The 72,089-nt window shown below is 37.7% G+C and overlaps 1 protein-coding gene across 1 annotated transcript; it reads right to left on the bottom strand.

The window, feature by feature from the left end:
• Window positions 1–13,679: 13,679 nt before the first annotated feature.
• LOC132606297 (apyrase-like) lies at window positions 13,680–37,997 on the bottom strand. The gene is made up of 9 exons (XM_060319741.1): window positions 37,364–37,997; window positions 16,818–16,946; window positions 16,601–16,657; window positions 16,383–16,475; window positions 15,906–16,108; window positions 15,704–15,798; window positions 14,936–15,150; window positions 14,049–14,238; window positions 13,680–13,918 (listed from the first exon to the last, which is right to left on the bottom strand). The coding sequence occupies exons 1-9, from the start codon at window positions 37,601–37,603 to the stop codon at window positions 13,803–13,805; spliced, it is 1,338 nt and encodes a 445-aa protein (XP_060175724.1). The 5' UTR covers window positions 37,604–37,997; the 3' UTR covers window positions 13,680–13,802.
• Window positions 37,998–72,089: the final 34,092 nt, after the last annotated feature.

A 72,089-nucleotide genomic window follows, 5' to 3' on the forward strand; every position in this document is an offset into this window, starting at 1 on the left:
TACTTATTCTTTATCGTCACATTGTTTAATTGCCTATAGTAAATGCACATTCGCAATGAACCATCTATTTTCCTTACGAACAAAACAGGTGCTCCCTATGGCGATGAACTAGGTCTAATAAATCCCTTCTCGAGCAAATCCTTCAGCTGTGTCTTTAGTTCTTTTAATTCTACAGGAGCCATTCTATGCGGAGCAATAGATATAGGTTCGGTGTCTGGCAGCACATCAATAGAAAAATTAATCTCCCTTTCTGATGGAAGACCTGGAAGTTCATCTGGAAATACATCCGGAAACTCATTTACTACAGGGACGGATTGAAGAGTCGGCGGCTTTGCTTCGGTGTTATGAACCCGGACCAAATGGTAAATATAGCCTTTTGCAATCATCTTCCTCGCTTTGAGATAGGAAATAAACCTACCCCTTGGAGACGTCGTATTACCTTTCCATTCAAGAACTGGTTCTCCTGAGAATCAGAATTGGAATCGAACTATTTTTGTTCTACAGTCCACGTTAGCATAACAAGAAGCCAGCCAATCCATGCCCATAATAACATCAAAATCCAACATTTCCAGCTCAATCAAATCAGCTATAGTCTGACGATTATATATCACCATCGCACAATTTCTATATACTTGTCTCGCTATTACCGGGTCACCAACAAGAGTAGACACCTCAAAAGGTTTGATTGGCTCGGGTTTTACCCCTATACGACCAGCAACATAAGGAGTGATGTACGACAAAGTAGAACTTGGGTCAATCAATGAATAAACGTCATGAGAGAATACGTATAATATACATGTGACAACATTAGGGGAGAACTCAAGATCTTGTCATATGGCTAAGGCATAAATACGAGGTTGAGGGCCACCTGAACTGGATGCTACCCCTCTGCCCCTGACACGGCCTGCTGAAGTCTGGGGATCCTGCCCTACAAGGCGCACGGACGAAGAAGAACCTACTAATGATCCTGTGGTCTGAGCCCTATCTCTATCGTTCCTTAACGAACAATCACGCATCACGTGACCAACCCGACCGCAGGTATAACAAACACCTGAACCTACGCGACACTGTTCGGAATGTGGCTTGCCACACTGAGTACAACGTGGTAAGGGTAGTCTTATCTGGCTGGAATCACCTCGGTACTGAGAACCTAGAACCCTCGAGCTTTGACTCGGTCCGAAATAAATGGGGCGGTCGAATCTCCTGCCCGCTATCACGACCCGACTCGTGGGTCATGACTGGTACCTAGAGGTGACTACCGGGTACCACTTATCATGCTGACTATCATACTCATCCTGGCATATATCATTCTCATCACAAACTTATTAGGGACCATTTTCTAAATGCCTCCCAAACATATATATATATATATATATATATATATATATATATATATATATAAGTATGGGCCCATAAGGCTACAAAAATGATGTACGAAATACAATGAAGAGGTCACATGGCATCTACAACCCACATACAGGTATTTACGAGCCTCTAACCGGAATACTGGAATCATAAGGTCGGATAGGACCCCGCCATGCCCCAGTATGTACACAAAAAAATATACCAAGAAATGGCGACTCCGGAGTAGTGGAGTGCTCCTGCAAACTTGCTGTACAAGCTCCTAAGTATCCGCACCGTCTCCCTGTCAACCTGTAGGCATGAAGACAGCGTCCATAATGAAAAGGACGTCAGTACGAACAATGTACTGAGTACTTAAGGCATGTATAATAGCATAATAAAGGCATAAAGAAACATAAAGTTAAGAGAAAACCTGTAACTGAATGCCTCTTAAGGCGGAGTCATGCATCCTAACTTTTATACTAAAAATAATATCATATCATATATATATATATAAGCTGCCAGACTATATAGGTACAGTGTGATCATCGTTAGCCCACGTCCAGGCCTCCCGCGTCCAGGGTATAAGCTGCCCACTGCAGTGGTGTGTCTGCCCGGCAATATAGGCACGGTGTAATCATACATAAAAATAACATAAGCATGCATGAGAGTCCAAGTGAAAGATATAACTCTATCGGAGTGACGTAAGGTCGGTAACCTTCGATGATGTTATGGAATAGTCATGATCGTCGTGTCTCACTTTGAAGGAACTAGTAACATGAGGTGAGACTATTAACAAGAAGCCACATCAATGAAATCATAAGAATAAGAATATCGAGCTTATCGTAGCATCAATACCATCATCATTTTCATAATCATTATCATGGAACATAGCTCGTCTCTATCTCATAAGAAGCTTTTAAGAATCTTTAACCTTCCTCTTTTAAAGTGTAAGAAGATTATGGGAATATAGAAAAGAAGTCACAAAATAAGAGTCATGCCTTTGAAGGAAGGGGACTAGCCTCACATACCTTTATGCCTCTCTAACTTTATCGACTAAATTCTTCCCTCCAAAGTTCACGATTCTACATTCGAGAGAATTCGTACTAAGGTTAGATAACCGGAAACGTACTTAAGCTTAAGCTAAAGCTAATGAAAATCGGGTAGCTTCTCCTTTGTTCCTACAACTTTCTCCATATAATATAACAACTCCCAAACATCAACAACAACACCCACAATATCATAATCAATAAACTTCGTTAAGCTAAACATTATTAAATTCTCAAAATTCCCTCTCAAGATCATCCATAACCATAGCTATAATATAACACCATATTCATCCTCATATAATACGTCTTTAACATCATCTATATTATTTATAACAAGATTATACTCATAACATGTCATGAACTATGGTTCAAGTCAAGTTACTATTCAAGAATACCATTATTCCCTTAGTTGAACTCCATATTCTACTTCCTTCCTCAATCCAAGTTTCTTAACCATTCAATATTCTTAACAACATGAAATGATCATAAAACTCACCTTTGATTATGTAGGAATGGGCTTTGGATGAAAATACTTCACTTGGAGAAACCCTAACTTCAATTCCAAGGAAATTTCTAGCTTCCATGAACCCTTGTTAGCCTCCTTGCACTTGATTCCACTAATTATTGGTGTTTGATCTTGGATTCACCTTGAGTTTATGTTAATGAAATGTATGGAAGCCTCTAGGGGTCTTGAGAGAAGTGGAGAAGATGTGAAATGAAAAATATTAACTTGGGTCACATATTTATACTCAGAGAAAAAGCTATCCAGATCATGTTATGCGGACACCTATACGGTCCATATAACTTTATACAGTCCGTATAAGTGACCGTATTCCACCTTCAGGGATTTTCCCTTTCTGTAAAGGTTATACGGACCGTATAAAGTTATACGGACCCTATAAGTGGTCGTATAACTTCATTTTTTCGAAGTTAATCTTATCGTTTCATTTGATCTCCAATCCTTATGGAACCTTCTTAACACTTGTTTAACACTTCATTGACAATCTAAATATCCTCATAACTCTTCTCCAAGGCATTACCAATCACTTCTTAACTCGATGGTTGCAAAATCTTCCCCAAACACAACTTATACCTCACCTTCCTTTGACAAACTTAGTCTCACTAATTCATATCATTTCAAAGTCTTATCGTATGCAATTTTAGGCCACCAAATACCCTTCTTATAATCATAAGGGCCTCATGTTCACCTTAAGCTTGCGTTAGTCTATTTACCGCGCAACGACATGAAATTTTTGAGGTGTAACACCCGCAAATCTAGGAGGTGCACTAGTCGCGGACTGGCCCGAATATCTGAAATGTGGTTGCCTCTGGCCCCCTGTATACTCACTACTAGCACCAGCAGATCTGGCCTTCTTACTATGCCTTCTATCCATATCACGCTCACCTCTTTGCAGCTGCTGTTGCTCTTCTAAATTCTAGGCATGAGCCTGAATACGGGAAATATCCATCCCGTCCTGAAGTGAAGCTATCAAGCAATCTTTGCTCAAATGTGGACCTAATCCGCTCACAAACCGATGCACTCGATCCCCCATATCAGCTACCACAGTCGGGGCATACCTAGCCAACGAATTGAAACGGAGACTATACTCTCGAGCACTCATATTTCCTTGCTTTAGATTCAGAAACCTATCAGCTCGGGCCCTTCGAACCTCGGGTGGAAAATAATGGCGGATGAAAGCATCTACAAACTCCTGCCAAACCGGGAGAGGTGCATTTTCCCTTCTTGAAGATATCTAATTATTATACCAAAGAACGGAGACATCCCTCAACCTATAAGATGCCAACTCCACTAACTCAGTATCGGAAGCATGTATTATTCTCAGCATACTTAGCGTCTCGTCTATAAAGCCCTGCGGGTCCTCATCCGGCTTTGACTCGGAAAATTCTAGAGGATTCAAACTCATAAAATCACGGGCTCTTGCACTAGCCGCTCTGTCACCTGGACCTGCACACTGCCGCTGAGCTTGAGCTAGCTGGGTGAATAACTGAATAGCCTCGGTCATCTGCTGGCCCGAAGCACCCGGTGGAGGCACCGGAGCAGGAGCTGAGGCCCCTTCATGCTCCTCTAAAATAGGTGGAGTATGGGAAGTATGAGATGGAGCCTCATTATGGGACTCACCCTCCTCTATATTTGCCGGTGGATCTTGTTCAACTCGCCTTCCTGTCGCAGTCTTGCCTTTCTGGGCGGCTGTTGCTTTTCTTTTCACAGGCATAATTTAAATCATAACGCACAATTAGAGATAAAAGAGGAATCTTACATTATAGCTCTAGCGCATGATCTATGAAGAAGAAGGACGGTCATTATTCCTAAATGTCCCGCAGCCTCTTGTTTATAAGTGTGGCGTGCTTCACACCCATAAACAAGACTCTACTGGACACAGCTCGTAGACACATCCTAGGACGGAACTGCTCTGATACCACTTTTGTCACGACCCAACTAGTGGGCCATGACGGGTACCCGGAGATGACTACCGAGCACCACTCATCATGCTATCTATCATACTTACCCTGGACATACACCATTCTCAACGCAAGACTTATCATGATCCAATCTCCAAATCTCCCAAAACAAGTATATATACATAAGCCCACGAGGCTACAAAATGATATACAAAATATACACTGAAGAAATCTCATAACATGTATTACCCACACATAAGTATCTACAAGCCTCTAACTGGAGTGCGGAAATCATAAAGACGGGACAGGACCCCGTCATGCCCTAAATATATGCACAAAAGAATATACCAAGAAGTGGCAACTCCGGAGTAGTGGACTGCTCCTGTAAATCTGCTGAGTAAGCTCCTAAGCGTCTGCACCGTCTCCCTGTCTACCTGTGGGCATGAACACAGCGTCCATAAAAGAAAGGACGTCAGTACGAACAATGTAGTGAGTATGTAAGGCATGTATAATAACATCATAAAGAAGTAAGGAAACATGAGGTAAGGAGGTAACCTGTACTGCTAGCCTCTGAAGGCGGATATCATGCATGTTAACATTCTTTAACATCTTTCATACTTCCATTCATATATATATATATATATATATATATATATATATATATATATATATATATATATATATATATCATAATGCTGGGGAACGTGAAGCCCGATGCATTTATCCATATATTCATTATACATCTATATATTGCCGCGGAACGAATGGCCCGATCCATTTATCCATATATCCCGCATCCGGGACGATATCATAATACGCCAACTAATCAGGTGGTATTGCGTATATAACGCCTGGCCCTTCTTCCCATATCCCATGTATACATACTCATATATCCATGTACATCTTATATTATAAATAGCATGCATGAGAGCCCAAGTGAAAGCTACAACTCTATCGGAGTGACGTAAGGTCGGAAACCTTCGATTACATTATGGAATAATCATCATCGCTATGTCTCATCTTGAAAGAACTAATATCATGAGGTGAGGCAACAACAAGAAATAACATCAATGGAATCATAAAGATAGGATTATCAAGCTCACAATAGCATCATTATCATGGAACATATCTCGTTTCTATCTCATAAGAAGCTCTTATGAATCATGAACTTTCAACTTTTGGGATGCAAGAAGGTCATGGAATATATGGAAGGTAGTAATACAAGAGTCATGCCTTAACGAAAGAAAGGGACTAGCCTTACATACCTTTACTTCTCATTAACTTTATCGACTAAGCGTTCTCCTTCCAAGCTCACAACTCTACATTCAAGGGAATTCGTATTACGTTAGATCATTAGAAACCTGCTTAACACTAAGCTAAGACGACTAAAAGCTAACAACAATTGGGCAGCATTTCCTTTGTTTCAAAAATTTCCCCCATTTAATAAACATCTCCCAAACGTCAATAATAACACCCACAACATCCTAATCAATAAACTTCTTCAAGTTAAACATTATTCAATCCTTACAACTCCCTTTCAAAATCATCCACAACCATAGCTACAACAAAACACCATACCCATCCTTCACATAATACTTCCTCAACGACATTAGCATCATTCATAACTAGATTATACTCATCTCATACTAAGAATCATCACTCAAATTAATTTACTACTCAAAATACCATTATTTCCATATTTGAGCTTATATTCTACTTTCTTCTCTAATCCAAGTCTTTCAACCATTCAATACTTTTAATAACGTGAAATAAATGTAAAACTCAACTTTAATCATGTAAGGATGAACTTTGGATGAATATAATTTACTTGAGAGAAGCCCTAACTTCAATACCAATAGAATTCTTGACTTCTATCAACCCTAGAGAGCCTTTTTTCCCCTTAATTCTCTTGATTCTTGGTAATTAGTCCTTGATCCCTCTTGTATTTGTGTTAATATGATGTGAAAAATATTCTAGAGTCTTCAAGACTTGTAGAGAAAGTGGAAACTGAAAAATAAGAGCAAGGGTCGTCTGTTTATAACTGGAACTGGAAAGTTCCAGCGAGGCGGGTCGACGATCCGTTGACGTGTCGACGGTCCGTTGACTTGCGCCTGCACATTGCAGAAACATGTTGACGGTGCACAGTGACGGTCTGTCGACATGTCGACGACCCATCAGCACTGACTGATGTCTGCAGAATTTCCTAAATCAGTTCAAATTGCGTCGATTCGATTCCTTCAACTTCCAACCCTGTAAATCACCAGGAATACCAGCCGGTACATTTGTGTACGGGGTAAGACACTCTCTACCTTAACTTTCTCCAACGAGCTTTCTTACTTGTAGGGGCATCATATACACCTTAACTTGCGTTAGTCTATTCACCGCACAACAGCCCGAAATTCCGAGGTGTAACACTTCTGCACTTATGCTATTAAATATCTTTTGTGACTTCGTATTTATTTCCGCGTACTTTAATTAAATGAGGTAACTTAAGGGAAGGGTTCGCCCACCGAGGGTTAGTGTGGCTGTGACAAAACGAGACACTCTGCGGACTGCAGACCCATTCATCTGTCCAATTTATAGACCACACTTCTGGATAGAGAGCCAGATATAAAAATCAAAGACCCACCCTACGAATCATAGATCCATCGTTCGAACCATATATCTTGCTTGTGTTCCCTTATGCAGTCGCAGAGTGGGACACAGTGGTATTTCTGTAATATTTTGCTCCCCGATTTTGGGACCTATAAATGCATAATTTAAGATTTTGTGTCAAACATCAGGTCATAAAATATTCTCTAGTCATTTGAGTTGTCTTGTCAAGGATCTCTTTAGTCGTCCTTTAATTATTTGGAAGACACTACAAAAAAGATGGGTAATTTGCGGAGGTTGAAAGTTGCAATTCGTGAGGGTTTTAGCCTCCGCTAGTTACTAGAGGAGGCTAAAACCCCCGCGAATTGCAACTTTCAACCTCCGCAAATTACTCATTTTTTAATAGTGAGCATTGAAGTAGAAGAATATTTTCCTTTTCAATATAATCAATGTGAGAATTCATGACTTTATTTATTTCCATATCTTGTCTTTCATTTATTATGAGTAGCTAAATTTAAAGTTGAGATTTTGGGTTTAAATGAGTTTTTGTGAATGGGTTAAGTTTTACATATGAAAATGGTTATTATCTCTAGTTAATAGTTGCATACACCTAGAGGTGTCAACCGGTTCCAACCGGAACCGGCCCGGGAACCGGTTAGGAAACCGGCCGGTTCCGGTTCCAAAACCGGAACCGCTTAACCGGTTGCGGTTTAACCGGTTTTAAAGTCCAAACCGGAACCGGTCCGGTTTGGACATGTTTAAATATATTTTTTTTTTGTTTTTTGTATTATATATATATATATATATATATATATATATATATATATATATATATATATATATATATATATTATAGTATTTATTTGTATATTGTAGGTATATTTACATATGTTATACAACTTTATAATTAAAGTTTAAATATTTACTGACTAACAGCCTAACAGCAAGTCAGCAATACAGAATATATATACTATATATACAATATATACTTAATATATATACTATATATACAATATATACTTAATATATATACTATATATATGTATAACTTAATATATATACTATATATATGTATAACTTAATATATATACCATATATATGTATAACTTAATATATATACTAAATATATGCATAACTTAATATATATACTATATATATGTATATATATGTACTATATACTATATATAGGTATAGCTTAATATATATATATATATATAGGTATAACTTAATATATATACTATATATACATATCTACTATATATACAATATATACTTAATATATATACAATATATACTTAATATATATACTAAATATATGTATAACTTAATATATATACCATATATATGTATAACTTAATATATATACTAAATATATGCATAACTTAATATATATACTATATATATGTATATATATGTACTATATACTATATATAGGTATAGCTTAATATATATATATATATATATATATATATATATAGGTATAACTTAATATATATACTATATATACAATATATACTTAATATATATACTATATATATAGTATGTATGTACTATATAGTATGTATGTACTATATAATATACTATATATACTTATATTCCTAACTTAATAAAAGTAATAATATGAACACAAGTAAATAGAAGAAAGCTCAATGAGCCATATATTTTATTCATTCTTGGATAACATTTATTTGCAAGTTGTATTTTTTTTAACTTGCAAATAATACATGAGTTATACAAAAATAGTAGAATAATAAAATCACCAATTTTGAACCATTTCGTTAATTCCCCCCACATCATATTCGGTCATGGAAATATCTTCAAAGTCTTCCATTTGGTCCGGTCCACTAGCTATCAAATCTTCAATTTCTTCCTCTTCGCCTTGCTCCGCTTATGAGTTTTGGTTGCGTCGCTCCGATCTAATCCAATCTCGAATGCACACTAGTACTTGCAAGCTAAAGCCGGATAATGAATGTCTATGGTCTCCAATTTGTTGTCTTCCTTGGCTAAATGCGCTCTCCGAAGCCACGGTTGATACTTGAACCGTAAGGATATCTCGAGCCATTCTTGAAAGTACCGGATAGCTTGCCTTGTACTTCTTCCACCATGCTAAGACGTCCAAGTCATCCTTGATATCCACATTTGGCTGCATCAAATAAAAGTTAAATTCATCAAAGTTTGCAGTAGAAGAAGAAGTTGGCTGTGAATGTAAAACTTTTAAACCCGACAAGCCCTTTTTGCTACTCTGAGAAGTAGTAGGGCGTGGAGCAACGGGTGTAGCACGTTCTTCCAAACTAGAATAATGAGTAAAAAAAATTCTAAACTCATCATCAATAGCGAGATCGGCTTCAGCTAAAGATGGTTGAACTCCCTCTTCAATTTCTAAAAATGTATAAATTTGACTAACCAAATTTTTAGTATAAGACACTTTTAAACAAGGATTTAAAAGGGAACCCAATATAAATAAAGTTGGGATGGGAAAAAAATACTTCTTAAATTTGATTATCATTTCAAAAATAGCCACTTGATAATCGGGTTTATATTTATACTCTTGTAAAACTCTAGCTATTTCCGCTAAGTAGGCTAAAATTCCGGTTACCGTGGGATAGAATTGTCTAGAAAAAGCAAGAGTTGCATTATAAAAATTTTCTAAGAGTTCAATACATTCTTTAACATCTTCCCAATGCCTAAAAGTTAACCAATCCTCACTATCAATATTATATTTGTTGTGAACTTGTTGTATGGGAATCCTATACTCATATGCTTGTTGTAGCATAATGTAAGTGTAGTTCCACCTAGTCTCAATTTCTACTTGAATTTCTCTAGGTCTAAGGTTATTTTCCACACAAGCATTCTTAAAATCTCTAATTCTTCCCCTATTAGCATTACAAAAAAGAAACGCAACAGCATTTCTAACTTTTTGAACAGAATCATCAAAATGCATATGACCATCTTTAACAATTAAATTTAAAATGTGACAACTACATCTTACATGAAAAATATTTCTTAGAGGAGGGTTTATTTCTCTTTTTAAAAGACCAATTGCCTTTGTATTATTAGAAGCATTATCTAAAGCAATACAAAGTGTTTTTCTATAAATGTTAAAAAATCTCATTATAGTAGACATTGAATCGGCTAAAAATTTTTCATCGTGACGACCTTTTCCTTCGTCGTATAAGAAAGCTATAATTCTTTTTTGCATAACCCAGTTGTCATCAACCCAATGACATGTAATAGCAAAAAAATCTAAATGGTTAATACTAAGACCCAAATCAGCGGTAAGACAAACATTACAATTTAAAGAATTAAATACATGGCGCAAATAAAATCTATATTTTTTAAACAAATCTATAACATCGGCTCTACAAGTACTTCTAGGAATACCCTCAAATAACGGGTTATAACAACGTTGAATGTAAGTAACAAACCCCAAACCCGAGGGAAAGGAAAATGGTAAACAATCATAAGCTACATTTTAGCTATTTCTACGCGTTCTTTTTTCTTGTCATACTTAAAATTTCTACCGGTTCGTGGGTCTATCGTCATTTGAATCCCCCCCACATTTGAACCCGTATGCTCTCCCCAAACATCCATATGTTTGGTTCTCATATGAGCATTTAGTGTACCCGTTTCACCATCCTTACCAGTTCCTTGCTTAAAACTAAATACTTGTCCACATAGGGTACATGTAACTGATTGGTTTTCCCTATCCTTAGTCATAAATTTCCAAACTTTAGCTGTTGGCTTACGAGTTCTAGGCGGTTTGTCTTGTGTATGTGATTGTGCAGGACCTGTATCTCCTATGGGATTTTCGGGGGGTTGTGTTTCATCATCATCATCATCATCTAAGTCTTCGTTAAAAGTGTCGGTAAAATGTTGTTGCATTGCCTCATGACCTAAAAGTGGATTATTTCCACCAACATCAATACCTAAATTAGGTGTTTCTTCCACAAATGTTTCCTCATTAAGCGCACCCCTAACAGTACGACTACTACTACTGGCACCACGTCTTAATTTCTTTGACATTATTAAATAGAAATAATTTAAATCACAATCAAATAAATCACAAGAAAATAAATTACAACAAATTAAATTGCTAGAATTAAATTGCGTAAATTAAATTTCGAAAAATAAATTGCTAGAATTAAATTGCGAAAATTAAAGATAGAGTTGGAACGAAGGTACCAAATTGCCGGATTAATTTCCAACAAAGCGAAGGCAGCTAGAATTGCAAATCCACCAAAGCTACTTCGGATTGTTGCAAAATCACCAACTCCACCAACAATATTATAATTGCAAAATTAATAATTGAAAGTTGAAACTATAATAAGACTTTGTGGCTAATTATTGCAAAGTAACTATAATTGAGAGATTGAGATTTGAGAGAAAGATGAAGAAGAGTGAATTGAAATGAAAATGAAGAAGGGTTTATATAGGGGTGGGGGAGGGGTTAAAGTGTTAAAAAAAAAAAAAATTGGGGGCCAAAAAATAAGAAAATGACCGTTTGGCAACGACCATTTTTGCAAATGGACCGTTGCCAACGGTCCATTACCGAGGCCCAACGGCTATTTCGTTTTTTTTTTTTTTTTAATTTTAACCGGTTTAACCGATCCGGTTCCGGTTTAACCGGTTCCGGTTAAAAAGAAATTGGAACCGGACCGGTTAACCGGCTTAACCGGTTCCGGTTTAACCGGTTGACACCTTTACATACACCCCTTCATTGCCCTATTATCTCTAGTTAAACTTGAAAAAGAAAACTAGTCTAATAAAATGGTAACATAATTAGGACATGAGGTTTAAACCTCATTTAAAAAATCTCAACTAGAAATAGAAGGGATTTTACTAAGGTTATTAGTAGTTGTTTAGGAATTCAATACTTTAGGTTTGAAAAAGTTTGTTTGAGAAATCAAGTGGGTGTATTGAGAAATCTCCATTTGTATATGAGTACCCACTATCCATGTCACGCCCCCTGCACCTACTTTAGTTAAATAAGCCATCACAAGGTCCATTGAATAACTCCACGAAGTCCTCAAATCACATAATTTTCAAGTCAATCATTTTACTTAATTGCGAAAAACCACAATTTCTAAAACAAATTTTAAATCAAAATCTTGGCTACCTTAGGAATAGAGATCATAGTAAAATAATTACATAAACAAATAGGATAAGTTTCTCATCGTATTTTCTGCGAGATTCGACTTCAACCTAGTTGATTATATATTTGACAACAACCATTTTACGCCCATTAAAAGGTGTAATTTGAGCGACATCATACCCCCCTCCTTTAGGGATAAATTTGGACCATTTCGCATAGTTTAAAAAAAAATTGACCTTTCTTCTTGCAAAAAGACCCATGTGTTGGAAAGACTCCATTGTTAGAGAATAAAGGCAAATTTGAATCAATCTAATAACAATGGGATATGTTTGACCCGACTATTAATGAAAAACAAATTAGGATCATTTCACGTTGTTTAGGGATAAAATGAAACTTTTTCATTTAAATAATGATTATATTAAAACTACATAATTGAATTAATTAAAAATTAAATATATTTAGTCGAGGTTACAAAGGCCAAATGAGAATAACAAAACAATGTACGGTATAAAAAAAATTAAAATTGCAATTTTCTATATGAAAAATGAATGTGTGACACCCCAACTCCAACACATACATAAGGGCAAAATTCATTTACACTCTCAAATTTGTTTTCAAAAAACAAAACTCCTCGTCCAATTATGAACAATTAACATTCTCCTTTCTTTATAAATCCTACACAATATGTAACTTTTCCCTTGCCATTGTCAATTCTAGCGTAATACGTTTTTATTATATAGGAGTATATTATAATTTTTATATTGTTATACTTTATTATAAATTATAATTTAAGTTAAATAATATTATAATAAATAAATTAATTCTATTATATGTTTGTTGCAGTATCCATCATTATCTTTTATGATTGTTTTTGGTAATATAAACACGCATTAAGTGTATATATTTGATTTACACTTCCCCACTGACATTCATACAAAGGGATTCCAAAATACTAAAATGAACCTAGGATTTGAATGTGGGAGTTAAAAATAACTTTTGAACCCACTTTACTACTATACTGTCATTGTCTCTTATGTTAAGGGGATTCAACAATTTATACCTCACTAAAAACTTATTTTTGCCTTGTTTGGTCAAATTTTATTTTCCGGCAAGAGACTTAATTGAACACACTTTCTTTTGTATTCTTTACTGTATATAGATTTTCTAGTTTTGATGGCCATTAATTAAGTATTTTCTCAAATTATAAATTGAAAGAAATAATCTGAGAATTTTGTTAAGCAGACGGTTAAGAAGACATTAATAATAACCACTTAAATACTGATAACATTAAAAATAACAATGTTCGATCAGGAGGAAGATGAAACAACATCGATGGCACAACCCAGTGGCCAAGCAGCTCCAACGATGTAATTCTTGTATTTAACATCATGGATCACTGTGATCTCTTGTTTGGGATGCAGGCCTGTCAATTTTTTAGGTAAAAGAATAAAAGGTTAAATTTTATGCAACTTAAGAATATCAATTTCAGGAATATCATCAACTGTTAATTCAAAATTAATTACTGATTCATAATTAATCAAGAATGAACTTACCAAATCCATCAACTAGCAAAGTGTACTCATATATCAAGTCCATGCAGATAAAAGGTATGCTTCTCTCATCAATGTTTGGAAATACTGATTTTATGTTTTTCACGTTGGTCTTGCAGGCAAGCTTTGCTGCATTTAGGTATTGTATTGGTTTAGCTCTTCCAGAGGGCTTTTTGGGGTCAATAATACCAACCTGTACAAATGCAGAATTAAGTTAAAAAAAGAAAAAGAAAAAAAGTACTGCAAGATATTCCATAAATGAAATTAAATCACTTTTTGTGGTAGTGTAGTAATAGCGAAAATCGTGGTAAGGATGGGATATTGGATAATTCCCTAATATAAATTACATTTTCTCTCTATCAAAAGGAAAAATGTTTTTTTTTTCTTTGGAAAATTCATGTACACCACGGCTCGCCCGGATTCCACGAGTGAAACGAAAGTTAGATCTACATTGGATCTCACCATGTAATTGGAGAAACGAAAATACCGGAAATGTAATTTGTCGAAAATGCTTTCTTTTTGTACAGAGAGGAGCAAAATCAGAGCAACTAATTTCTTAATTAATCAAATAAAAACTAAGAGGTGGAAAAAGTTTAATTAAAAACTAAAAGCTTAGGTTGTAAGGTCACTATTGCTATTTTCTTTCTTTGACTGTTTCGAGTGAAGGCACATATTTTTCACAAAATATTAATTCACGAAAAATATTTTCTTAAGAAACTTTATCTCTCTAAAATTTAAAATATAAGCGAAGAGAAAGCCGTTTTCCTCCTTTTAATAAACAATATTTTTCAAGGAAAATATTCTTAGTTTTTGGTCGTCAAGAATGACTTCTTTTTTAAAAAAATATTTTTTTTTGTACAAAACAAGTTTCATAAGTAAAATCTTCTTACCATAACAGCATAATCGTAGAAGAAAGAAGAGGCATAGAGATTCTTGAATCCATCTCCACCTCCACCATTCCAAACCCCACCAAATGTACACTTCTTGTGCTTGCATGGTGCCCTAATTTTCAATGCTTTTTTAGCTAATGTCCTACATTTCTTCAAGCTTGAACCATGTTTTGGTGATGATGCTTTGTAAGCCACTCCATTGTAAGTGAAGTAACCTTAAAAAAATCATAGTTTTATATCAATTACCCAATAATTCCGGCTGAGGAAATAAAAGATTTAATTAGCTGTCTTTTATATGAGGAAAATATTTTTAATATTTAATAGTCATAAAAGACTTTTCAAGGAAAACATCTTCACCGGGTGAAAATGACGTCCCTTACCTTTTGCTAGAAGTTATTTTTGGTTACATCTTAAGTAAATTTCACTTAATCCCCTTTAGCTTTTGGTTTTAAGAAACAATATCCCCTTCACCTTTTGAATGGGATAGTAAAACCCCTTGATCTTAAATTAACAGCTAAAAATGAGTTGGTCCATTGCATGTATTTTTAAAACATGTAAAAAATGACCTTTAATTAATAGTATGTATTGTAACATATATATGTTTTTTTAATAATTACGAAATTCTTTTAACTCAAGAAAGTTTGTCTAATTACAAAACCTGGAGGGACTTGATAGTTGTAAGAAATTAAAAAGGATATTTCGTGAAATCAGTAAAAAGAAGAGGAACAATAAGTAAATTCAAATTGGATTAGAGACCACTAATCTTACCATTATAGCCTCCCAAAATGCATGGACTATTTGATGAGTTTCCAGAAGCTTTGAAAATCTCAGTTCGAGCTGCTAATTGACCATAATTCAAATAGCTGTTGCACAACGATTAATTTTATCAACACAAACAAATCATATTAAGCAAAAACAATAAACTATCTTTAAGAAAAAAAGTAAGATTCAATTTAATTACTAGAGTTACCTGTGAACATAGATGTTATAATTAGTTCCCAAAAGAGATTTATTGAGGACATAAGGCTCTTCATTTGGTACTTTGGGAGCCTTTAAAGCACTTTCTTTTGAGATGGCATATGTCATTTGCACTGATCCACCTCCTAGATCAATTGTAGCTATTGTTCTTGCATATCTTTTACCCAAATTTCCTAATAAATAGTTCAAAGCTACCTGCATCCCACAAAAAAAAAAAAAAAAAAAAAAAAAAAAAAAAACCCTATAAGTTTAATAATATTGCACACCAATGAGCCACCTAATTGAATATTTATATTGGTTTACAAACCTAGCTAGGTGAGTGAGGTTTTTTTTCTTGTTTTATCGAAGATGGAAGGAGAACGGTGAAAATTAGATTAAGATCAATTAAGTGAAATAAATTCTCATTGTTACCTTAGACTATAAATTTTCATGATGTTAGTAGCAATTAATCACGTGATGTGTGACTTACCCAAAAATATGAACCTTCTTGGGTACCATTGAGAACTGAAACCCATTCTGCCTTGTAATTAAGAGTTGTTTTATTCTTGAATAAATCTCTCACCTTAACAATACAAAAAAAAAAAAAAAAAAACAGAGATTCTGAATTAGAATAATGGAGGACAATGTTTCTCAAGATTTATTTTCTAAAATATACAAATAAAAAAAGGAAAAGAAGCTGATATATACCGCTTGCGATATTTTTACAGCAGCATCACCTTTTAATAACCTCAAACCAGCAGTTGCCTGTATTTATATTCAGAGATTAGTTATTCATGTAATTAATTGTGAAAAATTAAAATGAAAAATAAAAACAGAGAAGTTATTTAAGAATTCTATCTGATAGTGGAACAAAAAGCTTCTAAATTTGAAAGAAATATTAATAAAATAGAGCTTAATTACTCACTCCAAGTTTAAGGGGTGTTTCAGGCTGCAAATCTTTGGGAACCACAGCTTCAGCTTTGTCCAAAAGAGGCTTTAGAGAAAGTGCTCCAGCTTTAGGATAATTTGCATATGAACTTAGACCTGGATTTATCTGCTCAAAACTATAAGAATCACAAATCTTGAAAAAGATATGCTAAAAGGACTGGTGGCAATACAAGGCCCCGCAAGACAGCTAGCTGTCGGTACTGGAAAAAGGTGTGCTACATAAAGGACAAGTTTGCTAATGGATGCAGTGGGAATGGGTGGATTAGTCCTGCAGGGAAATATACAATAAGCAATGGCTATAAATGGAGAAGGGGGCCTGGAAATGAATGGCCATGGTGGAGAGGAGAAGCTTGCCTGGAAGAGGTACTGCAGTGGCTAGGAATTCGAGTTAACAACAATGACCTGAAAGGGAGCTGGGGCAGACTGGCGAGACGAGCTAAAGGCAAAGTAAGCAGAGCATTCATTTGGACAGTACTGGTAGCGACAATATACAAGATTTGGATGGCAAGAAACAAGGCGCTATGGAATCATCAAGTCCCTAGGCCTCATACTATCAGCAAACAAGTAAAGGAAGAGTGTAAATACAAAATTTTTGATATCTTATGTAGAAAACAAACGTGTAAAGATAGAGGGTGGATAGAAAAACTATACAATAGAAGAGTGCAGGTTAGGTATATTTTGTTTTTGCTTTGGGATAAACATAAGGTGCTGTATGGCGGGGTTGGCTTGTTTGGAAGAATGAAATAAAATGTGTTCGGTTGATCAAAAAAAAAAAAAAAAAGGACTAAAATGCAATATGATCGTATTACTATAAATTATTATCCATATAATAGGTCGGTGACTAGGGTATCCAGATTCAAATTAGCAAACTCTTTTTTGTTGAGTTTTATAATGTCTTACCTCTAGCTGTTGCATAAGATATGCACATTATTTTATAAATTAAGGCCTCGTATTACTGTCACCTATTGTTTAAATGCAGACTCTTTCACATGGTACCAGACAAGTTTTCAAAAGTGTATTCTCACATTTATAAGATCATATTGTGTAAACTTTAGAATCTGTTTACAAATCAAGCACGTAAAAACATTGAAAACTGTTTAAAATAACTTTGAATTGCTTTACTTGTAGTCTTAAAGTTTTGAAGTAAATATTCAAATTTTTTCAAACTTTTAATTACTCTGTCTCTAAATTAAGCTTAGCTTTAAATAGATAATTGAAAAGTCTTTTGGGTGAATCCTGAATTCGAATCATAGACTGATGGCCCCTTCAGCTTCTAACGGCAATGATAGCATTAACAAGTGCAAGACTACAACAGAAGAAAAAAATTACTTTAGTACATTGTATACTAATATATATATATTGTTTTATACGGTAAAAACCGGGTCAATTTGTGACCGGTGAGTCCGGAGTCGAGGGTAAGTCCAAATGAGCACCAGCATGTCCAGTCTTTTCTTCACACCGGGGTATCGTACCGGATGCAATTGACCCGAGATAGGAAAAGCGTGTCCGTTGGTCCGGGTACGCCGATCCAAAATCAAACGTGTCCGTTGGTCCGGTTAACTGGTTGCGATGTTGCCACGGTCCTACCTTATCTTTTTTAGGATTCCTTTATTCATAAGCGCTTTGTATTGTATTCATGGCCCATAAGGCATACCTATAAATAAAGGACATTTTTTTCCTTTTTTGGGGTTAGATTCTTTTTCAGATCTCGATATTATAATCATCAAACTTATTAAAGCTCTCTCTAAAAGATATTGGTCCGGATTTTTGTGGTGTTCTTCCTTAGCTTTACTTATCCATTCAATATATTACTTAATATATATATTTGGCATAAATGACCAATCACTATGCACATTCTCACAGCACTAACGCATATATATACATAATACTACAAACAAATCTATAGACATTTCATACCAACCAAATAGATTAAAGTTTATCCACATATCCTATACCTCACTTACAAATCTAATTGTTACCGAAATTCGGGGTAAACAGTTTGGCGCCCACCGGGGGGATAGGATAATAGTGATTTTTTAATCTTTGATTCTTCCTTCTTTTACCCGTTGATTGAAGAATCTGCTAATTTTAGCAAAATACGGACGAAATGGCAAGCAGCGGACATTCCGGTCATGTGAACAACAACAAGATTGTGGCTGAAAACGAGAACAACAGTGGGTTACGAAACCTACCTGCAAATCCAATCGACCCAAACTCTGTTGACTCGAGAGAAGGCCTTAACCGGCAGAATACCGTGAATCAGGAGAATGCCGCCTTTTCGGCCACCGATCCTTTGAATACTCATAACTCAATTACTTTGTCCCGGGCTAAAGGCCGGAAAACACCGGATACACCGGATGAAATTAACTTACGTTTAATATTTGAAATGTTGCTGGAACAAGGGACCGCCATAGCTGAACAGGGAATTGTTATAGCTCAGCTTCAGAGCAAAAACGATAAGACAGCTCCGGTAATGTCAAAAGGGGTCACCAAACCAAGGAGGGACGAAGCACGGATAGTCGAAAGTAATGGATCTAGAGCCGGTTCGTCTACCGAAGTTCTGAAGATGCTCGAGACCTTGGCAAAACGGGTCAATTCAACGGAGAAGAGGGTGGAAAGGTATAACTCTCGGGTGGATCAGATCCCGGGAGCTCCACCGATTTTGAAAGGGCCGGATTCAAAGAGGTACATTCAAAGGCCTTTCCCTCCTAGTGCGGCTCCGAAGTTAATCCCAAAGAGGTTCAAGATGCTGGATGTCCCGAAATATGATGGTACAACGAACCTGCAGGAACATGTGACTTCGTATACCTGTGCCATAAAAGGCAATGATGTCGAAGGGGATGAAATTGAGTCTGTGTGGTTGAAAATATTTGAGGAAACACTATCGAAAGGAGCGTTGACCTGGTATGACCATCTGCCCAAGCATTCCATCACTTCATTCGAAATGCTGGCAGATGCGTTCATCAAAGCCCATGCTAGGGCCAAAAAGGTGCAAGCCCTGAAGGCGGACATCTTCCGAATAGCCCAAAGGGACGATGAGTTGTTACGAGAATTTGTGAACCGCTTCCAAAGGGAATAGATGGAGCTCCTTCCGGTTCCGAAAGAATGGGCTGCACAAGCTTTCACCAAATGGCTTAACCCTCGGAGCTCGACTGCTTCGTTCAAACTGAAGGAAAACTTGTTGTAGTATGAGGCTGTAACCTGGGAAGATGTTCATAACAGATACGAATCAAAGATTCGGGTAGAGGATGACCAGCTCGAACTTCCCCCAGGACCTATAAATATGAGCAAAAGCTCTGAGAGATCGAGAAAAAATTATGAGCCGGAGATGCGACCATCGAGGGAAAGGTACTGGCCATACTCTTATTGGAAAAAATCGAGCTTCAGGTCGGAAACATCGAGGGTCGGCCCCAGTCACTTCTCGGGTAGGGGCGATAAACAGGCCAAACGCCCGTCAAACAGCGAGGCCTATCATTTAGAAGTGATGCCGGGAGTTCGGCTAGCAACAAAGACGTACCGAGGATATCAGAATACAACTTCAACATCAACACCTCAGACCTCGTCTCAGCTATTGACCATATCACGGAGGCTAGATGTCCAAGGCCATCGAGGTCAGACTCGAGTCAACGGGACCCAAACGTGGTGTGTGAGTATCATGAGACCCATGGGCACAGGACTGAAGATTGTCGTCAATTAAGAGAGGAGGTGGCTCGTTTATTGAAGAATGGCCACCTTCGATAATTCCTGAGTGAATGAGCCAAAAACCACTACAAAGAAAGGGAGAGTCATAAGCAAGCCCAGCCGGTGGATCCTCAACATGTAATCAATATGATAATTGGGGGAACGGATGCTCCACGAGGGCCGGTGATCAAACGAACAAAGGTTTCAATTGTACGAAAGAAGCGCAACCGGGACTATGTACCCGAGGGTTCCATCTCCTTCAGTAACGAGGATGCAGAAGGAATCATTCAACCGCACAATGATGCATTGGTAATTTCTATCCTTATCTTCAAATCACAAGTTAAACGTATTTTGATTGACCCAGGTAGTTTGGCCAACATCATCCGGTGGAGAGTGGTAGAACAGCTGAGGCTACTTGACCAAATTGTACCGGTAGCCCGAGTACTCAGCGGGTTTAATATGGCAAGCGAACCCACGAAGAGTGAAATTTCTTTGCCGGTTAACATTGACGGAACCATACAACTGTTACGCCCCAAAACCCACCCTGGACGTAACCGGCATCCGACGTCATGAACAACATCGGAAGAACCTAAACGACACAATAACAACACTTGAACCCGCCAGGTTCAATACTCGCCTCCAACAGTTTATAAAATAAATGTAACATCAAGTTCCTTTTTAATAATCTTTCCTTATTAAATTAAACTAAGTTATAAGTAACTGCATATATGACGATCACAATTAAGGAATAAAATCAGCGGAAGTTTATTATAAGTAAATAGTCATAAACGTGGCAAACACCCATTGATCATACGAGACTTTGACAATCTACCCACAATTCTGACAACTATCTATGGAGCTTCTAAGAGACACAACAATCATCTAACTTCGGGACGCAGCCCGGAAATCTAGAATAATAAATGAAACAGGAAGTGTCCCATGAACAAGTATGTGGGCTCACCAAATCAACAACAGCAGCAAGTTCTCCTAAGCGTCGAGGGTATCACGAACTTGCTCTTCTCCGTTACCTAACATACCATAAAAAACAACAATGGTATGATTGAGTACTTTCGTACTCAGTGAGTGCCTCGGAGACAACAAGTAATATAAAAATAAAATATAATAATACATAAAGAAATCAGTTCTGACAAGTTAGTATAAAAACTGTCATTCCACTTTATGATTCTTAATATCATTTGTTAAACAGTTTATAAAGCCATTTCAAAATCCCAGTTTCAATTATGCTTTAAATCGATCAGGCATAAATACCAGTTCCATAATAAAGATGGATATCACAATCGCCCGTATAGGCCCAACTCAATATCAACAACACAAAGCAATACACCGGAATATGGATTCACGGTGGCTACTCTTCCTCCCGAATAGCAAGGCACACTGCCCAATACATCGGAATATGGATTCACGGTGGCTACTCTTCCTCCCAAATAGCAAGGCAATTAATATACCCCAGGTAGCGAACCCGGAAGTGGCCACTCTTCCCCCCGAATGGCAAGGCAATTAATACACTAGGATCCATAGTGGCTACTCTTCCTCCCGAATAGCAAGGCAAACACAACACCAAAGTCCATGGCATAGAAGCCGATTCACAATTTGTCTCAAAGTAGTCACACCATCAATAACATTAAAGTTCATTACGCCATATCGAAAGAATAAGTCATTCCAATCAATGTTTTGAAAACGTATAACTTCTTTACAAAAGATTTCCATGTCCCAATTCATCAATGAGAATGTAATTACCAACTCTTAACCATCATTATTAAGCATCTCTCATAGAGGAAAACATTCATAATATCTTATACATATATAGGGTTTGTTACAATCTAGGTTTAATGTGGGTTTGTCCCCTCACACACATTAACCACCATTTAGACATGAATTAGAGTTCAAGAAACATGAAAAGATTACTTTTCCTTTCATTCATTAAAGAATCTTGAATAAAATTTATACTTCCAACAATAGTTTCAAAAAGTGATTTTCATTCAGAATAAGTTTTCAAAAGAGAGACATACAAATCACCTTTATAGTCAAAAATGATTTTTAAAAGAGACATATCTTAAATCCCGTTAAAATATTCCAAACGTAAGCTCCATGCTTCAAAGAATCATTCTACATCTAATTGAGGTTTGTATGACCAATAAACTACAGATATTCACCGAATTAGCAACTACTGTTCATAGCTGGAAACGCATAGCTACAGACCTCGAAATCCGATCTTTACTGTTCATATTTAAGACCTATATGTTGGGACCACTCAGTTAAAATTTGGGTTCGATCCAATGGTTAGATAAGCCGGAAACGTCAATTTAATATGGCTGCTCGGAGGAAATTCTACAGCAAAAATACTAGGGTTTTATTTTTAATAAAGTGCATCTAAACCAATCCTATTTCATGATTCTACCAACTATTCCATGTCTAAAACATAATAATAATTCCATATATCCATAAAAGTATGAGGGTGTTACCTTTTTGAAGAAATTCCAAAGCTTCATCCCATATTTGACCTTGAATGAAGTTTCCACAATCTATTGATTTCATATAATGATTTGATGTTAACCTAGTGATTAGTTAAGGTAATTAACTTAGGGATTTGAGTAAAAACTCACCTTAGAGAGATGATATATGGCTCTGGTGGAAAAACCCTCTCCTTGGATATTTTTGTGCTGTATTTATAGGTTATTATAAAGGCTTGGGCTTTAAAACCTAATCCTACAAGAATCGGAATTTCCATTTTACACAGCTTCAGTAAATCGGTCATAAAGTTTTACTCACACGTCTGTTTGGGCTGCATAATATATTTTTGAAAATTTATTTTAATTCCCTACAACTTATATGTTTTGAGTTTTTCCAAATGTCAAACGCAAATACCCGAAAACTGGACATAACTGGAAACTGTCTCAAACATGACGAATGTAAAGATTTCTAAGGAACTTCCTTATCTCATTTGACCCCGAAAAGATTATTTAACACCATTATCCATCCCAAAGGGATCCAAAACGTTAAAATGACATCTAAACCCCAATTATTTCACAATGACACCTAACTTGGATTTACGGGATATTACAATAGCAGACGGTATTCTACGTCATCGAGGGAGATATGAAGTATAATGCTTTGCTCGGCATACCGTGGATTTATAGCATGAGAGCGATAACATCAATACTACACCAGTTGCTGAAGTTCTCGACTCCGGAAGGGATAAAAACTATCCGAGGCGAACAGCCCGCAGTAAGGGAAATGTTCACGGTCGAGGAAGTACCCCTTTTTCCAAAAAAGCTGAATAAAAAAGATGATGAGTCAATCGGAGACAAGGACACCAAATAGCAATTAAAGAATACAGATTCGAAAGCGGAGCAGAAGAGATCGGACCCGGCTGGTGAAGAGGATGATTTCGGCGTGCCTAGATCGTTTGTATTACCGGATGACTTGGATGCAACCAAATCTACCGTGGAGGAGCTAGAACAAGTCATCTTGTTCGAACATCTACCAGATAGAAAGGTATACCTGGGCATGAGGTTAACCTCGGAGCTTAGGAACAAGTTAATTAAATTTCTTCAAGCTAATGCCGATTGTTTTGCATGGTCCCATATAGACAAGACAGGTGTACCACCAGAAGTCACGACTCATAAGCTTAGCCTCGATAGGAAATTCCCCCCGGTGAAGCAGAAAAGGAGACCAATGGCTGAGCCAAAACATGCCTTCATAAAAGATGAGGTAACAAAGCTTTTAAAAATAGGCTCTATCCGGGAGGTAAGATATCCAGACTGGCTAGATAATGTAGTAGTGGTGCCAAAGAAAGGTAATAAATATGGAATGTGTGTTGACTGTAAGGATCTGAACAAAGCATGCCCGAAAGATTCGTTCCCGATGCCTCATATCGATCGAATGATCGATTCAACGGCTGGGCATGAGATGTTAAGTTTTCTTGATGCTTACTCTGGGTGTAATCAAATCCGGATGCACCCGGAGGACCAAGAGAAAACCTCTTTTATTGCCCGATACGGGACTCACTGTTATAATGTCATGCCATTCGGGTTAAAAAATGCCGGAGTAACTTACCAACACCTAGTTAATGGAATGTTCGAAGAACAGATAGGGAAAACAATGGAAGTTTATATTGATGACATGCTAGTCAAGTCCCTGGAAACAGAGGACCATTTAAAACATTTGCAGGATACCTTTGATGTACTTCGTAAACACAACATGAAGCTTAACCCGGAGAAATGTGCCTTCAGTGTCCGATCCAGCAAATCTTTGGGCTTCATGGTATCGAATCGGAGAACTGAAATTAACCCGGACAAGATCAAAGCCATTGAGGATATTGAGGTGGTGAACAACGTCAAGGCTGTACAGAGGCTCACCGGAAGGATAGCAGCACTGAGCCGTTTCATTTTGAGGTCTTCGGATAAAAGTCACCATTTCTTCTCACTACTGAGAAAGAAGAATGACTTCGTCTGGACACCGGAATGTCAAAAGGCTTTGCAGGAATTAAAAAGGTATTTATCGAGCCCGCCCTTGCTGCTCACACCGAAAGGAGACGAGTATTTGTTTCTATACCTTGCCGTGTCTGAGGTAGCAGTAAGCGGTGTTTTGGTCCGAGAAGAAGCAAGTACGTAATTCCCAAAATAATATGTGAGTAGGACTTTAGGGGATGCGGAGACTTTATCCACACCTCGAAAAGGTGGCCTTGGCACTGGTAAGTGCGTCAAGAAAGCTAAAACCTTACTTTCAATGTCATCCGATATGTGTAGTAACTACTTACCCACTAAAAAATGTCATGCATAAATTGGAGTTATCAGGTAGATTGACCAAATGGGTCGTAGAGATTGGCGGATATGATATCGAGTATAAGCTTAGAACAACTATTAAATCTCAAATCTTAGCCGATTTTGTGCCAGACTTTACCCCCGCTATGATTCCCGAGGTCGAGAAAGAACTTTTGCTAACCTCGGGAAAGGCTTCGGGTATCTGTTCTCTACACACAGATGGGTTTCGAACCTGAAAGGTTTCGGGTTGGGCATTGTTCTTAAGACTCCCGCCGGTGATGCCATTAGACAATCGATTAGAACTATAAAATTGACTAACAATGAAGCCGAGTATGGGGCTATGATTGCAGGTTTGGAATTGGCTCGGAGTTTGGGAGCCGAAATAATCGAAGCAAAATGCGACTCTCTCTTGATCGTGAACCAGGTGAATGGCGTCTTCGAGGTCAAGGATGAGCGAATGCAAAGATACTTGGAGAAAACTCAGGTGACACTACACCGGTTTAAAGAATAGACCATGCAACATGTACCCAGGGAGCAGAATAACGAAGCCGATGCATTGGCCAATTTGGGCTCTTCAATCGAAGCGAAGGAAATCAACTCTAGTACCGTAGTGCAATTGATGAATTCGGCGGTAGAAAACGGGCAAGCCGAGATAAACACAATGGGTCTAACTTGGGATTGGCACAACAGATACATCGACTACTTGCAAGATGGAAAGCTCCTAAGCGACCCAAAAGAATAACAATCACTTCGAACCAAAGCAGATCGGTTCTGCTTAATAGACGACCAATTGTATCGACGGTCTTTCTTTAGACCTCTGGCCAAGTGTTTAGGTCTTGAAGAAATAGATTATGTGATGAGAGAGGTCCACGAGGGTACCTGCGATAATCACTCCGGTGCGGAAGCCTTGGTTCGAAAAATTATCAGAGCCGGTTACTACTGGAACCGAATAGAGAAGGATGCGAAAAATTTTGCCCGGACATGCGACGGGTGTCAAAGGCATGCCCCGATGAGTCATCAATCCGGGGAGTTGCTGCACCCGGTGATATCACCTTAGCCGTTCATGAAGTGGGGAATGGACATCGTCGGTCCTCTGCCATGGGCACCAGGTAGGGCTCGTTTCATTCTATTTATGACTGACGACTTCTCAAAATGGGTTGAAGCGCAGGCCTTCGAAAATATTAGAGAAAAGGAGGTTATTTACTTCATATGGGACCATATTATCTGTCGTTTCGGCATCCCGACCGAAATAACTTGTGATAACGGCCCTCAGTTCATTAGCAGCAAGGTCAGTACTTTCCTCAACGGGTTGAAGATTAAGAAGATAGTATTGACTCCGTATCACCCGAGTGCAAACGGACAAGCGGAATCCACAAACAAAACAATAATTCAAAATCTAAGGAAAAGACTTAAAACATCTAAACATAGATGGAGGGAAGTGCTGCCGAAGGTGAGTTGGGGACTTGGTACTTCGGAAAGTTACTTTGAATACCAAGAATCCCAATGACGGGAAGTTGGGTCAGAACTGGGAAGGGTCGTACAAGATAACCGGAGTAATGGGCAAAGGATCGTACCAACTGGAATCCATGGACGGACAACGGTTGCGCAATAACTGGAATGTGGCTCATTTGAAGAAATACTATTGTTATGGCATGCATGCTAAGGTATGGATGCCTATCACTTGTGATCATCTTTTATTAACCTATCCTTTTTTGCAGAAGTGGTACCGAAATAAGCCCCGGGGGAATGGAGTTAGGTCTGAAAACACGTGTTGCACTCTTTTCCTTAGTATGGTTTTGTCCCGAAGTGGGTTTTCCGACAAGATTTTTAACGAGGCAACAAGTACAACGTGTTACTTTATGAAAACAAGGCAAAGTAGCCAGAAAAGAAGAGTTTGCCCCTTGAGTGGGGACTTAATAGTGCTTACCCGATCATGCTGCTCGGATAAACACTAGGGGACTATCATACCCACATCGAGACCTATCCCAGAAAGGTAGAATGAGTTCAACTCACCAAAGCAGATGAAGAAACACTATTAAGTGATATCCCAGAAAGGTCTTCGAAATTTTATGTCTCTTATTTTTGTGTAAACCCGGACCTTCAGTGTTAGGTTTCGATCTAAGGACCAAACGATAAAAAACGAATCGTGTCCAGTTAGTATTTGCTACGGCAAAAACAGAAGGAAACGGATGAAATCCTCATTTTATGTACGTACAAACACTGGCTATATAAAAAAGCGTTATGAAAGCATACCTCTCAGACACGTCTTTGTATTAAATACCCTATATCGGGAATTATTATCAAAATTTGGCGAAGGCAGCAAGGTCGAAATGAACCGAGCCCAAAATCTTGTAACACCCTCGAGTGGGAATTGTCGTTTAAAAACTTGACAAAGGTAGGGATTCAGGTATCCGAACCTAATTTATTATATGTAAAAGGCTGGAAAAGTTTCAAACAATTTAAAAACCTCGACCCAAAATGGCCAACGTGATTCAGGGACGTCTGAATTCACGAAGCATAAATAAAGCCCCTCGGGCAAACCATTCGATAAAATCCTCGGTCAACAACATACCCAACGAAATAAAAGCCAATACTCAATGAGTTAAGACAGCCGCAATTCAGACAAAAGAGGTAGCTCCGAACCTTTGATTATTCCTTACGGGACAAACGATTAAGGCAAATGTCATAACGTACATTCGAATAAGAGAATGAAGAAAACAACAGCCAAAAGGGAAATATGTATTTCATATACAAACTAAGTCTTTACACTTACACTTTTCACACAAGTCAAAAACAAAAGCAAAATAAAGGCTCGTACAGGCCCTGATCTACCCGGTATGGTTAGAATCGGAGTTCTCAGAAACAGTTTGCTCTGAATCTTCAGAATCAGCATCAAGGGATTTCTTGGCCCTCTCCTCGACTTCTTTGGCCTCGAGTATCTGGTCCTGGAGGTCCCCTAACCCTTTTTCAACCTGTTCAAGGGTAACCCTCCGAGATTTCCACCGCTCATACTCGATTAGAATCGTAGAACGAGCCTCGGCAGTCTTCATGTCTTTAAGAGACACTTCTAGGTCGGCCTCGGTTTTTTTCAATTTAGCCTCTAGTTCGGATCTTACTTCAAGAAGAGCTATTCGAATTTGATTAGCCGATTCAAGCTCAGCCTAAAGCACATCATTGGCCTCAGTAGCCTCCTCGAGTTTGCTCTTAAGCTCATCACTGATCCGAGCTCGATTCTCGGCTTTCTCCTCGGCCACCCTCAGTTTCTCCTTGTCATTGGCGCTCTCGGATTCAAGCTACTGATGCCTTTATGCCATCCTCACGGCATCAGCCTTGACCTAGTCAAGTTCACTTCGAAGTTGGAAAATAGTGGCCTCGAGTTCACCAAGCCTCGTAGCAAAATTGGCATTGTCTCGGTTAAGACCGACATTATCCGCCTCAAGGAGCCGGTTCTTTTCAATCATATCGGCCAACTTAGCCTTTAAGGAAGATTTTCGGCCTTTGCCGCTTTAAGCCCGGCTCAGCTGATCCTCTTTCTCCTGTAGGAAGAGTTGGAACTTCTCCGTTTCTCGACCCCGGGCATCCAGCTGACCCTTTAAATCGTCAACCTCGTGTTGGGCACAGACAAAGCCCTCATTAACGAGCACAACACTCTGCAGAAGAAGAAGCAAATCGAGTTAATAAATTGAATAAACAAGAGTTGAAAATCTCACATCAATATTATGGAAAGATGAGAGTAAAGTTTACCCTGTTGCCTGCATACATGCCTTCATTTATAAGGCACTGCCAAGGAACCCCGGCCATTTTCCTCTTATCCGAATCCAAAATAAGAGGCCTTGGATAACTTGCTACCCCGACAGGCCGGGATAAGAAGCTGCAATCCTCGGGGACGATGATCACAGTCTACCTCGTCCTTTTGGGTTCTACCCTGAGGGCCGAGAAAATACCTACAAGGGAGTCCCTTGCACCCGTTTCAGTGGATCGGCTAGCCGTCCTCGTGGCTCGCGGAATAGGAAGGCGTTCAAACCCAGCAGCTTCCCCGGTTGCAAGAGGGATATTCAAGAACATGTCGTCCAGGTTATCGGACCTCGATGCAGGAGTAGGAGAAATCAGAACGGTTCCAGCAGCCTCGGTAGATGCGAGTGCCTCAGATGTAGTAGCTCGGTCACCACCGGGCAGTGGGCTAGTAACCATTATAGCCTCGTTGTCTGGAGCTGATTCTGCCCTTTGATCAGCCTCGGTATCCTAAGACGGGCCAGATCTTCTAGGCCTCTTCACCAAGGGTGCCTCTTCGGGCGAAGCATCACCTGAAATGTCAATGAATTCAATGGACCTTAGAGGAATCGGAAAAAGAACATCTTTCTCCCTACCTATGTTCGGGGTCGGGATGGAAGTTCCTTCCTCAGCTGTAGACAAGGGCGGAATGGTAGTTTCTTCCTACGGAACAGAGGCGGCGAAGGGGCCCGCACCAACCCTGCGAATAATAATATCGGACTCGAATTCATCCCTCAGGGTCTGAACTTCACTTCTCGGCCTCTTCTTTTTCTGCCCTTTGGCCGAGGGCTTTCTCTGTCTCTTTCCGGCTGCAGCAATGAGCCGGGATGCCCCTGCCGTATCAAATTCAGAAGCCAGTGTGGCAGGCTCAGCCGTTGGTTCGGGTCTTGGCTCCATCGAGCCCTTGGGCAAGCCTGAATACCAAGAGAGTTATAGAAAGAAAAAGCAAAATGGGAGGACGCAATAAGTACTGAATCAAAGGGAAGATTACCATGATTTTGGGCAACCCACTGGCCACGGGACAGGTCCGCCCATGTCCGTTCACCATGAGGGTGTTGGATAATGATTGCCTCAACCCACTCGGGGAGGTTCTGGACAGCTGAAGGTATCCATGCCTCAGCTATAAAAAAAAATTCACATATGCGTGTAAAGGAGCAAATTTGGACAACGTATAGAATAAAGACAACTATAGAGGGAAGACAAATGAGAAACTTACGTCTATTATTCCACTTTTCCGGAAAGGGCATGTGATCAGCCGGAATAATGTCTACGGTCCTTACCCGGACATAACGTTCCAACCATCCTCGATCTCTATCCTTGTCGAGTTTTGAAAGAATCGGGTTCCGACCTCATTTGGCGACCTTTATCAACCCCCCCCCCCCCCCTCCCCGCGGAAGATTCTCGGAGAATACAACCGGATGAAGTGTTCTAACGTGAGTTCCTTTTTGGCATTATTGGCCAGTAGGCGGAGGCAGGCCACGATCCTCCAGATAATCGGCTCAATTTGGGCCAAGGTCACGTTGTACATCTGGCACATCTCGAGAATAACCGGATCAATTGGAGGATCGAGTTTGAGCGTAAACGGATACATGTAAATGTACAGGAACCCTTCTTTGTAGTAAGTAATGCACTCGTCTGGCCCGGGAGTGAACACTTGCACCGGATGCTTATCCCATCCACAATCGACCCGGACCCGAGGGAGGAGATCCTCTGTAATAGACGAAGGGTATCGCCTTACGTCGAAACCCCTATCCGCGATTAGAGATGGCTTCTCAACGTCAAATTCATGGTTGTAATTGGGTCTGGATGGTATTATGTCCAGGGCAGTCGGTTCCACGAATGTCTTACCTTTGGGTTTTGAAACAGGCTCGGCTCCCGGAGAAGAAACCGAGGGAACGTCCTAGGAAGCAGAATCAGTGTTGGCTGACATTTTAAAGGTGAAAAAGTGGGTATGAAAATTTGAGGATTTGAAGAGACAGATGAAAGTTTCAAGACAAGAACAAAACAATGAAAGAGGATATTAGAAGGATTGAAGACTCAATTTGATCTTTGATGCAAGAAACTTTGAAGATTCAGAGAAAAAGAAGTTAACAAATGAGTAGCTAACAAAGAAGTTAACGAAGAGGTAAGAAGTAAAAGGTAGAGAATGAGAAATGAAAGTGAAAAAATGAGCAGCTTTGGGCCTGATATAGACGTTCCACTGTAGCAGTTACAGAGAACGACCAATCGAGAGGTGACGCGTGTCTAGGGCTGCTTATCGGGCGGATTGAGCGGATAACTACGCTTAACGGTTTGGCTTATCGTTTATCGGTTTTTAAAAGTACTAATCCGCTAGCCAACCGATAAGATATCGGTTGGTTCGGTATCGAGTTAGCAATTATCGGACGGTTATCGGGGGGTGTACCGGTTAAATTACGTAACTACTATCTCTTTTTTTTTGCCTTGAAAGAAAAAAGTTTTATTCATAATTTAACAACTAGGAAGTCAATTAAGCTCCATAGCCACAGGGCAGGACTTAACAGTTAAGAATTCACAAGTTTAATCTCAACCCTTCCGATGGTGATCACTTCACCACCTTTCTCTGGAACTACAATTATTGCAATAGTAACTTCCAACACAAAATAATAATAATAATAATAATAATAATAATAATAATAATAATAATAATAATAATAATAATAATAATTTATGGTTAATGGAAGAGTTTACCGAAGATAATTACTGATGGTTCAGACTTTTCACTTTAGTGCTTTAGCTTTAGATTTTAGTGTTTTAGGTTTACAATACATATTTTATATGTTTAGGGGTAAAAATATAAATATGATAAATTCTTAACGGGTTAACGGTTTGCCCAATAAGAAAATTGTGTAATCTGCCCCCGCACCGATAAGCCGTTAACTACAAAATTTTAATCCATTCCCCAATCGCTAATCCGATAGCCCACTACCAATAAGCAAATAAGCCAATTTTACGGTTGGGTTATCGGTGGCGGTTCGATTTTGAACAGCCCTACGCGTGTCGCAGAATTAATGGGACGTGATTTGAAGCGACATGGGTTAAGGCGGTTCCCGAGGTCGACCACTCAGGACGAGACACGTGACATAACTGTTCCCGCCAAATTTGAAGATAAGAACGAGCTTATGGAAAAACAAGTTTTGGGACTTATCCACTTCCCGTTACTTCGGTAAAACTACAATCCGAAAATTGTGGGGACTATCTGTATACGGTAAAAATCGGGTCAATTTGTGATCGGTGAGTCCGGAGCCGAGGGTAAGTCCAAATGAGCACCAACATGTCCGGTCTTTTCTTCACACCGGGGTATCGTACCGGATGCAATTGACCCGAGATAGGAAAAGCGTGTCCGTTGGTCCGGGTATGCCGATCCAAAATCAACGCGTCCGTTGGGGTTAGTTTTTTTTTTTTTTTCAGATCTCAATATTGTAATCATCAAACTTGTTAAAGCTCTCTCTAAACACTACTAAAAAAAGGGGAAAAACCGACGGACTGCGTCGGTTTTTTCAATGAAACCGACGGGAAACCGACCCTTTACGGTCCGTCGGTTTACATACTCTCGCTTTTTGAAAACCGACGGACCACGTCGGTTTTTCCCGACGGACTGCGTCGGTTACGTGGTCCGTCGGGTTTTATACAATAATTTAAAAAAAAAAAAAAAAAACTGACGCACGACGTCGGTTTTTTATTTAAAATTTTTTATTTTAAATACAAAACCGACACAGTGCGTCGGTTTTTTCATAAAATTTTAGAATTATTTTCCAGAAAACCGACGGACTGAGTCGAGTTTCCGTCGGTTTTCTGGAAAATTTCCAAAATTAATTTCCAGAAAACCGACGGACTACGGCGGTTTTCTGGAAAATTTCCTGCATTCAATTCCTGCATTTTCTGCAGCCACACCTGCACAGAAACCAGTACCAAAAGCAGCTCAAAACTAGCATTAAAATGCTCCAAATCAATTTTAAAAGAGCTACAACACATAAAATCACCCTAAGTAATAATAAAACACATCAAACACTATCTAAACACATTAAATACGATCTAAATAGACCTTCAAAGTTTAGAAATATTTAAATGTCCAACCAAAAGTACCATTAACTAGTTTTAACACAATCTCTTTGCTTCATAGTAACTCTTAGGTATGTCGAATTCCGGACAAACTAGTTCCCCTACAAGCTTAATCATTGAGTCCATAGCAGCTTCAGCAACAGTCCAATCTGATTTGATGTTAATCATTCTAACTGCAACAGACAACTTAGAATGCTGACTCCATACCTAAAGTGGACGACTAGCCTCTTCTAAATCTTGATAGAAGCGCATTGCTTTTTCATTAGGAGGTTCCTCAAAATTTTGCCCAGGTTCAAAACTAGACTGTACGCCAAAAGCATCATTAACTCTATCATATTGGACATGACTATATTCCTGCGACACACTACTTTCACCGACAACCATATTGTAAAATATACCATTGACCCTATCAGTTTCCCCATGATCAGTCCAAACATAATATTTCTGCTTAAACCCACGACTATATAAATGAACCCTAACCGCTTCCGGTTTCAAATACTATTATTCATATTATACATCCACATACGATCCATCTACAAAAATATACCCACAAATTATTGAGGTTATAGAAATATATTATAACTTAAGAATTCTAACTTAAAATATAACTTAAGAAAACACAATCCAACCACTTCTAACTTTGAATTCTCAATAACAATTCTAACTTTAATAATTTATAAATTCTAACTTTAATATAATTTTGAAAAGCACAATCCCAACCAATTCTAACTTTGAATTCTCAAAAACAATTCTAACTTTAATAACTTATGGATTCTAACTTTAATTCTAAAAATTGAAAAGTAAATCTAGTCAAATAAAGTCTACATTTTAGTTTTGAGGTTATAGAAATATTATAACTTAATAATTCTAACTTTGAAAAGCACAATTCCAACCAATTCTAAAAATTGAAAAGTAAATCTAGAGAAATAAAATCTCCATTTTAGTATTGAGGTTATAGAAATACTATAACTTAACAATTCTAACTTTGAAAAGCACAATCTCAACCAATTCTAATTTGGAATGATCAATAACAATTCTAATAACTTATGGAATTCTAACAAAAAGCACAATCCAAAAAAAAAAAAAAAACTAGTCAAATAATTAAAGTATACATTTTTGCACACATTCAACAACAATAATATTACAAAGAATGCTAACTAAGCTAACACAAATACATTGACAAAGAACATGAAATATAGCACAATCCCAAGCCAAAAAAAAAAAATGACAACTAAACTAGTCAAATAAAGTTTACATTTTTTTCACAAATTCAACATTAATAACATTACAAATGATGTTTAACAAAGCTAAATAGATTAGTATTAGGCCTAAAATCTACAAATAAAACTAAAATTGAAAGAATTTTAAAAGCCCTAATTTAAGAGAAACTAACCTCAATTAATTAACTTAAAAACGGGTCTGGGGTTGGTGGGGACGGGCTGCGCAGGCGGCTGCGCTGGGCGGCGGGGCTGGGCGGAGGGGAGGGGGGCGGCGGGTAGCTAGGGTTTGAGGGGAATGGGAGTTTAACTGGGAAGAGGAGAAGAAATGGGTATGAAAACCCATCTGGAATGTTTTTAAAGAAAAATCGACCCTGTCCGTCGGTTTTTCCCGCACGTTTGACCAGATTTGACCCAAAAAAAAATTCAAAAAAAAGGAAACCGACCCTGTCGGTCGGTTTCCTAAAAAAAAAATTGTTTATTATTTTTTTTAAAAACAAATTGAATTGCATATTATTTAAAATATTTTTAAAAATAAAACCTACGTCATCCGTCGCTTTTATATTAATTTTTTTTTTAATAAAACCGATGTGGGACGTCGGTTTTTTTTTTTTTTCGGATATATATTTTCAAAATTCTGCCAAAAAAACCGATGTCGTCCGTCGGTTTTCTAATTAAAATAATTAAAAAAAATTAGAAATGTAAAACGACGCAGGGAGTCGGTTTTTTGTCCGTCGATTTTTGACAGTTTTTTGGTCCGGATTTTTGTGGTGTTCTTCCTTAGTTTTACTTATCCATTCAATATATTACTTAATATATATATTTGGCATAAATGACCAATCACTATACACATTCTCACAGCACTAACGCATATATATACATAATACTACAAACAATCCATAGACATTTCATACCAATCAAATAGAATAAAGTTCATTCACATATCTTATACCTCACTTACAAATCTAATTGTTACCGAAATTCGGGGTAAACAATTGTGACTCTGTGACCTTAGCTTCAAATAATATGATATAGACGCATTTTTAATAGGCCAATTAGCGCGCAATGTGGAAGCTATCATCATTATATTGAGCAAAGTCCAATCAATCATGGTTTCTTTTTAATTTTTTAATGTTTCTTTTTTAACAATATCTGTAACTATTGAGGAAACCTTCAACCCTCAACTCAACATATATAAAAAATAAAAAAGGTCACGGCTATGAGAGATCTTACACATTTAATTGCTAATAATCTCAGTAGAACCATCAACCATATGATGTATGGGCTGTCTATACAGAAGTAAATATGCCTTTCATAACCATCCAGCTACTTCCGCAGTTCATATTTTCTATATCATAACATGATGTCCTTTTTCGTAATTTAATACTTAAAATAACTTTTTAAAAGTATTGACTACACACAAATTACTAATAAAAGCACTTTTCAAATGATTAGCCAAACACAAATTGCTACTCTCCAAAAAGACTTTTTCATGAAATACTTCTATTAAGAGCCCGTTTGGATTGACTTATAAGTTGCATATAAGTTGCTTATAAGCTGTTTTTAGTTTTTTTGAGTGTTTGGCTGGTCAGCTTAAAGTCATTTTGTGCTTAAAATAAGCTCAAAAAAATAATTAGACCCATTTGACTTAGATTATCTAAAGCAGCTTATAAGCTGAAAACAGTTTATAAGCTAAAAAAAATAAGTTAGACTACCCCAACTTATTTTTTTTAGCTTATAAGCTGTTTGCAGCTTATAGGCATAAGCCCATCCAAACAGGCTCTAAGTACTTCTCAAAATACGTTGCTTTTGGCTGCTTGGCCAAACTGGCGCAAACTACTATTAATGCGGATCCAAAAAACATGTATAAAAGCCTCTTATATATTTTCCATTAACGTACAATACATCTTCTTGGAAAACTTGTTGGTAGTAGTAACTCAGGATTTACGAAAGCACTTCCATCTTACTAGTTAAAGTAATCAAGCTCGCAATTTTGTTTCTTTGGAAATATTATTCTCCCACCTTATACGCAACGTATGGGACAAATTAGCATTTACGAGGACAAGTCAGGTAGAGAAAATAACAAAATTAGATAATCATAGAAATTTGGCCCGTAGGATCACTACAGCTTATAGGTAGGTGAGTCAGAATAAATTAACCATATTCTCAATCCATTTCTTTTTCTTAAAAGGGATCGGAAAGGACTATAATAATTATTATTTATAACCTCATGTTCGGGCTTACGTGTGAGAATAATCTATCTTCGCCATACTTCTTATTAAGAAGTTTTTCATTCCGTGAAACCTTTGATTAAAGAAGAAGGAGTTTGACAATCAATCTCATGTATACAACTGCTAAAAGTTACTCTTAAGAATGGGGAAATAGGCTGATCCTTAATTGCAAGATCCCAACTTGAAGTTTTTATAAAGAGAGAAAGAGTTGAACTTGAAACATGCAAAACTGGAATAGTTGCGGATTCAAAAATTCAACATTACTTAGGATCTTTGAAGTTTTTATAAAGAGAGAAAGAGTTGAACTTGAAACATGCAAAACTGGAATAGTTGCGGATTCAAAAATTCAACATTACTTAGGATCTTAATCTACGATCTAAACTAGTTTTGAATCCCTTTGCCGCAATTAGTACTAAAATTTTGTCATTATATTAAGCGGTTTTCAACTGTTCATATATAACCAAAAAATAAATTTCTTGTCATATGTGCAAAATGCAACTTTTCAGTGAAGGGCATTCAATCCAACCCTTGCGCAAACCTAGCTACGCCATTGCTATGGCATTCTTCTCAAGGTTTGTGTTTTTGAAATATTTGAAAAATTAAATTTTAAAATCTTCACAAACAACTCAAACAAATAGAGTTTGACAAAAACTCAAATATAATTATATAGACTTTAATTTTACACTAGGTTACGTAAAAGATAACTATAATAGTAGCTAATATAATTCATAGCTATATAATAAGAGAAAGGAGACGCACCGCGAGGAAGTATTCGATGTCATTGCCAATGGGAAGTAGATCCAAGTTATGGTCAAAACGAAAGACATGTACTCTACTACCTGTACTTCCAGCATCAAATATCACTGCATAGTGCTCTGATTCATGGCTAAGAAGTAGCCTTCTAATATGAGATGAAGCAGAACGCTGTGGCAACACTAACAATGTCAACAAGAAAAAGAAGATTATGAAGTGAAGAGGAAAACTGCTTTGCCTATTCATTTTTTTCTTTACTTCTCCCTTAAGCTTAGAGCTGTTACATAACAGCAAAAACAAGTTGTCTTTATATAACAAAAGAAATGTGTCGCCAGCACAGTACCATTTATTTTTTCATTAATTGATGTTTAGAAACGTTTAACAAAGTGTTTCGTGTTGGCCTGCGGATACGGTAGGTGAAGGGTCGAACATGAATCCTTTTTTTTTTTTTCTTTTTGGACCGAAATGGTCTAGTATTTAAACTGTTAAATAAAATATAATGGGGTACATTGTTTTAGAAATTTTCAAATTAGTATAAACGTACTTCTAAGGAACATATTAAGCGTTATTTGATTTTTAATTTTCAACAGCCAAACAAACTGACAGTTCACGGCATTTGATTTTTTTCATGAGCAACGGTCACGATATAAAAATATTTTTTTAGATATAATTTACGCATTAAGGAGGCGTGACCCTTTATTGCATCAACAAAAGATGTACAAAAGTCAGAGGTTAAAGCAATAAGCTAACTTCTGAAGCATTTACAAATGCCTAACAACTATCACCTACCATAAACAAGGAGATGTCGACTCTCAAAGCAAAAAATAGCTCCCATTTTTTTTTTGATAGTACAAACAAATTCTTCCTTTTTTTATGTCTTGTGGAGGCCATGTTTTGTACAGAGGCGGATCTACAGCCCATTGAGGGTATTCATCCGAACACCCTCGGCAAAAAATTACACTGTATATATAAGGTATTTTTATATATTTTATGTACATATATAGATTTTGAACACCATAAATTCAAGAGTAGGGGTTGGTTCAGTGGTTTAGGGTATTCAAAATTCCCCTTGAGGTTCCAAGTTCAAGCCTCGGGCACTACACTTTTATTTTCAAACAGTCACGACCCAACCCCGTAGGCCGTGACTAGTGCCCGATCTGGGCACCCGAACGCATCTATCAAATGCTATCTCAAATTGTATCAAACGCATTCTAGTATATAGCAGAAGCCGACAAGGCTTTATTTCAAATTTAGTTAATTTCCAGAAAATTTTTGGCAGAGTTTCCTTTGTTTTACGGACTATCCAATATACCCTGCACGCAGAAAATACCAACAAAGGCCACACAGGGCCAACAAAGCAGCATTTAACATATGCGGACCGGCCGCCGCGGCGAATGGAATCGCCCAAACACGACATATACATACATCTGTACAGAAAGACCCCAACCCACAAACATGTCCACAGACCTCTAAACAGACCGACAGAATCATATGACGGGACAGGGCCCCGCCGTACCCATGAACGAGAATATACATATATAGAAGTGACAGACTATACCAAAAGATGGCTCTGAATAAAAGAGCGCTCCAAAATAGCAGAATAAGATCCTAAGCGGACGGATCAGCAAACCTGTCGTCGGTACCTGCGCGGCATGAAAACGCAGCCCCCGAAGAAAAGGGGGTCAGTACGAAATATGTACTGAATATGTAAAGCCTGAATTACAGAAACAAGATCATAACTGGTACAGAACGTACAGAAAGTGAGCAGAAAATCCAAAGTATCAAACACTTATTTTCAAAACATGCAGAGTGTGTACAGAAACATATGCCATATCAAATCCGGCCCCTACCCAGGGGCTCGGCAGACAGAACGTGGCCACCCTCCCGACGCTGGTGCCACAACACAGAAGAATCAGAAAAGGGGCATAACCCCGTATCATAATATGTCATATCAGATGGCCATAGTAAATCATATCAGAACAAGCGTACATGGCACAGCATACTCCACAAACCCATGTACGCGTATACCTGCCCCCTCACATCGAGGCACGACGAACAATGCAAAGGATCACGCTTGACAACATATCCTGGCCCGGGCTCAGTGTGGGAAACATTGGGGCATCCACGAATGGAGTAGTGAGAGACTAATGCAATTAAAATATCATAAATGTTTCCATAGACTCGATGAGGCATATCAAAGACAAACCGATCCAATGAAGTCGGAAGGGATCATAGTAAAAGAGTTTCGAGTGTCAAAACAATTTATCAGACTTAATGGAATATTTAAAACCATGTTTGTTAGGTAATGAGAATGGTAGTCAAAATATTTCGTTCAAAAACCGTTCGAAAATAGGACTTAAGTACAATACGGGCAAACCGGGAATAGTGGGCCCACCTCGGGACAAGCAAGGCGGTGGGCTCAAATTACATATTTTAAACATATGGGGTCACCTACAAAGGTTCTACGGACGTTCTATGGCTTTCCAAGTAGTTTAGGGAAAGTTTGCATGATTTCAAGAATACAAACCAAAAGGGCTCAATCTTACTGAAGGAAAAGGCGAGATTTTCAATTGCGGATTCCGATGGGCAGAAAGTCTTTCGAGGCCCGAATCCGGTTCTAATACACTTAGGCATGCCAAAAGAAGGATCGGGTAGCTTTACATACCTTTTGAGCTTTTTAAGCCTATCCAAGCCCACTCTCCGTTTCGTCGAAAATCTGCAAATGGTCACATTTACCAATTATGAGTTATGGATGCCATAAATTCAACTTAATGCATACTTGCCTACCGAAATTTCGGCAGCACTTCCCCTATACACATAGCACCCCCGAGAATTCAACTCGGCTCAAAACCATCAACAACAACCCAAACAACAACATCAACATCAACAACAAACATTAGAGACACAATATCCTTCAACTAGCCATCATTCTAACAAAGTGACATAACCTTCACTCCAACCTAAATCTTTAAACTAATATCAATGATTTCACATTCATTATCAATCAAGATCATCACAATATAGTTTTAGAAACATTTCATATCGTTTCCTCAAGTTATACACACGATATACATAATATACAACTTTCCGCCAAAGTCATAACTTATTCAAAACATCTAATCTTTGGCACACATATTCACAACATGTTTCCAACTTCCAAATTCATCAATGATCATCACAATTAACAACCAAATAACTTCAATTTCCTAATGTCGGAAAATCATACTAAAACGACATAAGTTTCTACATTCCATTTCAATACAAACTTATATCATTTTATCTTCATTTACATTGCAAACATCACAATAACACACTAAACAACTTAATCCATTCCCACTCCAACTCCAACATAGTACATGGCCATATGCTCCTCTATCAACATCAACCAAATTCATTCAACTTCCAATTCCAATATGCATTTCATCACAACCACAACTAGAATATAACATGAATTCAACACATTATGACTATACAATCATATACATACCCACGGCTACACATATACATCACACACCCACTTTGCAAACTTCCATTTCTCAATACAATTAACACATTTCTACATACTACAACACAAACAAGACTTCATAACATAAGGATAGGGGATAAATTCTCACCTTTCCTCTAGTCTTCTTCACTTGGAGGTATGGTCACTTTGATGAATTTGATGCTTCTCTCTCCAAACCAACTACACCAAGTTACAAAGGGACCTTGAATTAGTAGAAAAATCACAAGGCAACAATTTTTGGAACAAGATTTTTTGGGAGTGAAATTTCCCAAGCAAACCCGAAACCCTCTTGCTCTTTCTCTCTTGCTTGTTTTGTTTGTTCTTCCTTTCTAATGTCTTGAATCTTCTATGCATATAATATAAAGACTTGGTCACATGACCAAGCACATGACCAAATAAAATGGGCTTGGATCATGGCCATGTTGGCCGGCCATGATCCCTACTTTGGGCCTCAATTCCACTTCAATTTTTTTGAGCCCAATGACTTGTGAATCATATTTTGCAATTCCCGAAACTAATTTCTAAAATTCTAAAATTGCCCTTAGCCTTGTCCCACACTTCCACGACTCTATTCTTTCATGCACAACTCCTATGTCAAATAAAAATCAACTTTGACCTTATTTCTTACAAGTCAAGATTATTTTTAAATTTTTCCAACGTGTGAAAACACGGGATATAACATCCTCCCCCCCTTTAGAACATTCGTCCTCGAATGTTAAATTAATCTTATAGGATTTGAAAAGGCTCCGGGGGAGTTTCTGTTTATAGACAGCACATTCGTTATTGAAATGAAATTTAACAAAGATTCGAGATTACCTGAGGGCATAGGGAACAAATGAGGGTATTTCTTCTTCATCTCCTCTTCGGCCTCCCATGTCATTTCCTCCCTATTATCGTTCCGCCACATCACCTTAACAGAGGCTACATCTTTGTTCCGGAGCTTTCTTACCTGGCGGTCCAAAATGGCTACGGGCTGCTCCTCGTAAGATAACTGCTCCGTCACCTGAATATCCTCCGCAGGAAATATTCTGGAAGGGTCACCAATGCATTTACGGAGCATAGATACATGGAATACCGGATGTACCGCTTCCAAATCAGATGGCAGATCTAACTCATAGGCGACATTCCCAATTTTCCGCACAATCAAATAAGGCCCAATATAACGCGGACTAAGTTTGCCCTTTCTGCCGAACCGCATTACGCCTTTCATAGGCGATACCTTCAGAAATACCCAATCACCAACCTAGAATTCCAAAGGACGACGCCGTTTATCAGCGTATGATTTCTGTCGACTCTGGGCTGCCAATAGTCCTTCCCGGATAAGTTTCACCTTATCAACGGCCTGCTGGATCATATCCGGGCCGATTAACTCTGTCTCGCCAATATCAAACCAGCCGATAGGTGACCTGCATTTCCTACCATATAAAGCCTCGTACGGAGCCATCTGGATGCTGGAATGGTAGCTGTTATTATAAGAAAATTCAATCAATGGCAAGTGATCCTCCCAGCTACCTCTGAAATCAATAACACAGGCCCGCAACATATCTTCAAGCGTCTGGATAGTGCGCTCGGCCTGTCCGTCACTCTGAGGATGGAAAGTTGTGCTCAGGCTCAGCTGAGTCCCTAATCCTTCCTGGAAAGATCTCCAGAAGTTCGTTGTGAACTGAGCACCTCTGTCAGTGATAATAGATATAGGAACTCCATGAAGTCGCACAATTTCTTTAATATAAAGCCTGGCATAATCCTCAGCGGAGTAAGTAGTTCTGACGGGGAGAAAATGGGCTGATTTTGTCAGCCTATCAATAATATCCCAGATGGAATCATACTTCCGTGGAGTGCGAGGCAAACCTGTAATGAAGTCCATATTAATGATCTCCCACTTCCACGTCGGAATTTCCATTTCCTGCAACAGTCCACCCGGTTTCTGATGTTCAATTTTGACCTGCTGACAATTTGGACACTGGGCGACGAACTCTGCGATATCCTGTTTCATACCATCCCACCAGTATAGGCATCTAAGATCATGGTACATCTTCGTAGAACCAGGATGAACAGAATAGCGAGCCTAGTGTGCCTCGCCCATAACCTGCTGCCGTAGCCCTGCAATATCAGGTACACACAACCTGTCTCTGTATAGTAAGGCTCCGTCTGGTGTAAACTCGAACGGAGTCTTCTCCTTATCATAGGCTGTGTCTCTGTATCGAGCCAAAACAGGATCTTCATATTGATGCCGCCTGATATTTGCCTTAATAGATGATTCAGAAATCCCTCGGACAGAAATCCGTGTACCGCCAGAATCGGCCAGACGAACCCCAAGATTAGCCAACTGATGAATATCACGTACTATCTCTCTCCTGTCTGGTTGTAAGTCTGCCAAGCTGCCCATAGATTTCCGGCTGAGCACATCTGCAACAACATTAGCCTTGCCCGGATGATACAGAATATCCACATCATAGTCTTTCAGGAGCTCCAGCCACCTCTGCTGCCGCAAATTAAGCTCTTTCTGCTTGAAAATATACTGGAGACTCTTATGATCTGTATAGATATCAACATGCACGCCATATAAATAATGTCTCCATATCTTCAGAGCATGAATCACCGCTGCAAGCTCCAGATCGTGGGTAGGATAATTCCTTTCATGCTTTTTGAGCTGTCGGGAAGCATAAGCTATAACTCTGCCGTGCTGCATCAATACACAGCCTAACCCCACACCAGAAGCATCACAATAAATAACATACCCGTCTGGTCCCTCGGGAAGAGTCAGGACTGGAGCTGTAGTCAGCTTCTCTTTCAGCAACTGGAAGCTTCGTTCACAAGCATCAGTCCACTGGAACTTGGCTCCCTTCTGAGTTAGCCTTGTCAAAGGCGCTGAAATCGAAGCAAACTTTTCCACAAATCTTCTGTAATAGCCTGCTAATCCCAGAAAACTACGTACCTCTGTGGGCGTCGTGGGTCTAGGCCAATTCTTCACAGCCTCAATCTTCTGTGTGTCCACCCGGACACCATCAGCTGCAATAATATGTCCCAAGAATGCCACTGAAGCCAGCCAGAATTCACATTTAGAAAATTTTTGCATATAATTTCTGATGCCGAAGTACCCCAAGTACCGCTCTCAGATGATCTGCGTGCTCTGCCTCGGACCGAGAATAAACTAGAATATCATCGATAAATACAATTACGAACATATCTAAGAATGGCCTGAATACCCGGTTCATTAGATCCATGAATACCGCAGGGGCATTAGTCAGCCCAAAAGACATAACCCTGAATTCATAATGCCCATATCTGGTCCGGAATGCTGTCTTAGGAATATCAGCCTCTCGTACCCGTACCTGATGATAGCCTGACCGAAGATCTATCTTCGAAAAATATTTGGCGCCCTGCAACTGATCAAACAAGTCATCAATTCTGGGGAGGGGGTATTTATTCTTTATAGTTACCTTATTCAGCTGCCGATAATCAATACGCATACGCAGCGACCCGTCTTTCTTACGCACAAATAATACCGGGGCTCCCCAAGGCGAAGTACTGGGTCTGATGAAGCCTTTTTCTAATAGATCCTTCAACTGCTCTTTCAGTTCTTTCAATTCTGCCGGTGCCATTCTGTACGAGGAAATAGATATCGGCTGAGTATCTGGAAGCAAATCAATAGTAAAATCTATCTCCCGCTCTGGAGGAAGGCCTGGGAGCTCATCTGGGAATACATCTGGAAATTCATTAACCACGGGAACTGACTGAAGAGTCCGCGTTTCTGCTGTCAAGTCTTGTACCCGAACCAGATGATAAAAATAACCCTTTCTGATCATTTTCTTCGCCTTAAGGTATGAAATAAACTTACCTTTCGGCGATGCAGTATTACCTGCCCATTCTATAACTGGCTCCCCAGGAAACTGGAAACGAACTACCTTATTTTGGCAGTCAACATTAGCATAATAGGAGGCTAGCCAGTCCATTCCCATAATAACATCAAATTCAATCATATCTAATTCCACCAGATCTGCCTTAGTGTCTCGGCCACATACAGTTACAGAACAGTGTTTATATACCTGTTTCGCTACAATAAAGTCCCCGATCGGTGTAGCTACCTCAAATGGCTCTATAGGCTCGGACGTTATACCAATTTTACTAGCAACAAGGGGCGAAATATATGACAAAGTCGAACCTGGATCAATCAATGCATACACAGACCGAGAGAAGACTAATAATGTACCTGTAACGACATTAGGCGATGCCTCCTGGTCCTGGCGGCTGGACAAAGCATAAATGCGGTTCGAAGGACCGCTAGTACCAGAAGCTCCACCACGGCCTCTGCCGCGACCCGCTGGTGCTGAAGTACCTGGCCCCGTAGGGCGCATAGCCACTGATGAAGATGAAGACCCGGCGGATGATCCGGTAGGCTGCGCTGCACCACCCGAACTACCCTTATACGGGCAATCTCTCACAGAATGGCCCTGACGGCCACAAGAAAAACATGCACCGGTGGCTCTGTAGCACTCCCCAGGATGGTATCTTCCACAATAAGAACACTGAGGCCTAGGTGGCCTCGTCTGACCAGAACCCCTATCTGTCCGCGAACCTGAAGCCCTGGAGCTCTGACCTGCTCCTGAATACCCTGGGCCATCAAATCTGCGACCTGTAGGCTGTGGAGGTGCGCTCTGTGCCGGCTGGGATAGATGTCTGCTAGGCTGCTGCGGCTGCTAAGGCTGTCTGCCCCGAAAATCTCCAGAATACCCAGATGATCTGGCCCTCTTGGGCTGTCTCCGATCCTGACTCCTATCAGGCTGACGCTCTCTATGCCGGTCCTCCATGCCCTGGGCGTGCGCCTGAATCCGGGCAATATCCATGCCGGGCTGAGCAGCCAATACCAAGCAGCTGTCGACAAAATAACGGTCCAGCCCCATAATGTACCTGTGCATCCTGTCAGCCATAGTAGCTACCACAGCAGGTGCGTATCGGGCCAATGAGTCGAACTCCATACTGTACTCTCGAACACTGCGACCCCTCTGTCTCAGCAATAAGAATCTGTCAGCCTTGGCCCGCCGTAACTCCGGAGGCAGAAAATGGCTAAGAAAAGCCTGAGAAAAATCATCCCAAACTGCTGGGGGAGCACCGTCGCCTCTCGATAACTCCCATGACTCGTACCAATTAGCCGCTACATCATACAACCGGTACGAAGCCAATGTGACTGACTCTGTAGCGGAAGCATTAATCAACTGTAAGGTGCGCCGCATCTTCCTGATAAACGCCTCAGGATCCTCCTCGGGCTTTGTCCCGAAGAACTCTGGAGGGCCACAAGTCAAGAACTCACGAGCTCTCGAACTGTCACGCCTATATGCTCGGTCACCTCCCAATCCGTGCCCCCGAACCTGTCCCGCCACAAGTCTGGTCAACAGCTGGACTGCCTCTCTCATAGTCTGATCCTCAGTCCCTGGCCGTGGAGCTGGAGGCTCAGGTACTAGAATCTCGGGAGCTGGCGGTGGAGCCGCCCCTCGACCTGCAGCTGCTGCTGCTCCAATCTCCTCTACGTGTGGCGGTGTGGAAGAACCCTCTGCCGGGGGCAAAATATCAGGAGCAATATGTGCATGGGCCCTGGTAACCCTCTGGGCCCGACTAGTCTCTCCCGCGGCCGCTGCCTTGGCCTTTTGGGCCGCTGTCGCCTTTTTTGGAGGCATAACTGCAAATGTAACAATTCGTTAGGGAGGAGTCATCCTGATAACACAGCTCTATCGCACGATCTAAGACAGAAAGAAGGGTAGCATCCTAAATGCCCTGTAGTCTCCTGTTTATAGGTGTGGTGCACAACACACCGATAAACAAGACTCTACTAGACACGGTCTGTAGACATTCCGAGGACGAACCGCTCTGATACCACTTTTGTCACGACCCAACCCCGAGGCCGTGACTAGTGCCCGATCTGGGCACCCGAATGCATCTATCAAATGCTATCTCAAATTGTATCAAACGCATTCTAGTATATAGCAGAAGCCGACAAGGCTTTATTTCAAATTTAGTTAATTTCCAGAAAAATTTTGGCAGAGTTTCCTTTGTTTTACGGACTATCCAATATACCCTGCACGCAGAAAATACCAACAAAGGCCACACAGGGCCAACAAAGCAGCATTTAACATATGCGGACCGGCCGCCGCGGCGAATGGAATCGCCCAAACACGACATATACATACATCTGTACAGAAAGACCCCAACCCACAAACATGTCCACAGACCTCTAAACAGACCGACAGAATCATATGACGGGACAGGGCCCCGCCGTACCCATGAACGAGAATATACATATATAGAAGTGACAGACTATACCAAAAGATGGCTCTGAATAAAAGAGCGCTCCAAAATAGCAGAATAAGATCCTAAGCGGACGGATCAGCAAACCTGTCGTCGGTACCTGCGCGGCATGAAAACGCAGCCCCCGAAGAAAAGGGGGTCAGTACGAAATATGTACTGAATATGTAAAGCCTGAATTACAGAAACAAGATCATAACTGGTACAGAACGTACAGAAAGTGAGCAGAAAATCCAAAGTATCAAACACTTATTTTCAAAACATGCAGAGTGTGTACAGAAACATATGCCATATCAAATCCGGCCCCTACCCAGGGGCTCGGCAGACAGAACGTGGCCACCCTCCCGACGCTGGTGCCACAACACAGAAGAATCAGAAAAGGGGCATAACCCCGTATCATAATATGTCATATCAGATGGCCATAGTAAATCATATCAGAACAAGCGTACATGGCACAGCATACTCCACAAACCCATGTACGCGTATACCTGCCCTCTCACATCGAGGCACGGCGAACAATGCAAAGGATCACGCTTGACAACATATCCTGGCCCGGGCTCAGTGTGGGAAACATTGGGGCATCCACGAATGGAGTAGTGAGAGACTAATGCAATTAAAATATCATAAATGTTTCCATAGACTCGATGAGGCATATCAAAGACAAACCGATCCAATGAAGTCGGAAGGGATCATAGTAAAAGAGTTTCGAGTGTCAAAACAATTTATCAGACTTAATGGAATATTTAAAACCATGTTTGTTAGGTAATGAGAATGGTAGTCAAAATATTTCGTTCAAAAACCGTTCGAAAATAGGACTTAAGTACAATACGGGCAAACCGGGAATAGTGGGCCCACCTCGGGACAAGCAAGGCGGTGGGCTCAAATTACATATTTTAAACATATGGGGTCACCTACAAAGGTTCTACGGACGTTCTATGGCTTTCCAAGTAGTTTAGGGAAAGTTTGCATGATTTCAAGAATACAAACCAAAAGGGCTCAATCTTACTGAAGGAAAAGGCGAGATTTTCAATTGCGGATTCCGATGGGCAGAAAGTCTTTCGAGGCCCGAATCCGGTTCTAATACACTTAGGCATGCCAAAAGAAGGATCGGGTAGCTTTACATACCTTTTGAGCTTTTTAAGCCTATCCAAGCCCACTCTCCGTTTCGTCGAAAATCTGCAAATGGTCACATTTACCAATTATGAGTTATGGATGCCATAAATTCAACTTAATGCATACTTGCCTACCGAAATTTCGGCAGCACTACCCCTATACACATAGCACCCCCGAGAATTCAACTCGGCTCAAAACCATCAACAACAACCCAAACAACAACATCAACATCAACAACAAACATTAGAGACACAATATCCTTCAACTAGCCATCATTCTAACAAAGTGACATAACCTTCACTCCAACCTAAATCTTTAAACTAATATCAATGATTTCACATTCATTATCAATCAAGATCATCACAATATAGTTTTAGAAACATTTCATATCGTTTCCTCAAGTTATACACACGATATACATAATATACAACTTTCCGCCAAAGTCATAACTTATTCAAAACATCTAATCTTTGGCACACATATTCACAACATGTTTCCAACTTCCAAATTCATCAATGATCATCACAATTAACAACCAAATACCTTCATTTTCCTAATGTCGGAAAATCATACTAAAACAACATAAGTTTCTACATTCCATTTCAATACAAACTTATATCATTTTATCTTCATTTACATTGCAAACATCACAATAACACACTAAACAACTTAATCCATTCCCACTCCAACTCCAACATAGTACACGGCCATATGCTCCTCTATCAACATCAACCAAATTCATTCAACTTCCAATTCCAATATGCATTTCATCACAACCACAACTAGAATATAACATGAATTCAACACATTATGACTATACAATCATATACATACCCACGGCTACACATATACATCACACACCCACTTTGCAAACTTCCATTTCTCCATACAATTAACACATTTCTACATACTACAACACAAACAAGACTTCATAACATAAGGATAGGGGATAAATTCTCACCTTTTCCTCTAGTCTTCTTCACTTGGAGGTATGGTCACTTTGATGAATTTGATGCTTCTCTCTCCAAACCAACTACACCAAGTTACAAAGGGACCTTGAATTAGTAGAAAAATCACAAGGCAACAATTTTTGGAACAAGATTTTTTGGTAGTGAAATTTCCCAAGCAAACCCGAAACCCTCTTGCTCTTTCTCTCTTGCTTGTTTTGTTTGTTCTTCCTTTCTAATGTCTTGAATCTTCTATGCATATAATATAAAGACTTGGTCACATGACCAAGCACATGACCAAATAAAATGGGCTTGGATCATGGCCATGTTGGCCGGCCATGATCCCTACTTTGGGCCTCAATTCCACTTCAATTTTTTTGAGCCCAATGACTTGTGAATCATATTTTGCAATTCCCTAAACTAATTTCTAAAATTCCAAAATTTCCCTTAGCCTTGTCCCACACTTCCACGTCTCTATTCTTTCATGCACAACTCCTATGTCAAATAAAAATCAACTTTGACCTTATTTCTTACAAGTCAAGATTATTTTTAAATTTTTCCAACGTGTGAAAACACGGGATATAACACAAACCCCCTCAGAGAATATCCTAGATCCGCCACTAGTTTTGTATATCCATCATGTATGTCCATTTAGCCTGTTTGGAGAGATCCCTGGCCTCGTAAAAATGCTCTTTTTGATCTTCATACTCCACTTGGTTAATGCATCTGCAACTTGATTAGCTTCTCTGTAGCAATATTGAGCAATGTTGGTTGTTTGCGAGAGCATATGATTTATAGCATCTATAGATTCTTGGAGTTTCCAGACTATATTTAATTTTCCCTTCACCATATTGATGATGATAAGTGAGTCACTTTCCAGGAAATTTTCTGAATCCTTGGGAGGTACACCATTGTAATCCCTATATAATTGCCTTTGCTTCTGCTAAATTGCTGCTACCATTTTGCCAAATATTTAGCAAAGGCCATAATAATTTGGCCATTACTATCCCTAGTAATACCTCCAGCTCCAACAGAATTATCACTGTTATGACTGCCATCTGTGTTTAACTTTATCGAATGAATAAGTGGTCTAGTCCACCTTAGTATGATACAGTCAATCTAGTGTGAAATGCCTATTACCTGATTGCTAAGCCCCTACCACCACCATTTCCACTTAATAGAAGAATTGATCTTAAAAATTATCCATTTATGTGATAACATACCTATTGTATGATCCTTCCCTTAGAGACTTTAGTCTTGTTAGGTATTTTGTGTGAATGGGAAATGATTTTTTTTTTTTATCTTTTTCAGAAAGACAATTTTTTGCCGAAAAGGCACATGCCTTTTCAGAAAAGATACCTATTTTCTTAACAAACTCCCGTTGTTGGCTATAAATAACTAGGCATCCCTTCAAATTTTCCTTATGAAAATTCTGATCATCTTCTTCTTTCTTTTCTGCACTTCAAATATATTTCTATGTGTGATTTCTGCAGTCTTTTGCTTTCGCCGTTCACCGGCATTTGAGGTACCGCTACGCTGGTCAGTTAATTCGTTCTATTCTGGAAGGATATATTCCGTAACCTTGAGTACTTGAGGGGAATAGTTTCCTTAAGAAAACATTCTGAATTCAGTGGGCTTGAATGTATTTTCCCTTCTTTTCAGATTCTGTTTTAGATTGTTTCCTCTCTTTCCAAATTCTGATTTAGATTATTTTCTGAATATAGATTGATAACAATCTTAAGGAAATTATTAATTTTATATATTCTGTATTATGTTAGTATATTAGAATCATACTCTTTTGACAAAGACGAAAGTAATATTTTTAGAAATGAAAGTACTCTTTTCAGAAATAAAAGTACTTTTTTCTGAGTTAAAAAAGTATTATTTTTAGAAATAAAAAGTACTCTTTTTGGAGACTAAAATCTTTGTGATTTTCTACTCCGCTGTTTGGAGATTAAAATCTACATGATTTTCTACTCCAAGTTACTACTCGGATTAAAGAATATAAATTTTTTACCGATTTAGTAAAGTTTGTTGGTTTGAAGATATAAAATCTTTGTTGCTTGTTTATTCGGTTTGAAGAGATAAAAACCTCACTGATTTGTGCCAGAAATTATTCAATTTGAAAATATAAAAACTTCGCCGTTTATTAATCTGGTTAAGGAAACAGAAAAATTATAATTTTTCTGATTTAGATGATATTTCTTGCGCCCTTACTGTGTTGCAGATGGTGAAGAAGTTTGGTAAGTTTGAAATAATAACTTAACAATGTAATATAAAAAACTTCTAATGGGCTCCTTTTAGCAACAACTGAGACGAAGTTAAAATCTCTTTCTTTCGTTTTAAGAAAAGGGTTACAACTATCTTGGCATTAAACATATGAGTTCATTGCACATAATTTTTTCATCATAACGTAAATGTCAATTTTGGGGGGCCAATACTTGGTAAATATTGGCAAAGATGACATGGTGGGCAAACTTTTGGAAGGAAAATAGAGAAGACACCATATTATGTGATGAGCTTTATTCTCTGTTTGAAGGAGAATATTAGGGAGCATTGGAATTCATCACTCAACGAGATAACTTTCAATGCAATGTCTAAGAATCTATCTATTATTAAAAAGAGGATAGTTTGCACTAGAATTGCGACATGTGGCAGCATAGGAGAATGCCATGTGTTAGCTTTAGGACAAGAATTGGTTAAGCAGTTAATAATTAGGTACTATTTTTAAAATTTGAATTGAAGTAAGATAATTAAATTTTTAATTTTTAAGAATATATATACGGTTGAAAGTTGAAACAACTGCCCCATTTAGTAAATGGAGTCCTAAAACCAAGCTACTATTATTCAAGGCACGTTTAGGGGAAGTTATCAGATTTTTTTTATTAACTATTTAAATCAAAAAGTAAATTTTAAAAATATTAGGATAGCATATGATACACAAGTCACAACTACTCCATATACACACACGGTGTAGTCCCACGTCGCCTATGTGGACGATTTGAAGAAAGAGAAGAACTAAATTAATTGCATTACCATAATTAAATGACAAGAATGGAAACCGATTGCTTATTTAGTGGGGCAGTTGTGTTTTGATAGGAAAATATATTTAGGATTTCTTGAAACTGCTATACCCTCCATTTCCATCACTAACTCATCACAAACACACATATGCACATTTATATAGAAACACACACGCACAGTTATAAAAAAAATCATTAAAGTCACGCACAGAAGTTTCAAAAATTTCTCCATTAAAGTCATTGATGTGGATGGCCCTTCCATGGCTAACTTGAACAAGCTCTGGCGGGTTACTGGCCTAGGAGGGGACTATGAATTTAATGGAGGATTTGGTGTAGACCAAGCAGAGGAGTGTTTTTTTGTGTACAGGACGGTTATAGTGTTCTTCATGATGAAATTAACTTTTGAGCAAACACTCTGGCTATTATATCAGATAACTTTTCTAAGATTATGCTTTAATTTTATCTGTTTGTCGCATTGTTCTAGGTTGAGTATGGAATATTACGTGTAAAAGATGGCGATTCATGTCACCAACGGAATAAATATTATCAACAACCAACGAAAACTCATACAATAATTTTTTGCTTAAAATAAGGTTGCAGAATGAAAAGGTATGGTGAAATTCTTTAGTAAAGTTCTTCACGTATGTATGCGCATATTTATATAGTATCTCTTTAATGTATTGTAATTGTATGCAAGTCAGAGATTCACATTTATTGTGCGGCAATAATGAATGGGGAATCATCAAAATATTAATAAGGTACAACAACCTAGAAATTAAAGACATCTTCTGTTCACTATATAGTTCATTAGTTTGATTCAGGTTTTGCATAATCTTTTTTACAACTTATTTGTTATGTATATATGATATGATATTATTATCTTTTATATGTTGATCAACTACTGGATGAATAAGTTTCTCTCTTTAGTTTCACGTAAATTGAGTAATTGCCAATTACTAACGTTGGTTTGGCTATAGACAGAGGCGGATCCAGAATTTGAAACTTATGGGTTCCCGTTTCCCAGCGATCTCAAATATATATATATATATATAACCATTTTGAAGGGTCATGAAATGGTTAGAAAAAATTGTGAGAAATTGTATTACAATATAAGAGGAAAACAACCAAAAAAAATGAGGAAGAAGAATGAATTAGCGCCTGAGATTTGGGCTTCAACAAGTTTTAAATTTGGATGGTCTCTTTTAATTAGACTTTTGTGATTTTTAATGAGGAAAAGAGAAATAGAATTGGTGTTTGGTTAAAAAATGAAACAGTACTTAAAACAGCCCAGCGAGTTTCGAACCCTAATCATGGACAGCAAAGCTTTAGTCAACCCCTTCTTTGCCATCGGACCAGCAACGCATCTTTGATGTGGGTTCCAACGAAATATATTTATATATTCAACGGATTTCACAGTATAAATATAGGGTCGGGGCAAACATTAGTGGGTTCCCGAGAACCCCCACCGGACACTGTAGATCCGCCCCTGGCTATAGATCATAACGAGAATAGGTTTGGCTATTAATTTTTCCTTCTCTTTTTTACTTTCAACTTTTTACTTTTAAGTATCTTTCATTCATATAGCAGTGGAAGAGTCGGTGGCCTTTTATGAAGTCTGGGCTTTCGAGATAGAATCATAGCCAAAGACACTTTATTTTTCTATTTTGTTATGTCTCCCTTCCATACCTCACTTTGTGGGATTTCGCTGGGTATGTTGTTGTTTGTTATGTCTCCCTACAATGTTTCTTTAACATTTAAAATTTGTAATAATTTTATTATTTGGTGATTATATTTAGATTTGTTTGTTCTGGAAACTCATATAAAAAAGAGATTAAAAGTACAATTTGACCTAATTTAAAAGGAACATTTTATATTTACAACGTAACTATTAAAAGATTCCGATGAGTAATCTCAATTCGAGAAGATTTTCTCTCTATGAGATTTGTTATTCTTATTTTTTTTTTGCCTTAAAATTTAAACATGGTGATGTTACTTGATCCTTTATCTTGAAATCACCAATTGATTTCTTAAGTAAAAATGTTTGGACACAAGGGTTTCAAAAAAAAGAGAAGACCCATTATAGAAAGTGGCAAACTGCTTCTTGAAGAAATAGTATTGATTAATTTTATGGGACAGGAAAGGAAAATTGAGAAGGGAATTGATTCAAATTCACCTTTTCACATAGTAATGACAAAGTGAAAGAGGATGCATTAACAAATTATACTACTTTAATAATGAAATGAAAGTGATCTTGCATATACAGATTATTTATGACTTATTTCTTTGGTCAAACTTTTTCTTTATTATTTTTATTTGTTTTTGTGTTTTGTTGAATAAAAATGGAAGATGGAGAAAAATATTACTATTTTATTATGAAAAGGTATCAACCGGCTAGACCTAGAATAAAGGACAACCCGATACACAAAGCATCCGATGTTAGCAGATGGACCTAGAAGAAACAAAAATGAAATATACAGCAATTGACAAAGTGAGCTCATTGAAACTTTACATGAAGTTTCAAAAGAAATCGAAGAAGATGATTGAATTTATTTCTCCGAAGTCAAAATTAAATAGAATGAATATTAAGGAGCCTATAACATTAGATGTTCTTTTTTCATCTTTATTTCCATTTATTATTACTATGCACTTTAGCTCAAATATATGGAAAAGAGTGGGAGAAGAAGTCTCAATCATTAGTGAATATTAAAGGAGTAGAATAAGAAAATCATAAGTATAATAGATAAAGAAAGATATTAAGATATTGGGACTAGAATTGTAATAATTTAATCTCTCGCTAGAGAAACCGGCCATCCCCTAAGACAACCCTAGAACAAATCATCTGGAGCCACGACGGTGTTTGCGATTTTTTCGAAGGACGGAGATGAATTTAAATAATAAGATATGTTTACAAAATAAATTAAATAATACAATATATCATAGAAAGTTAAATTATGCAAATCATATTTTTTTATCATTAATAATAAATATATTAAAGTATTGTTATAATAAATCAAAATAAGAGAGATAATTGTAATATCATAAAATAAAAGGGAAGTTAGCATTATTAGGTCAAACTTGAGGGGAGGCCTCTAAGAGTATCCTTTTTTTTTTTTTTTTTTTTTTTTTTTTTTTTTTTTTTTTTTTTTTTTTGTCTAGGGACAGGACCAACATTACTTTACATGTACATATGTATAAATATTAGTAGTATTATTCAAATTTCAATCTTCCATCAGGTTGCCCTTCTTTCACAAAAGCATATAAATTTACTGCAACTTTTATTATGGTTATAGACTTTTTACTCATAGTTATATTTATATATTGATTTATTTCTCATAAGTATTAACTATTATAACCTGTTAATGTATTAAATATGATAACATTCTCTCATGTAAACTTTATAATACCATTTAATTTTATAATAACAAGATGAATCTTAAAATATTCAATAAACCTGTATATTTGTGATTACGTTTATCAACTGACCGCGCATCGCGCGGGTACGTACACTAGTAGTCCTTTTAAAAGTCAAATGTAACAATTGTTCAGGCTTAACTACAATTCCTGGCCACAGTTTGGAGAGTTCAGAATCGGGAAAAAGGGTTCTACTACCTCTGTCCCAATTATGTGATACACTTTCCTTTTTAGTCCGTCTAAAAAAGAATGATACATTTTATTATTTGACAACAATTTAACTTTAAACTTTACCGTTTAAGTTTAATGAGATGATTTATAACCACACAAATATCGTTGACTTGTTTCAGACCACAAGATTTAAAAGTCTTCCTTTATTTCTTAAACTTAGTGCCCAGTCAAACTATATCACATAAATTGGGACGGAGGGAGTATTTTTCTTTCTCTAACTTAATTTAGAATTTATTTGTTAATTTCTACTCTATATGGTTTATAAAATCTTGTTTTTATAAATATGAGGGTGTATGTTCATTATGTGATGATCTCAAAATATATTTGTTTACCATAAAATTAATTAGTTAGTGTATAATGTGGTAGCATGCACGAAATATGTGGAATATTATTTTCAAGGTTGTAAGACATGATTTAGGCTTACACTAATACTTGAAAGTTATTCTAAGATCATGAAAGTAATATGTATATATTATTTTGGCTCAAAAAGTAGATGAATTTCCCGAAAATCTTTTGAAAAACAAATTATTTTGTTTTTGAGTGTATGCCAATTTTTTGAAATATGTCAAGAACTATTCTTTAAGACGAAGAAGAATTGCAACGACCCGTTTGGTCGTTATAGTCTTTTCGGCATTTTCTTCCCTTTCCGAGCATTGGTTAGCTCACTTTTGACCCGAGGGGACTGTTGGAACACTTCCTGAGGTGTCTAGACTTGATTCGGTCGACTTTTTTGTGAAATATGAGCTTTAAGCGAAAAAGAGTTGACCCAAAGTTGACTTTTGGGTAAACAGACCTTTTTCGAAAATCCCTTGATTTCGAGAGGTCCAGATGGTCGTTAAGAATTTGTGTGTATATCTGGTTCGGTTCCCAATGCACTCGGATGCATTTTGGGACTTGGGTGGGGAAATTGGAATTAAGGTATCAGGGGTTGACTCGGTCAACGAGACCTCCGTTGGAAATTTCGAGGCCACGAGCGCGTTCGTAGCGTATTTTATATGTGTCTATGTATGTGTATGTGAGCAGATGACCACGGGAATTAGTCAGAAAATCGGATTGAAGTGTGAAATATTGGGTGGATTCTGGTGTCTAGTGCCTGCTTTGGCGGCACCAGCACCGCGGCAGCGGTACCGTTGGAGCGGTCACCCTCCCGTTGGAGAGGTCCTGGTCAATTGGGCTTGTCCGCTATAGGGGTCAAGGCACCGTTGGAGCGGCACCGCTGGGGCGGCCTTAGCGACGCCAAAGCAGGTGACGGGCTGTGAGTTCATTTAATGAAGTGTTAAAAGCCATTAGTCTCTCATTTAATACCATTACGAAAATAGAGCTCTTGGGATCTCTTCTTGGAGATTATTGGTGAAGGTTCTTGGTGGTAAGTTTTCCTAATCCTCTTTACTAATTCATTGTTCCTAATCATCATAGATTCCTCTTTCCTTAGTAATTTCTTAGTAATGGAAGATAAAAGTGGAGTTAATGAATGTTCTATCTAGGCTTATTAATGATAAAATTGATGGAGTTTATGCTAGATTTTGATGAATCTAAGGTTGTAAATCATATATCTTCCATTATTAGAGTTGAATTCTTGAATCAAAGAGTTAGGGTTTATACCCAAAATTGGGGTTTTACTTGAAATCCGAAATTGGGTGAGTCCATGAGCCAAATTAGCAATTAGTTATTAGGTTATGATCACCTAGTACTTAATTTGATATTTTACTCCCAAAGTTCCCGTTTTGACCTTGTAGGCCCTGTTTCCCCAAATTCTAGGGTTGGATTTGACCTAAATTGAATGATAGCAATATTATATAGTTCTTCATGATTTCTAATTTAGATTTCAAATATGCCTAAACTTCTTTAGTTCTGAGGCTCAGAGGAAGGGCAAGGCAAAATAATGATTTATCAGTATTGCTGTTCGGCCATCCAGGTAGGTTATGGCTTACCTTTGGTGAGATTTCGTGTAGCTAAGCATATATTTAGATGATATAGTCAGAGAAAGCATGTGAACCTTCGGGTATGAAGTTGAGTTGGATATTGTCTTAGGTTGGGCCCTGTTGCGTGATTGGGGCTAGCCACCCCGTTATGTTGTGACTTGGTTGCTTTATTGTGTTGGCTTGATGCCACGTGTTGTTAGTACATATCAGAATCTGTGTTTCCATCTTGATTGTGATATTGTAGTACCTTACGGGTTGATGTTGATACGAGGATAGAGTTCTATATGACTTATGTAGTCTTTCATGATATTGCTAGCGTACCTATGTTGGTACTTGTGACACTGATATATTGTTGGCGTGCCTATTGTTGGTATTTGTGATATTGACCTGATTATTGATGCTGATACATGCATTGCACGCACTCTCATGATATACTGTTGATACATTGTTGGTACTTGAAACATTGTGGTGAGCTGGGCTCGATTTTTAAATGAGAGTGACGTGAGAGTCCGATATCCGATGTTAGTCCCGGAATCATGGATTGAGTGAGTGGATGGACTCCGCGGGTCCCCCAAGGTGGTGCTGGTGAGAACCCCCCAAGCAAAGATTCGGGTCTCGTCTGTCTGTTGGGCAATGATCCGGGACGAGTAACACTTAGACTTCGTGAGTCATCTTGGGTTGTTCTCACTACAAGAAAAAAGATATTTGGCAACAAATTTTTTTTGGTTGCCATAGATTGATTATTGTTGCAAAAAGTACTTTTGGCAACAATTTGTTTTTGTTACATAAACTTTTCCCAACGGCTGCTATTGCAACGACGTGCAACAACTTTTTTTGTTTGTTTGTTGCCAAAAATACTTTTTGCAACAATAATCAATACTATGGAAACAAAATTAAATTGTTTGGCGACAAAAAGGTTCATTTGCCAACAATAAAACTAAGTTGTTGCCAAATATTAAATTTTTTGTTGCCATTTCTATACTTTCTTGTAGTGGCTACCGAGATGTCGATATTTCTGTCCGGAGTACATGTGTACACAACACTTGCATGACAATGCATTGCATTCATACATTATTGCATTGCATTCATACATTATTGTATTGCATTGCATTCACGGCTTGTTTTGAGATGATTTGGTGTTGTTACTTGTGATGTTAGTTTCGAATTGGACCTATTGGGACTTGGAACACTTGGGATTAGGTGCTCTACTTAGGCTATGATGTATACTTGGTTTGATTATGTTTGACTTATACTTGTTGATTCATCTACTTATCTTGCTTCATTGTCTAATTATGTTAGCTATACTTAGTCGGCCTATGATACCTACCAGTACTGTGATTTTGTACCGATCTGCACTTGGTGCATTCTTTATGAATGCAGAGTATCAGGTTGGGTCTTCCTCTGTCTCACGTGGCTGATAGTCACCTTCAGCATTAGCATCAATTTTCCTGGGTGAGCACAAGTCGTTCGCCGCCTTGAAGACCCCTCTTATTATTATGTCTTACTTTTCTACTCCGAGACATAGATAGATTGATGTATTATTATATTATTCCAGATTTATATTTCTTTCTTTTAGATGCTCTTGTATGACTTAGATCAGACCCTGGGGGTGTTTCCTTATTTCCGCACTATTTCTAATATATATTATTGTGAGACTTACGTAATTATTCTTTTCCGCTTGCTTGATTTATTATTCATGTCTTTCGTTATCTTTGGGTTGAGGGTTCGCTTACCGAGGTGAGAAAGGTAAGTGCCCGCACGACTTATGTCAAAAGAGGCCGTGACAAGAATGAAACATCTTCTTTGATTCCTAGACATTCACTATCTTTGGGGTTAAATGTCTATAGACAGAGTATTTCATCACCTTTTACAGCAAGTGATCAGTGATGGATGGAAGTTGAATCCCTATGACAAAATTGCAGCGGCAATTAAAAGTGAAATTGTCATGACCCAATTCGTGAATCGTGATGGAACCTACACTATCCCCCTAGGTAGGCGAACCATTCCCAAATCATTCTAGTCATTTATAAGAATTATGCGAAAATAACAATGATTTATCTAACAAATGTAAATTATATAAATGATAAGTGCAGAAGTATTAATAAGCCTAAAATCTGGTCTGGACTAGTATAAGAGCAACCATTACACAGATACAAGTCTGATAGAAAGTAAATACAAATCTCAAATATCAATACTATCTCAGGAATGCAAAGAAGACAGTTAATTACAAGAAAGAGTCTCCGGGTTGTGGATCTAGTCCAAAAGCTCTCCCTGGAATCTCTGTCACGTAGACTTGGATCACCCTTGATGACAGGAACTGGAACTAGTAACAGAATCTACACTCAAAAGAAGAATACAACAAGAGTAGCATCAGTACAAACAATACGTACTGAGTAAGCATCATAGGCCGACTAAGATTAGTTCACGCATACAAGCATAAAATCAACAAGATAAGAAGATAGGCACACAATACTCAATCCAAGGTCACAAAATATCCCATAATTGAATCACAACCTAAGAGGAAGCTTCTAAACCACAAATCTGTCGAGTCTCTATAATCTCAATCAATAATCGCGAATCCAAGTCCTTAAACTGGGTAGAGTCACTACTCCGCAATCTGACCTAGTCCATAATTCGATCCATGCCACCACAATGATATTAATAGACCATACCAAATCAGAAATAAGAGCTATTTGATGATGCAAAATAAAATGTAATGATGTGCGATGCAATGCACTGGCCAAATACCTCAAACTTGTACACACATGCTAATGGTATTGTTTTCCAAATAGTCATGACTCATGGGTGACCCGCAAAGTCTATGTACCCCTCGCTCCAGAACAGATCTCGAATACGAGTTCACAAATAAGCCACATCCTCACCCTCTGTTAGACGTGCCTTTATGCATATGTTGTATGCAAAGTGAGTATTCAAAATATGGTTCAAATCTAGAACCTCAAGATGAAACAACAACTCAAAGTAAGCATGATCAATCAATGAAATCAAATACCAATGAAAGTTCAAGTCGCAATGCCATAACCATATCAGGACATAGAATAATTAGCTCAACCTTGGAATGAATCATACAAATCTTCTCGATCAACATAAGAGTCTATGACACCCTTTACTTCCATAAATAGGAAGTACCCCTCACAACTAAGTCTTGCATCACCAAAGTGTTCCATTTTCTTTCATAGTTGCCATAAGTCTTTCATCAATCATTTTCGGACCATTTCCATCATATATGAATGTATTAATGCAGGAATGAGGAATCAGTGCAATGAATGTAAATGAATATGCTATGAAGATCACAAACACCATAAGTTGTATCAAATCCTGCATAACTTCGTTACCATCAGCAATCATAATCAAGATCTCACTCGTCCTTTATCGCAAGTACACATCCAATTCAAGCCTAATCTGATCACAATATAAATCTCAACGTATTTCCAATTCAACAGTCAATATAGAACAATCAACTAATAATATCAAGGTCAATGAATACAAGGTACCATGTCATAAGTCTTAACAGGACTCTGATAAATCACTCAACAACAGTAAGGATATGTAATCATCTCAACCAACAAGAAGAGTATATGGAACCAAACCATGTAAATTTAAAGGTGTCCCAATGTTCGATTCTAAAGAATCAACGGTTCTATTGGTGACCCATTCAAAAGAAGCTGGCTGCTTTGACTTTGATTAGCTAATTGAGTGTAGAGGGTGTTGTGCTCCTCTTAATTTGTTCCCGTTAACGACCACAAAGGCCAACACTGCTCTTGCTTGCTACTTTCCCACTTGTCCTTTTTTACTACTTTGACTAGCGCCCGGCAAAGGAATGATTTTTTCCTAAAGCCGACTTCCTTTATCGAGCGGCTCTCTCTGTTAACGATAAAAGCGATGGTTCGGGGTGGGCTGTCTGAAATAAGCTGTTATTTTTCTCAGTCCTAATCCTAATAAATACCATGTGAAGTGCGTGATCACCCATACTCCTAATGCCTTAATTATCTTATATATGTAATAACTTATCGAGTCAACCCCCTTCGTACTCCAGCTAATGGAAAAATGCCTTTGAATGTTGTAATCATCGACAACACAACCGACGTCCACCATAGGCTCGGCGAGCTGTCCTCCTAGATTTCCCGAAGGTAATGCCAGGGCCTTTTCAGTACTGATGACTCTTGATGCCAAGAAGGAGACGAACAAGATGAGACAGACCATTGTTCATAGGTTGGTTATAAGCCCGGAGGTCATAATAAAAAAATGCAAGTATGGAAGCTTCTATCCTCAATCAAGTAAGAAAGCTTGTTGACACCTAATTTTGACCTCCCGTAATTATTTTAATCACTCGGAGTCCTTGAAAAATAAATAAAATGAGTTATGCACCTTAAAGGGTTTAAATAATTTTTATAAATTATTCAGATCAATATTTTACTCCTTTAAATTGGTGAAAAGGTTTTTTTTCATGACATCACAAATTTATTTAAAAGTTAATTGGACTTTTATGACATTTATGAGATGCTTGCAAGATTTAAGCAAAAGAAAGTGGGTATTTTTCTTTAAAATAAGAATCACTTATTTAATGGTTTAAACTATCAAAAATTCAAAATTAGCAAATACTTTATTCCTTTCAATCCAAGGAGTTTGAGTAATTTAGATAGTTATCCATTTCACCCCTTTAATATTTAATTTTGCATAATTTGTGTAATTTGTCAAAATTATTTATAATTACCTATAAATGTTTTAATTAGTCAAATAAGTGGTCCTTAATGAAAATTGATGTTTAAATTATTTAATTATTTTGTTATGGCCACAATTAATTTAACCAATTCGTGGTCTAAGGAAATTGTGGCCATTTTTGAAACATTAGCCTCTTAATGGCATTAATTGAAATAACCAACTTCATTGGCTTAAGTTAATTAAGGTCATTAATGCAATTTAATTTTTAAATCTGCTAATTAAGCAAAATATGGCCATAATTGGAATAACCAGCTAGATTAAAGTCAATTAAGGCCAAATGTGGTCATAATTGAAATTATCAGTTGGATGAAAATCAATTAGGGCCATATTCGCGATTTCAAGCCCATTTACACAGTTGGCCATTTTAAAATTATTTTAATAGGATAATTATATCTTAATTTTGTCTATAATTAAAATATTATTACCAATAGTCAATTTTAATTTTTATCTAATTATTAAATTATCTGTTTTTCTCTCTATATATATGTACTAGTTATGTGAGGCCCGTGCTAAGCCCGGGCCCAAACTCAAGATATAAAAGTAGATATTTTAACTAAAGAAATATAATTTGTATTAATACAAGTGTACAACAACAACAACAACAACAACAACAACAGCCATATACCCATTGTAGTCCCACAAGTGGGTAGTTATATAAAAGAAAAAAAATTCATTCTACTCCTTTAATATTTTAACTTCCATTTTGATGAAATTATTTACTTCAAATCAAATGTGGAGCCAGAATTTGACATTTATAACTTATGTATCCTAATTTTCTGAAGTTTTTTAGTTCTAAATAAATAATCTATACATAGTTAATGAAATTTTAAGACAAATACATAATTTAACTTGTGCAGCGGATGGAGCTGCTCCTCTCTTAATTAGGGATTAGGGGTTCGAACATGGATATGGAAAAAATCTTTGGAGGAAGCGCTCCCCCCGAAGAGGCGCGATACAGTGCGAATTATCTGGATTAATTGGGCTCAAATGCGGATATCGAGCACCAACCAGAAAACCAAAGAACATGAAAAATGATGTAGGAGGTTAGATAACTTTTGAAAAGTAGACCTTAAAAACAAAAAACAAAAAAATTGACTTAAATAAATAAGATTAGGACCTAAAAGTAATTAATTAAGAAATTTTAAAAAAAATTGGAAATTATTGTGAGGACTACAAAAATCCCCAGGTTCGATAGTTTTTGAAAAGTAGACCTTAAAAATAAAAAACCAAAAAATTGACTTAAATAAATAAGATTAGGACCTAAAAGTAATTAATTAAAAAGTTTTTAAAAAATTGGGAAATTATTGTGAGGACATAGTTAATGAACTTTTAAGACAAATACATAATTTAACTTGTGCAGCGGATGGAGCTGCTCCTCTCTTAATTAGGGATTAGGGGTTCGAACATGGATATGGAAAAAATCTTTGGAGGAAGCGCTCCCCCCGAAGAGGCGCGATACAGTGCGAATTATCTGGATTAATTGGACTCAAATGCGGATATCGAGCACCAACCAGAAAACAAAAGAACATGAAAAATGAGGTAGGAAGTTCGATAGCTTTTGAAAAGTAGTCCTTAAAAAAACTAAAAAAATTGACTTAAATAAATAAGATTAGGACCTAAAAGTAATTAATTAAAATTTTTTTAAAAAAATTGGAAATTATTGTGAGGACTACAAAAATCCCCAGGTTCGATAACTTTTGAAAAGTAGACCTTAAAAATAAAAAACCAAAAAATTGACTTAAATAAATAAGATTAGGACCTAAAAGTAATTAATTAAAAAGTTTTTAAAAAATTGGGAAATTATTGTGAGGACTACAAAAGTCCTCACATTTGCTCTTATATTATATAGTAATAAACTAGGTATACGTGTATATTGTCACGACCCAACCGATGAGTCGTGACGAGTATCTGACCTCTAGCGACCAAACACCCCTATACTCATATCTGAATCTTACTGAATATCAAGGGCCCATAAATGACTTAAACTGATCTTATAATTAGGCGACATCATGAACTCTGAACAATCTGCATATATACATAAACATGCTGAAGAACAGTGCAAGCCAGCTAGGCTGCTACATATACTGTACACAAAAGAATATAAGCCAACAAGGCTACATCATCTGACTAATACATACATCTGTCTACAGACCTCTACTGGAATAAAAGTTGTAGAAAGGATGGGACGGGGATCCATCATACCCGTGTGCATATACATCTCAAAAGGATAGCATACCAAAACTGATTGCAGCTTTGGATCAAATGGAGCGGATTGACCACTGCTAGGTATAGAGGTCCTACTGAGCAGGACCACCTATTGGTCTACCTGAACCTGCGGGCATGAACGCAGCCCTCCGAGCAACGGGGAGTCAGTACGAATAATGTACTGAGTATGTAAGGCATAAGAACAACATATGTATATAAGAATCATGGATAAGATCTGAACTCATAAGCTGAAATGACTATCTGCATGTACTTGTATGAACTGGTATCTGTATAAATCTGTATAATTGACAATGCCTCTGTGGGCGCATAATATGCATGCTCATGCCTATAAATGTAGGTCATACGCATGTCAAGCCTCTATGGCATCCCATCATATCATATCGGTCTCTCTGCGGCCATCATCATAGACATTGCTGCGGTACGTGCAACCTGATCCCTATATCATCATCATGGTGCACTAGCTGATTAGGTGGTAATGCGTGTATAACTCTTATCTCTCTTCTCATACCCTACGTATATCTAATATTCACGTATATAACGCCTTCTGGTCACGGGTCAATGTACATAGATGTATAATGAATGTAATGCATGAATAAACTGTATACATAGAACTGGATACATAAAACTGGACCCATGAACAGGAGGAATTATCATAAGACGGGGTACATGAACATCAAATACTGAAGTACTCTTAATTCTTCTAAGAGTAGAGTAATATGGAAGCTCACTTACTCGCTCGTTGGCTCATATCATAGGATCATGCCAAAAGAAAGAAAGGATATCCTTAACATACCTCGGAGTATATCCAATCGTCCAACTTCTACCTCTCGAACTTGTAAGTCTACAATTAAGATAACATAGGCCTTAATTAGACTATTTCCTTCACTTACTAACCATCTTTAGATACGTATAAAGCTCAGCAACTCTTCAACTTCACATTCGATCCAACATCAACCACAATACTCACAACAACATTGACAACACATATTTATATCAAAATATACTTAAATCCATTCCCAATCATCTCTTAAAAATAACCCCAATTCACTATCTTACCCTTTATCAACTTACCACTTCCATAAGTATCCTCTCTTCATTTAAAACCACTAAAGCTCTTGATAATTTACTTAAATACAAGGGTAGAAATCATTTACATACCTTGAGAGCCTAATATTCCAAGAATCACTTCAACTCCAACTTCCTAAGCTTCACAACCTTGAAGAAACCCTAGAAACAACCTTCTTTTTGACAAGCACGGGTTCACGGGCTCGAATCTTACCAAATCTCCACTAATAATGATGGAAAATGTTGGGAGAGAAAATACTAGGGTTTCTCTGATTTGGAATGGAGGAAAATGAGAAATAAAGTCGTGAACCACATATTTATACTCGGAGTTAAATAGTTACAGCGGTGCGGTTCGACGAGCGGGTCGACAACCCGTCGACGTGCTCCGTCGACCTGCGCCTGCAGATTCAGGGTTGCAGAAGCACATCGACGCCGCATAACGACACGATGACTGGTGTCTGCAAATTTCTCCAGTTCAGTTTAGATCGCATCGATTTGATTCGTTCAACTTTTAACCCTGTAAATTGCCAGGAACACCTGCTGGTACCTTTATACACAGGATAAGACACTTTCTACCTCCAAACTCGGGCTCGGGTCTCTATTCCAAAGGCATACCCGACTAGGAAGCCATAGGTTCTCCTACGATGAAAATGAGAGGTGTAACATATATGTATACACTGGGTATACATACACATGTGTGTATATATATATATATATATATATATATATATATATATATATATATATATACACACTACAACAAAAAGGGGCAGCCTTAATATAATTTTTTTTGGACCGAGTCAAGCCCAAAACATGCCAAGACTCGGCCTAACTCGGTCAATGCAGATAAAGGGGGTATATCCCCTTTTATTTTTATTTTTATTTTCAAACGACCCTTTCCCCTTCCCCTTTCTCTCTTTTCTTCTTTCTTGCAAAACCCTAAGCCGCCGCCTACCTTTTCCCTTCTCTCTCGTCCCAAAAATGGAAATATTACAGTGCAAGTGTGAAGTACACTGCTTTTGCAGTGTTATTTATGTGCAAAGAATTAATTCAAAGGTTGCTTTTACCTATATCTTTTAAAAATCGGTAACAATTTCTTTTCCTTTTGTTTTTCTTTGAAATTACTTAGTCAAAGTTGATTATTGTGTCTGATTTTGTTGTATTGTGTTCATTTGCTTGATTTCCATTGGTTGGGGTGAAGGGTTTGAATCGAGTCGAATGAGGCTCATATCTGGCCGTTCATTTGTTGATAAGTCGTTTTAAGCCATAGATATGCTTTGAAAGTTCATTTTCTAGGAAACATTAGTTGTCCCACATCGTCACTTTGAGGGTTTGAACAATTTTGGGGTTCTATATAGAACCCCACCCTTACCATGAAAAAAGGTCATAAAATTGGGGAAAAAATTCAAAGAGGCTAGAAACTTCGGATTCAAGGCTCTTAACATAAAATTTTTAAAGACTTTGACTTAGGTTGAGGTTCTCTTAGTTCTAAAAATTTGTTTTCTTTCTTGTTTTCGAGTTAGGTGTGACTGAGTGTGATTTTGGAAGCACAAAAATCTTTCAAGTTCAATTTTGACCACGGCTGCACTTTAAAAAAGGTAACATTTTATCCTTTTTGCTTATTTTGTTATTTAGTAGTTAGTTTATGTGATAGTGGTCTTTTTGATGTTTGTTGTTAGATTATCTTTGGTTCAATTAGGTGGTAATGTGCAGTTTTGAATGATGCTTAATGCTCATAAAATGTTTTGGAAATTACTTCTTTATTTCAAAAGATGCCTGCTTAAACCTTAATATTAGTTGCTAATATGGACTGAATGTATGAGATTAGATAATGTATTGGTGTTGTTCTATAGATAGGGATGAGCAGATTGATGCGTGCTTTATTAGATGTTGGAGTTTCCTGTTTGGCTGCTCAAACCTTAAACATGACAAAAAAATATGATTACATGATTCATAGTAGCAATTTAGTGAACTTTTAAACCAACACTAGGCCTATTTGAATGTAATAGATGGCTGAGGTACTGTGATGATCTATCTTGAATCATATAAGGCAGTTGCTATTTCCTGGATGAGACTATGCCGAATTTGAATCTTCAATCTGTTTTCATAAGTCTGTACACTTTGTGTAAGTCAATTAGATAGCATGAATTATGATTAGGATAAAAAAAGGATCATGATTAGATTAAAATAAAGCTTAAAGAGTCTAGGCATACTTATAGGGGTCTATTTGTATTTGAATGGGTTGGAGTCTACCTAAGTCTGTTTGAATATGTGGATTAGCCTAAAAATAACTTTTAGTAGTTGTATGCTATACATTAAAGGTAAGTTGAAGTAATAATACTCCAGGATATGATATAAAAGTTTTAAAATGAAGGTTGAGACTAAGGTTCACTTATTTGGTAACAGGTTCCCAAATGATCCATTAGAAGTTAGTGTGGGTTTATAAAGTTGTAAAATCTTCTAAAATGAATCAGGATAACTAGATACAACTAGGATGATTGTGTGTCATGGTTGTTCATTTAAGCAGAGTTTAGTCTTGACTTTTCGTGTTATCAGACCCTCCCCTTTTCATGTCTAATTCATTCTTGAGTCTTCAAAAGAGGTCTAGTGGGATTAAAAAGGGGTAATTGAGTCCTAATATGCTCTTGACTATTAAAAATGATTAATCAACTAGTGAAAAGGAGATATTTGAGTTTAAAGGCTACTGCTCAGTCTGAACTTAAGCTTTTAAATGATTAAAATGTTCAAACCTTTCCAAAGTAGTAATGTCCAAAAGGTATTTATAATACTTTTGCACAGTTAGGACCATAGACTTAGTTGATTAAAACTATTAACTTATGTAGTCAACTAGGTGTTTAGATGAAATTTGGTTTAAGGGCAGTGCCAAACTAGTCTTGACCACAAGGTCTTGGTGATTGCCATTAGGCATGAGGATAAGGTAAGGGAGTTGAGATTTCCTTGGGAGAGTAAAAGGTGAGCTTAGGCATGAACTGGAGGTAGTGACCAGTGGGGCCTTTGATCCTTTTTTACTAAAAGTAAGACTTAGGAGACGGATGGGGAGGTGATGACCTCACCCTATCCTTTTTCTCTTTCAGGAACCTGTGGTTTCCTTGTCTCCTAAACCTTGTTCCCATAACTGTGGGATTCACAGAGATCTCAGGATTGGTTAGGAAGAGTTTATCATGCCTTGGAGGATCCTTGAGATTTTACGCTATATAAAAATAAGTTAAAGCAAGGGTGAGGGTCTGTCACATCTTCTGCCATAATTAAAAGGATTTAAAACTACCATTAATTAAGTTGTAAGAGTAAGTTATCATCAGGATCTAGACCCATGTTTCAGAATTCAAACTTGTTTGCTTTGTGTTGCTTAAGAGTGAATATGTTCCATAAAACCTATATGATACTTTTATGTGTGGACCTGTCTGTGCTGTGTACTAGACATAGTTTGAATTTGGAGAAGGGACATTTTAGTTAACCTAAGGTTGGTGAGAATCTGAAGTGTTGACTTTAGACATTAATGTGCATTGTAGTTTAATTTGGATTGAAAAGGTAAAGTGGTACTCTGTTTAATAAGGTATGTCTCTATAGTGTTGCTGTGTTTAAAATCCTATCATGTCTAGAACTATAGGGATGAGATAACTGAACACTGCGTCTGTGTCAAAAAATGAAATGGTGATAAGCTGAAATTGGTTTGATGTTGTTGTTTGAGGATGTTGTGAGTATTCTTGAAATAGTTTGAACCACTTGGCATAGGGTGGTCTTTTCAGGTCATCTCAAAGAGGGGGCAGGGAAGAGTCAAGCTTAGCTTGACTCATAGTACCTACCCTCTAAATGAGGGGTGTCATGACACAGTCCATGGACTATTGGGAGCATTCCTGTCATGAGGGTGCATTGGTCTTTCTTAAATCTCACCATTTTATCAAAGGATTGGAAATAGAAAGGGGTGGGAAAGTTAACTTGTTTAAATGTCTAATGGGAACTTAGGAAGTTAAGAAGTGGACACTGGTTATTTCAATAGGGTGATTTTGCTTTCTTTCTAAGGAAAATGGGCTAGTTTAAGGCTGTTACTAACAGGTGTCCTGTTAGGAGTTAAAAAATCCTAAGTTGCAAAGAATTGTTTTAAACATTATGCCATTCTTTTTTCTGTGAGACTTGGTGACATACATAGGCGGTCCTTTCTCTTTTTTATTCAAATGGTAATTTACATGAAATCTTGTTGTATATATGCTGTTACTACTGCTTGACTAAGATAAAGGTTCATGTTTGTGGTTTTTCCTGAGAATATGAACTGCACAGTCTCAGTTCAGTTGATGTTGTTTTAGTTTCAGACTTCTTGGTGTTCCAACCCTGTTTTGGTGATCCTAAGTTAGGGGATTTTTTCTCTTTATCCGCATCTCCCTATTGTGTTTCTGTTACTACATTAAGCTGCTCTCACTTACTACTATGAGGTCTGCTAACATGAGAAACTAGTGAATCATTTATTTGATAAGTACAAGAATTAAATCAGACTTGAATCAGCTTTAGTTTATATATTTGGACACAGTCCTAAGGGATAACGATTAATGAGGTGAATGAAATGATCTTGAGGCTTAAAGTTAAACATATAGAGTGTGGATATACACAAAATATGTATATGTTAATGAAAAGGAAGAGGAATATACATATGGTATACACTTGCCACATGTGTATATCAGATGTATACTATGTGTATATGAGAGAATGGGCCAGTTATAGGCAGTATGCATACATGAGTAAAAGAGGATGTTTTGTTTGTATCATCTATTTGACTAAGTATTTTGAATTTGTTATGTTATTTTTATACATCATTGCATTACAATATCTGCCTCAGTCTCTCTGTCATGACTTTGAGTTTAGTTTTAATGTTGTTTATATTTGACTTACTTCCCTATATGATGATGCTTTTGTACAACTTTGAGGCTTTGATTGTACACTATGGCAACACTAGTTTGGAGAGTTTGAGGTGGTTTGGGAGATAGTTCTAGCCATTCCCCGATGTCTAGCCATGCCTGGGTTTCGTGAAACCCCTTGGGACTTGTGTGGCGTCCGGAATAAGAGTGGTGACAACCTTTTCACTTTGGTCTGGTATGAGTTGCAGTTCAGTGAAGCCAATAGTGTATTATCAATTCCCTTAATTGTGCACTTGTAATCAAATTGGATATACATGTATATATATGCTTATAATTATGCTAGTGATAGGTTAAAAAACATAGACTAATTTGGTTCCTTTTCCTCAGCCCCCCCCCCCCCCCCCCCACCGCATGGCCATTTGGGTTGGAGTCTAGCTACCCTGTTGTGCCAAAGGCCTAATAGGAAATTTCCTTTCAAAAACTGTTAAGTCCAAGGAGAGAAAAGGGAAGCTAATATTTATTGAAGGCCTAGTCATGGGTAAAAATGATATGAAGGCCGAACCATGGGTAAAAATGATCAATTAGGGGTTTGGTACACTCCTAGCATATCCTTCCTTAAATTTCATTACTAGTTCCTTTATTGATTAAAGTGTTGTATTTGTATGTTGTAAAACAAACTCACACTATTATTGGAATCATTTATGGTTTGGACTAGGCATCTTAGGTAAATGGTACATATGCTGTTTAGTTCGATCTTAGGCCCCCCAACGTGATATTTCAAAACTTAGATTAATATAAATGTTTTTCTGAAAGAATAAAAAATGGCTAAAAACAGTAAAGGAATGAAAAGGATCAGTTTCATTTTACTAAAAAAATATATTGTTATCATTTTCCCTAAACATAGAAAGACATGGCCCAACTCGGTCAATGCAGATAAAGGGGGTATATCCCCCTTTGTTTTTATTTTCAAACGACCCTTTCCCCTTTCTCTCTTTTCCTCGTTCTTGGAAAACCCTACGCCGCCGCCTACCTTTTCCCTTCTCTCTCATCCCAAAAATGGAAATATTATAGTGCAAGTGTGAAGTACACAGCTTTTGCAGTGCTATGTATGTGCAAAGAATAAATTCAAAGGTTGCTTTTACCTATATCTTTTCAAAATCAGTAATAATTTCTTTTCCTTTTGTTTTTCTTCGAAATTACTTAGTCAAAGTTGATTATTGTGCCTGATTTTGTTGTATTGTGTTCATTTGCTTGATTTCCTTTGGTTGGGGGTGAAGTGTTTGCATTGAGTCGAATGAGGCTCAGATCTGGCCATTCATTTGTTGATAAGCCATTTTAAGCCATAGATTTGCTTTGAAAGTTCATTTTCTAGGAAATATTAGTT

This window comes from Lycium barbarum, chromosome 8 (genome assembly GCF_019175385.1).
Source record: "Lycium barbarum isolate Lr01 chromosome 8, ASM1917538v2, whole genome shotgun sequence".
In the NCBI taxonomy this organism is placed as follows: Eukaryota; Viridiplantae; Streptophyta; class Magnoliopsida; order Solanales; family Solanaceae; genus Lycium; species Lycium barbarum.

Bases quoted from the DNA above. Each gene is read 5' to 3' on its own strand.
- LOC132606297 (XM_060319741.1), bottom strand. From the start codon at position 37,603: ATGAATAGGCAAAGCAGTTTTCCTCTTCACTTCATAATCTTCTTTTTC. The intron at 16,476-16,600 runs GTATATATCAGC...TGTATTGTTAAG, and splicing joins CTGTAAAAATATCGCAAGCG to GTGAGAGATTTATTCAAGAA. The intron at 13,919-14,048 runs GTAAGTTCATTC...AAAAATTGACAG, and splicing joins TTTGCTAGTTGATGGATTTG to GCCTGCATCCCAAACAAGAG.